The sequence below is a fragment of the Glycine soja genome, chromosome 19, assembly GCF_004193775.1.
Source record: "Glycine soja cultivar W05 chromosome 19, ASM419377v2, whole genome shotgun sequence".
Classification (NCBI taxonomy): Eukaryota; Viridiplantae; Streptophyta; class Magnoliopsida; order Fabales; family Fabaceae; genus Glycine; species Glycine soja.
Window position 1 is genome coordinate 38,791,732 of NC_041020.1, and position 60,948 is coordinate 38,852,679.

General features: G+C 31.6%; 6 protein-coding genes across 9 annotated transcripts in view; 3 read left to right on the top strand and 3 right to left on the bottom strand.

The window, feature by feature from the left end:
* Positions 1-1,488, top strand: part of LOC114400096 (dual specificity protein phosphatase 12-like) — a 4,502-nt gene extending 3,014 nt beyond the window's left edge. Inside the window, exons 5-6 of the mRNA XM_028362379.1 lie at positions 29-334; positions 802-1,488. Of these exons, the coding sequence (XP_028218180.1) occupies positions 29-334; positions 802-956 (461 nt within the window). The 3' untranslated portion in view covers positions 957-1,488. The remainder of the gene's footprint in view (positions 1-28; positions 335-801) is intronic.
* Positions 1,489-3,315: 1,827 nt separating this feature from the next.
* LOC114398232 (protein arv1 homolog) lies at positions 3,316-8,070 on the top strand. 4 transcript variants are annotated; one of them, XM_028360409.1, is made up of 10 exons: positions 3,316-3,467; positions 4,266-4,450; positions 4,561-4,608; positions 4,699-4,788; positions 5,473-5,518; positions 5,645-5,727; positions 5,825-5,919; positions 6,864-6,930; positions 7,067-7,142; positions 7,738-8,070. In XM_028360409.1, the coding sequence occupies exons 2-10, from the start codon at positions 4,364-4,366 to the stop codon at positions 7,887-7,889; spliced, it is 744 nt and encodes a 247-aa protein (XP_028216210.1). In that variant the 5' UTR covers positions 3,316-3,467; positions 4,266-4,363; the 3' UTR covers positions 7,890-8,070. The 4 variants fall into 4 exon arrangements, with proteins under 4 accessions (XP_028216210.1, XP_028216208.1, XP_028216211.1 ...); XM_028360407.1 differs by having other exon boundaries at positions 4,288-4,450; XM_028360410.1 differs by having other exon boundaries at positions 4,375-4,450.
* A 1,314-nt stretch (positions 8,071-9,384) lies between these two features.
* Positions 9,385-27,503, bottom strand: LOC114400040 (rhomboid-like protein 20). The gene is made up of 8 exons (XM_028362289.1): positions 27,342-27,503; positions 27,102-27,202; positions 26,290-26,430; positions 25,878-25,944; positions 13,395-13,546; positions 13,207-13,308; positions 10,341-10,466; positions 9,385-9,906 (listed from the first exon to the last, which is right to left on the bottom strand). The coding sequence occupies exons 1-8, from the start codon at positions 27,364-27,366 to the stop codon at positions 9,739-9,741; spliced, it is 882 nt and encodes a 293-aa protein (XP_028218090.1). The 5' UTR covers positions 27,367-27,503; the 3' UTR covers positions 9,385-9,738.
* Positions 27,504-32,787: 5,284 nt separating this feature from the next.
* On the bottom strand, positions 32,788-36,001 carry LOC114399114 (F-box protein At2g26850-like). The gene is made up of 5 exons (XM_028361225.1): positions 34,318-36,001; positions 34,111-34,190; positions 33,775-33,947; positions 33,534-33,608; positions 32,788-33,215 (listed from the first exon to the last, which is right to left on the bottom strand). Exons 1-5 carry the CDS (start codon positions 34,993-34,995, stop codon positions 33,022-33,024), a joined length of 1,200 nt encoding a protein of 399 aa, XP_028217026.1. The 5' UTR covers positions 34,996-36,001; the 3' UTR covers positions 32,788-33,021.
* A 10,761-nt stretch (positions 36,002-46,762) lies between these two features.
* Positions 46,763-47,746, bottom strand: LOC114398817 (F-box protein At2g41170-like). The gene is made up of 3 exons (XM_028360950.1): positions 47,443-47,746; positions 47,303-47,340; positions 46,763-46,843 (listed from the first exon to the last, which is right to left on the bottom strand). Exons 1-3 carry the CDS (start codon positions 47,744-47,746, stop codon positions 46,763-46,765), a joined length of 423 nt encoding a protein of 140 aa, XP_028216751.1.
* Positions 47,747-59,896: 12,150 nt separating this feature from the next.
* Positions 59,897-60,719, top strand: LOC114398409 (calmodulin-like protein 3). Its single transcript, XM_028360597.1, has one exon. The coding sequence runs from the start codon at positions 60,030-60,032 to the stop codon at positions 60,486-60,488; it is 459 nt and encodes a 152-aa protein (XP_028216398.1). The 5' UTR covers positions 59,897-60,029; the 3' UTR covers positions 60,489-60,719.
* Positions 60,720-60,948: the final 229 nt, after the last annotated feature.

Below are 60,948 nucleotides of genomic sequence, written 5' to 3' on the forward strand. Positions count from 1 at the left end.
CTGAGGAAAGAAATGTCTCTTTTTTCAGATGAGAATCATTTCTCAGGGTTGAGGATAGACAGTTCTAAACTTGGTGCAGATCCTGGTATGCCTGTTGAAGTTTCTTCAGAGGCAGAAGAAACTACTAAAGTAGGAAATAATCGTAGGCCTACATATCGCTGTAAGAAGTGTCGACGACTTGTTGCATTGCAAGAACATGTCATAGACCATGTTCCTGGTGAGGGTGAGAGAGCCTTTGAGTTCCACAAACGGAGAGGTGGCAACCCTTTCAACAAATCTGATGAATTTGAGTGTTCATCCATATTTATTGAGCCTCTACGGTGGATGAAAGCTGGTAAGAAAACATTCAACTACAATATTATAATGTCTCTAATTTTCCAACGAACTGTGAATTTATGCTTCACTTTTTGTGCAGAATGTTCCTATAATTTTGTACAAGAGATCAAGAATGGTCTTCTATAATATTTTGAAATTTGAAGTGTGTTACCACTTTTTTATTGCCTCTTTTGGAACATTTACTGAATTGTTTTTTCTTGACTGCTCCCTACATTTCAGTTTGTCTGATGTTTAAAGTAATGTACACATATTTTTAAAAAAATTCAATTGCATCAATTATTATGACAAAAAAATCCTCTTTGATTAAAATACTTTTATTAAACCAGCTAGAATGTGGGGGAGTACATTTGAGTAGAATGGTCACACACACACACGCATTCATGCACGCAAGGTTGTTTGGTGATATCTCTTGTAAATATGCATAGGAATGACCGTTTTTTTTTACTGATATCTCTTGTAACTCAGTTGAGGAAGGTGCAATGGAGGGAAAACTGTCCTGTGCACATTGTGATGCCCGTTTGGGATACTTCAATTGGTCAGGCATACAATGCAGCTGTGGAAGCTGGATCACTCCAGCTTTTCAACTCCACAAAGGCCGGATAGACATAAGCCCCATGTAATCATTTTTGCGTCATTTTATGCATAAGGGATGCCTCCTATATTTTTGTCATTGTTCTAGGACTTGTATTCTGCCCGAATTCTCCAAGCTGGTCCACTGCCAACAATGAAATTGTGTAAGGAAGGATTGGAGTCTTGCTCTTTGGACATGCTCAACTTTTCCAAGCTGAACTAATGCAGTTATATGGAAGGGAGGACTATTATAGTTTTACAATTTTTGTGCTTCTTCCAGAATGACTTTTTCGAGCTATGATTGGAGATTATTACTGGTTTCTAGTAAATGGTGAGGCATGAGTTGGGATTCCAATATTAGGGCTTGTTCCCTCGATGATTTTACCGTAAGCAAGGATAATGCTTTTTTCTACAAAAGAAAATGAGTGTTCTCCATTGTACGTTTTTCTATTATTTTCAATATACAAATTTTTTTCTTCGCTGTGAAGAAATTGGTTACAAGTTGAAACAGACACAAGAATATAAATCCAATGTGGATGAATACATCCACTTGACCTGAATGAAGATATATTTCTTGCCTCATTCCCATGTTCCTTCTCTTCCTTTCATTTTTTTGGTCATTTCCCATTAGGCCATTAGATCAGAATTTGATTGCTCTAAGTTAGGTCACAGTTGATTGTTGAACGTGTCGTTAGACGTTATCAGGTCTCTTGCAATATTGTACCAATCTACTAAACGCTGGTTTAAAATGCAATATAATAGATTTTTTTGTCAAATTTTTATGAAGGTTAGAGTTTGAAATATATTATTAAAATTATAAACTCTTTTGACTAACTAATAAGCTACTTCAAACAAAACAATTAGTTGAACCAACCTTAACATTATTAGCATGTAGCTGGTTCTTTCAAGTGAGTGTTTGAATTTATTTAAAAGTTACTTATAGATTTAAAATTGATTAAGTTGAAATAATTTTAGTTAGTTTTTTTTTTGTGTTAGATTGAAACTCTTATATTGAATTCTAGGTAGTAATTTGCTTTTTTTTTTTAAAAAAACATAAACCACTTCATTTTAAAATTAAATTTTAATTAAGATTAATTTAATTCAAAATCAATTTTAATCCATCAAAACAATAAATATTTTTCTTTTTAAAAAATGCATTGTTAGAATAAATTATATCTATTCTAGTGATTTTTGCACCTAAGGATGTGAAAATCACAATAAATTATTTTTATTACATGATGTTTGATGACATGTCCATTACCGTTAGACATGAAAAAAGAGCAGTTTTTGTGTGTTTTGATGCCCTTGACATGAAAAAAGAGGTTAAAAAAAAGAAATGCAAGCGTTGGTTATGAAAATGCAAACATGTGACACGAAGTATCATATTCACTAACGTGTGATTAAACATGCTAATATTGTAACACCCACAGTACTTGATGCATATTGTGTATTTATACCAAACATAAAGGAATTAAAAATTTGTAAATCAGGTGATCACAACACATTTTATAAGATTATGACAATATAATTAACTAATTCAAGTAAGAAGTTTGATGTTAATTTTTGGTTTAATTAGTCATTTGGTCCACATAGTTTTCAAACTTATCCAATTTAGTTCCTATAGTTAATAAGTGATTTTTTTAATCCATGTATTTTACCTTTTAATTTCAATAGGTCCCTACCGTTAAAATTGTTTAATACCGTTAAAAAATTTGTCAAAGTCCACTCAGAACTCTCACTTCAGGTGTGTTTTCACATCGCACCTGGTACCGCACCTCGCAGCTCACACCGCACCTCGCACCGCACCTTGCACCACACGACATCTCGCACCGCACATGTGCAAAATCTGTCCCAAATTCCTTTCAGTTCATGACATAAACAACCTTAACCTCCTTCCACACTCGCAATAAATCAACCTTGATGAGCTCTGGGTTTTGTAATAAATCAACCTTAACCTTAACCTGCCTTCATTCTCTCTTAAAGAAGAACACTAGTTTTCAGTTGGTTGCAACAATGGACAACATGGATCAACGCTTGGTTGAAGCAAATCACAATTAGTTTTGAGTGATTGAGATTGACATGAATTGAAAATGGAGAGGGAGTTTTAACTGTAGGAATTTATTGGAAATTAAAAGGTAAACTACAGGAACTAAAAAAAAAGTTACGGACTAAATTGGATAAGTTTGGAAACTATAGGGACCAAATGGGTATTTAAACCTTAATTTTTTTAGTTATTCTATTATTAATATTTTAATTTTACAGTGATGATTATATATTAAAAAAATTATTTCGGCTGTGATTTTATATATATATATATATTAAAAAAAAGCAAAAGGAGGGACAGAGAAGCCATTTTTTTTTAAAAAAGGAGATGTTATATTTCAAATAAAAAGCCCAAACCAAGCCCAATTCAAGTTTCAGGACCAAGCAAGACACCCTGCGAATTCTGAAAGGATTTTCGAGTTCAGAGTTCAGAACTCAGAAGTTGGGTTTTTCTTCCGCTTCGCTATCTATGACACAATTTGAATTCATTGCTTCTCATATGATTGTGTTTATTTGAGGTAAACTTGCACTCTGCTGATTCATTCATTTTCTTTCAGTGTTTGTAATGTCGTAGGTAGTAAAATTCAATAATATTACCTTCATTTCTAGATCATACAATTTGCTTGCAATTTCTCTTCAATTTAGGTTTTTTTTTTTTTTTTTTTATAGTTTTTCAAATTCCTCGTATTTTTGAAACAGAAACACGAATTTGTATACATTGTTGGTCTTATTCGGAATTGTAACCTACTGTTGATTAACATTCCGGCATGATGAAATTCTGTGCGGTTAAGCTTACCTTCACACGAAATTCGCTTGACATCTTAATTTCATACTACAGTATGCATTGAATTTGGATTCGACATTCTGTTCAAATCCGTGGTTATGTGTGTTTGATCATCTCTGTTACTGCTGGAGTTATTTTGTGTTTTATAAAAGCTCGTGTCTGTTATGTGAACAAAAGGGGGATTAGGTTGTTTTTCTGTTTAGTGTTTAGTGTTTAGTGGTTGAGATTTTGCACTTCATGAGTTCTCTTTTGTTGGGTTATTCATAGATAAGGAACCTGAGTTTGTTTCTTTACTTAGGGGCTGAGTAAATCGTGATGATGCATGTAGTATGAATTTGTTATCATAGTGGAGACTTTTCAATTGTATTGGTGTACTTGACCTTGTGCATGCATTTTTGTTTCACTGTTCTGAGAGTTAATTTGCAACTTAATTAACCTTTCTTGAAAGAAAAATGCATCACCCTAACTTTTAAATTTTAATACATACCCATCTTAATTTTCTTGTCTCCTTGTCGGGGGTTTCACATCTGAGGTGCCTTCGTCTCTGTTTATAGAAGTTAGGCGTTTCCTGGATGCTGGCAGTTATGAAGGAGCTATTTTGATTGAATCTGAATTATAAATTCATCACCAATGGGTTACAGATGCATTCAGTGTGGGTGTCCTGTCAAAACACTTTACGTGCAGTATTCTCCAGGCAACATTCGCTTGATGAAATGTGTAGGTCTTTTTTTATATTTTAAAAAAATATGATATTCAAGATTGTTCATTTTATTTTGTTTTGCATTTCCCAGTTCATGAACTGATTTTGAGATCCTTTTGTGTCATAGGAGAATTGCAAGGCTGTGGCAGACGAATACATTGAATGTGAAATCATGGTGCCTAGTACTCCCTTATGCCACTGGTTTATAAGTTGAAACCTCTTAGTTTTTGTTTTGAGATTACCCTGTTTCCCCTTCCCTTTGCAGATTCTTGCGATAGATTTGATACTTCACAAGCCCAAGGCCTATAGACATCTCCTTCACAATGTCATCAATCAAGAAACAATGAAGTTCCAGGTATGGTTAAGCTCCTCCATTATTCCTCCTGCACTACCTTCCTGTATAATTACATCATTGTGGGTGTTGTTGTTTTTATGTATCATTAATGAACACTAAATTGTTTTTTACAGTTATGAGTATTGCAATTATGACTTTCCTTTAAAAAAAATGGCAATCTCATTATTTCAGTTAGCTTCATTGCTGACATTAGTATTTTATTTAATGATGCAGTTGTAATTTTATTGTTTGATAATACTAACAAACATGAAGCATTTTGAGTTTTGGACTGGATAATTAGAATCTCCAACAGGATTTACATTGTTACTTTTGGGGATTCTTAAATTTTATATGAAAAATATCTCACCAATAGATTTTTGGATATTTAATAAACAAATTGATATATTTCAGTTGCTACTTGCATTTTGGCCCTATCAATGCATGTGAGATGTTTGTTTTGGTTTTATAATCAGGTAAAATTTACTTGAATAATATGCATGGATCTATGTGAGAGTGCATTTTCTAAATGAGTATTCACAGAATAATGATTTTAATAACTCATGCTGATAAAATTCGTTTTAACATATGGCATGTAATGCTCAGAATAATGAGATTCTTATCTTCAATTTTTTACTTGTACTCCATACTCGATCATTTTTACCTTTTCCAACACTAACAAGCAGATACTTGTTCATAACTTTGCAGGGACTACTCTGGAAATTGGCTGTCATTTTCCTTTTTTTTGAATATTGTATGCATTCTTTTGTAGATATTATTCTTTTTTAATGCTTTAGGAGCATAAAGTCTTCAATTCTAGCTTTTGGTTTACTTTTACGAAATCATATATCACATATGAGGACTTTACCATTTGTTGAAGACAGATGTTTGATCTTGGAAAGCAGCAAGGGAAAATTGGATTCATCAATGAGTGTCTCTCCATCAGTATCAATATGCTGGAAGGTTCAGATATCTATATTAAAATCACCCTCTTTCTCAAATTACTTGGTCTAGATTTTTTTGCCAAGTATGATGAATGTTTTATGGCTTTCATTGGCAGGTGCTGATGGATGTTTTATTTGGGAACTTGATGTTTCTTTTAACTTTCTTCTTTATGGTTATGATGCTTTTCCATGTATCAATCACCATCACCAGGTATAAATTTTTATTTATTTGTCATACTTGTAATGAATAAAGGACAATTAGTAAACACACTTTCCATTTAATTAAACCGAAAAAAGTAAAATCTATTTGTTATTTTAGCAATTGGAAGAAACATTGAGTACCAAAATTTTCCATTAGGAATTTCATGAATCTATCACAATTTTGAATTAAAGAATTTTTTTTTTGGGTGTGTGTGTTTCTAATAGAATATGAGAGATAGATTGAGAGTGAGGAAGATATTATTATCAAAACCCAGTATAGAAAGGTTACATGCTCAGATTATATAGAGCCCAACTAACATAACTGTTCTAACTTTGTAACTAACTAACTAACTACTGTAGTTAGTTAGTTACAACAGCTGTCTACAGCTGTACTGACAGCTGTCAGTAATTACACCAAGAAAAGAAAATAACCCATCAGAGTAGGTATAGTCTAATAGTTTGTATTCAGATATGATGAGGAGAATTGCTTCTAGAGTCTTGTCTATTATGAGTATGAGTTTAGAGACATTGTTGCTTTGTGAATATTTAATGATTCTGAGAGAGATTTAGAAGTAGTTTGGTAAAAAGAAGAAACTGGTTGCATTAATAACAAGAGTACAAATGTAGCTTATATAGCCACTCAAATGGTTCCAACTGAAATAACTTCCTAAGCTCAGGACTGCTGCCACTGGACTGCTGTAAAACTGACTTGTAATAGATTAAGACAGGCTGATATGCTTAATGTTATGATATCAAGTATTATTTTTTTAACTTTGTAATTAATGGGATGGGAAAAGATGATGCATGATAGAATATGGGACAATTTTTTCTCATTTTAATTTTATGGAAGCATTTTTTAGGGGTTTCTTCATTATTTTTATATATTTCTACCACATCAGTTTGGTGTTTTTGGACCATGATGATCACTTCAGCTTAAATTATTCGTCTATGCAGGTGCATTGACCTTTTGCTTGCACTCATGATTTCAAGTTACTTCAAGATTTTTTTTATTGCCATGATGGTAATATTTACAATGAAGAAATCTAAGTTGGTTCTTTTAGTTTTACTGTTGATCACGTCCGGTGCCTGTCTTAATGTCTGTGATGTTAAATCCAATACATATCTATAACTTTATAAAGTATGTGTCCTTACAATAGGTCTGGGAGTTTCCATCTTCTGTGATCTTCATCATTGAATTGTTTTGTTTATCATCTAATGCTGCAACATTGAAAGGTTAGTAATCATGTTGCCGAATCCTTGGAGAAATCTTTTATTATACTCATTTAAAATGTGCAAGCATTGGACAACTGTTTGATGGCTCATCATAATTTGGCATTAGCAGTTAACAGATTCATAGGAAATTCAGCAACATATGTGGTATCCTTCAATTTTATATATTCCATCCCAAATTTTTATAAGCCATTTTTATGCTTAGGTTCTTTCACACATATGGTAGTGGGTGTACTTATGTTTTAGTTTGAATAGCCAGTGGTAGTAATGAAATTAACGTGTGTCTCGTACAAGAATTAAGTCAGTGAATGGAATAAAGATAAAATGAAAGTATTATTTTGGTTGTTTCACTGAAAATGGGTTTTTGATTATATCATCCAGAATGTCAATCCAACTATTATTCCAATCAATTGACTGCATGTGGTAGTATTAATGTCAATCCAACTATTATTCCACATGATCAAAACTGCATTTTCTTTTCTGTATTTGTGATTATTTTGGAAAATTGACTCTAGTATTGCTGCTTGTATTTTAAATATGATCATAATGCTTCTTGTTGAGCAATGAGCACTGATGAACGTTTTTTTTTGTCAACTAGTGATGACTGATTCAACTATGAGTCGTTGTGTTTGGACCTGCTTCAGTGCATATGCTATAAAATTTATTATCACTTGGATACTGGAGCTATTGCCGGGGCAATTAATGCAAGGCTGGAGTCAAATGCCATTCACATTCTATAAACCAGCATGATTTAGTTTTGCATTCTTATGCTAATGTATTAGTAGCCGAATTTCTTGGCAAGTGTTTCTGAGCTGTATATATATCCTTGACACTTTTTTTTCTTAAATTTAATTTGAAGCTCAAACATTTCCTAGGGTTCTCCAGAACGTTATTATGATGCTTCTTAAATTTAGTCATTTGCACTGCCTAATGATCGTTCATTTTGCTGCCATTTTGTATACAAAGGGGGTACATTTAGCCTGATCAAACACAGTATTTTACTTTTTATGCGAATAATCGTAAACGGGGTGCAAAATATCATCCAAATTTCCATCAACTTCGTCTGATGACTTGATAACTCGGCCAGGTGCTTCTTTGTTTTTAAGCGTACCTTATCTTATATATTTTTTACTGCAAAAGACTCGTATCATTTCATTAAAAATATGGGAGTAAATACAAGCAGGAATGAATTCAAAAACTTGAAAACTAGCAGACAACTTAGATGTCCTAGCAAAACAATTAACAACTTGATTTGCTTCCTTACGAACATAACTTGCTGAAAAGTTATTGATAGAAGTGAAGAATTCTGAGTTTGGTGTTATTCTCCAAAGCGTAATTAATTATTCTGTCATTTGTGATTTATTGAATATATAAGCTTTAAGAGTTACAAGTCTTTTTTAATTTATGACTTGTTTATAAGTTTGAATAAAATATAAGGATTTGATAAACAAGTTTTTCTTATTAACTTAAAGCATTTTTTTTCAAACATTTGAGCTTATAGCTTCTTTTTCTTTAATTTACATTCAATACTTAATAAAAAATTTCATCTACTACTTTTTTGATATATGATTTATTTTAATAAAGTATCTCCTTAAATGTCATCTTATTTATCACAATAATTATATTTATTTTGAACTTTCAATAAAATATTGTTAAACAAAAAAAATGAGTTAAAAAAAGTTTTAAAAAATTATAATTATTTAAAAATATTCCTTTGTTGATCTTAAAAATGCATAACAAATATGTCATACAAATTTGAAAATTGTTTTTATTAAATGTTTTCCATATTTTTTTTAATTTAATAAGCCAGGGAGAATTCAAACAATATATTAGTTGAAAATTGAATTTTCAATTAACTTAAAGTTATTTTCATTAAACCTAGCCTAAATTTTAAAAGATTTTTTTTCTTAAATACTAAGAACCGTCAAATCTTAGAAAATAACAAATGAGTCATTTTATTTTTTTCATTACTGCTGCTTGTTGCTGCTACTATTACTTCGGAACATTCAAAGCCGCACTTGAGAACTAGCATGCAAGCAGGAACCTCTCAAATAAAATTAGGAATTATACTTTACAGCCAAAATTAATTTCACCTTCCCAAAAAATGGGAGGTAAAAAAATTTCCACACATAGGCTTATTTTTTTTCACCCAATATGATTTTACATCGACATTTTGTAATATGATTTTTTTTTCAGATTAATTTAGTGTGTGGGTGTGTAGGTGGGGTGGGGCGTTAACAAGAAATTTCAAGACCAGCATGGAGCTGGGCTCATTTTAGAACCTGCAACAACAAATATCTGATTTTCACATTTCATAAAAATGTGCATCATTTCCATATGTTGCAAGTAATTTGTACAGGATCCTAACTCATCTGTCTATCAATGGCAGTACTGGAATGGATATTCTAAAGATTCAAGTTAAGGTGGGAAAAATGATCCTGAGAAAGGAGTAGTCCTTGAGGATGATATCATATACGAATGCCTGAAGTTCAAAAACATCCTCACATCATGATTAGTGAATTTCCAATCCCTCGTGATCAGGATTCCATCTATCAATTCAGAACAATCTGGCTCTCGCTTACGCGCAACATTTATCGAATTAGTGAGACTGTGCCTCCAGTAGGATGTTGGTGGCCACATTGACATCGTTTCTGGCCTGCACCAGGGCTTGTCTGGCAGAATTCCTGTCAAAGCCCATAGAGACTAGAGTAGTGATCGAATCCTCTGTTGGTTCTACAGCAGCTTGCATTGGAGCAGGGTAGTTTCTCTGCAGTCAACAGATTATATTAATTGTCAAAAGTACATAATCCTCTGCATATTGCTTCTAGGAATGTTGACATACTGAATGTAATAAACACTACATTAAATTGCATGACAAACTTTTTAGCTAAATATTTAAAGCCGACTTGCTTTGATTCAATTATATTTCCAAAAACAGTGGCAAATGATTTGACAGAAGCTGCAAGCTAATATGCATATTCTATTTTATTTTATTGCTACGCAAGCTAATATGCATGTGAATATTAATGTTTTTGTTCAAAAGGGAATTCGCTTCTTTTGTGAGATTACTACATACACACCCAGCTTCAAATATCACGGCTGCATAGAAAGCTGATAGGGTCATCAAAATCATAAATGCATAGCTGCCTAAGATATGCAAATCAAACCATAAAAGAAATACAGGCACAAAGTAAAACTTGCCTCCATTTGGCGAGCTGGATAGGAAGGTAAATTCCCGACAACATTCCTTGCTGATGATGGTGCACGTGGACTCCCCATAGATGGCAACAAAATTCGTGAAAAGAATGATGAGATCATCTCTGGGAACTGCAGTGTAGGATCACATGACCAAAACAAATAACTTCCCAGTAATCACTTAATGTATAACAATATATACTGCATAGTGTTTGAAATTAATACATTCAAATTATGGGGGAAATGAGAATTTGTGCCAAAAATGGAAAAACTAGATAGTCTAAACATTAAAAATAGATGAATGAAAGCAATATAATGGACTGTAACAAGATAAATATGAGAGTAGAGACTAGATAGATATCTAAATGCACTAAATACAGGAAGCACATTGCGGAGTCATATTGATAGTTAGATAAAATCTTAAATTTTTATCACCATCAACCTCAAACAAGAACAAGATCACCAGCTAGCATTTGGTTTCCAGATAAAAGGGCAGGCAGCATCTAATCTGTAAGTCCTATACAATGCCCAGCCCATGTAATGCATTGCAAAAATGAAAAGTTCCGCTGTTCTATCCTTAAAACTGTGCATGTTTCTTAATAAAGACAGTAAACTAATGCCATTTATAAGGAAGGAACTTAATCTCTGTTTGATTTACTTGGTGAATGAACTTCGCACTTCTCAAAGCAAAAATGCACATTCCAAGATAAACAGATTCCCTTATTAAAATCATAGTTATCAATCCTGGATAGTGGTGCAGCCATCCCTAAAAATGTAATGGTTGGATAGTGGGTTGTAGAATGACTGCTATTCTAAAATTGAGATGCAAATTAAATCATTTACACCACCTACATAAATGCTAAAAAAACAAAATTAAAGATGTTCATAATTAATAATCAAAACGAGAACAGAGAACAAAGCACTGCCATGGGGACAGAACCGAGCACTGTCATGGGGTTGGCCAGAAACCCCATATCAACAGAAGAAATGTAACCGGAAGACAGAACAAAAGTGACAAGTAGAGAGAACAAAACAGAAAGCTGTCACAGGGAGAGAAAACAAAACAAAGCAAGGCCACAGAATGAAGGTTGGGACTTGGTTGTCACCAGAAAACCACTGGAGATGGGTGGCTTTCACTATAGCACTGCGAAATGACACATTTTGGGTAGTGAAAGTGGCCACAACCCTACAAATGAAAAACACATCACCATTGAAATTCTGTGGCAGCCGATGGCCACTCTGCCATGTGCTGCTCCAAAAGCACACTATTGATAACTGTGAATAAAACACACTTTGAAAATATTGCTATCACAAACTCTGTTTAGATAGCAATACAAACAGGCACTAAGTGTCTACACTAATAGTATAATACCAGAAATATTTTAAATTTGGTTTTACCTCTAAGAAACAAAGTTCAAACTTCAAAGCATGCATAACAGGAAAGTGATTTAAATCAATCTAACTATTAAATCATGAGTAATTAATATGTTGACCTTTTTGCACCAAATTTTGAAATTTTTAAACAACTACAACAATGGGATTGTATGTATGAACATACGCGCGCGTGTGTGTAACCCAATATACAAAGTGCTTAATTTAAGCACAAATTGTATTTATAATATCAATATTGTATGCCAAATTTTATAAACATAAAAAGCCACTAGTATGTTGTGTATGAATCAAGGTAATTGAATCAGGATAAAAATCAATAATATATATACATATACACACACACACACACATAAATGCTGAATTGAATCACGTATTGTGAATCATAAGATTCATGATCAATAATATATATATAACACTCTACCTGTTGGGCTTTTTTAGTTTATAATTGCCAGCCCAATTAACTATTCAGACTAAACAAAATAAAAATAAATAAACAGAGAAGGACTGCAATAGGAGTTTTAACAACTCATGTGACCACAACTTAACTATCTAGGCATCTACAGAAGAGTTTTAAAAACAAGCCATGTAAATTTTTGAAGGCAACCAGCAAGGCCCATATCCAATGCCCACACCTGACCTGGTTTTCTTTCCTTACCTTTCCTTTCTTCCTGAATGCTAAACCCTAAATGCCATCTTCTTCTGCAACACATCAGAAATTTTTGTAGTTGTGCTGTGCCTGACCAACAACGCAACACTCGTGATGCGACACAAATCTATGGCATATAAGGCAGCTGCGATTGCCTTCATAGAGGACTCCGCAACCCAACTTGTTCCAGAATCATGCAATTCAAACAAATAGCAATTCTCATGTGATTTGCACAATTCAGGCAACGGTTCAGCTACAAGGATACGCAGTCCGATTTGCATTGCTGGTCCTCCGAATCGCATGTATCATATCGCAACTCGAGCAATACTTACTACCATGGTATGAACATATAGATATAACTCCATATAGAAGGCCACTTAAATCAATCTAATTAATTATAAGAAATTGATATGTTGGTCAGGGCGTCAGGCTCACCACATTTTTTAAATTTAAATTTGTAGGGATCAAAAAGTTGGTACAGACTTTTTCTTGAAAACTATGACGTTTGTTAATCTTAAGACACATCAAATATCAATGGATGAACGGAATACAAAGCAATCTTCAATTAATATGAAAATTTTCAAAACACGATGTGAAAGACAGAACTTTCCAATCCAACAGTATAACTAATGAAATACTCATCCTATAAAATGTTATTATAAGATTGATTTTGATTAACGATATCAATTAAACCTGACACAATATATTTATATACACATATTAAAAAGCTTGCATCCATGATAAAAAGGTAAACATTATTGGCCATCTGAATGCACTGATACATAATTGCTAAAATCTAAAATAAAAAAACTCGAATTTCAGACTTAAATTTACCTTTGCTTTGCGGATGTAAAAGACATTCAAACGGTACAAGGAACCAGCAAGGATGCCACACATTCCTGGTAAGATAGACCTTTTCCATGATGACAAAAGAAGCTACAATAATTTAAATTAGTTTTCAGACACCAAATGATTCTAGAAATGCATGTGATATAAGCACCCATAATTCAGTTCAACAATACCTGAAGACCAGCTAGATATATGAATGACTTGTCTGAGAAGAGGAAGCTAAACACACGAAACCGTGTTGAAACCGGAATGTCAAAGAAAAAGGGTAGAAATGAAGCAAATATAAGGCCATATGGTCCAGGAGTGACAAGGTTTGCTGTAGGATCTGCAAATAGTGGACATAAATCTATCAAATTCTTAATTAATATGTATGTTTCTTTTGCCACTAAAAAAAGAAGGCAGGACATTCAATATCATTCAACATTCCTACAAATAGGAGTACAAAATGTGAAAAACTATTCGTGAACTATTCGAGCTCAACTTGTTGAATACTTAATCAAACTTGTTTATTTTACAAAACTTGTTCAAGCTTGACTATAGACTAAATTATATAAATGAGTCAAGCTCAAACTTTATAAGTTTGCCACTAAAAGCCCATGAATAGCTTGTGTGAGTGTATGTGTTTGTATAATGATCCCGGTCTTTTATATAAGAAACGAGTACTTAATACATCAAAGATCAATAAAAGTAGTTAAATTAATAAATTTAATTAATAATGTCATAAATTTAATTTTTATTTCAGAAAACCCATACAATTAAATGGTTTAAATTGTGGTTATATTTAATGACACTACTCGTAATTCAAAGGATAATTTCTTCAATCAATGAGTACATCCACTTTTATGGAAAATGAGCAGATGTCTCATTAATAGACCTCACAATAAATTAATGGTATAAAAGAATATTAGCAATTACATATGAAAGCGGCTTAGGTTTCTGTTGAAAATCAGGAAATATATCTCATTCTTATAAATTGACATGTTAGGATTTCATTTAGGAGAAACATATCCCATTTATGTGAAACTACATCTCCTGTGATTATATGTAATTAATATCTCCCTTGTATATAAACCATCTTCGTAGGGTCTCTTGGACAAACGGTTTTCACTCATTATCCCTCTATATTTTCTCTCATTTTACATGGTATCAAAGCTAGGTTAAGGGAATAACAAAAGTCGTCCCCCACCACTTATCAGACCTTTATACTCGCTGTACCTTTTTCTGGCAAATTTCTTTCACTTTTTTGCCTGATGCCCCTCTTTCCAGCAATTTCCCCCTTTTCCGACTTCTTTTCTAGTCACCGGCGCAACTCTGGGGAATTCTCCAGCAACCTTTCCGGCCGGTGACTCCACAAGCAGCATTGCCGTCCATCGATCTACATGCTGCTCTCATGCACCCTTCGTTTGCATGCCAAACACCATTTGAGCATCCCACTGTTCCGACGCTTGACGGCACGTCCGCTCACATTTCTGGCCTTCATTTCTGGTAATAGGCTCCCTACACTGCGCACAAAGCCCAGTCAGTTCCGGGCCATTCTGGGACTGTTTCGTTTGTCGGATATTATTTTCAGTACTTTATTGGTTCCATTTTGTGGTACTGTTTGCCCTCTTTATCTCTTGAGAATGGCTCCCACATGCTATTGCTTTTTGTTTGCCGCTCATCTTGCAGCGAATTTCGGTGGCCTATCCTATTTTCGTCTCTTCAGCGTGTTTTCTGGCTGCCGCTTTCAGTTTGCCACTCATTTTACAGCGAAGAACTTTCTGGTCACCTATTTTGTTGCTGTCCGTTTCCAACATGTTTCTCGGTGACTTCTGCTGTGCTTCACTGCTTGTGCGTTTCTGCAACGATTTCCTCTCCTTTAAGTTTAAATAATTTCAGGCATCCTCTAATGTTGGTTTGAAGCTTCCAAATCATGGTTTTAAGAAAGTTGGATCTTGCATAGAATTTTCTTAGGCTGATGGATATTCTACCTCTCTCTTTCTAGTGATATTCCCCAACTTCACCAAGATCTCTGAGTTGTCTTCAAAATATTGTTTGAAGCTTCCAAATGTTGGTTTTAAGAAAGTCGGAACTTGCTTTGGCTGATGGACATTCCAGTTCTCTCTTTCTAGCAATATTCCCTGACTTCACCAACATCCTTGAGTTGTCATTCAAACTGTTGTCCTTTTTAGTGGAGCTCAATTTTTTTTATCTTTTTTGTTGGGAATAAATTTTCTTGTAATAAGCTGAAAGCTTAGTAAGCTTCAACTTGACGGGGAGTGTTGAAAATCAGGAAATATATCTCATTATTATAAATTGATGTTAGGATTTCATTTAGGAGAAACATATCCCATTTACGGGGAACTACATCTCCTGTAATTATATGTAATTAATACCTCCAATCTATATAAACCATCTCCCCAGGGTCACTTGGAGAAACAGTTTTCACTCATTATCCCTCTATATTTTCTCTCATTTTATAGTTTCTTATAGTTAGGACCAAAAAATGCTCTCATTTGTTTCTTATTTAAAGGACTATAGGTAGGATTAATTTTAGATAAGAAAAACAGGTGTCTACTTAGTAAATTGTAATTTTATCTAAAACAATATCATTTCCTAACTTCCATGTTTAAAGATTCTTTAACTCTTTATTTAAATTTTTATTTCATATTCTAGCATGAAAATGTTTATTAAATACTACATTAATAAACTTAAACAATACTTCAAGATTTCATAAGGGAAAAAAATAATTACATTATAAATGAGTTAAATAAGTCGGGCTCAAGCTTCACATTATTAACACCTGAGTTTCAAATTTGACTCCTTTAAATAAAAAAGTCAATCTTAAGCCAAATTTGGGCAAGCCAAGTTTGGGCTTTAAGTGCTCAGCTTGGCTTGACTCATTTACACCGCTACTTAAAAGTATGCTATTGCCAAAAAGCAAATCATCTACAATAAACAAGTAATACGCTTTCCTAGTTTTCAAATTTCTTGACGGAAGATATCATAATCAGGGGTTGTGTGTTGATTTCAATACAAAACCAACCAGTTCACAGTATGAAGACTGAAAGTAGAGTCTGAGGAGTCAAGATTTTATGCTTGGACGGCTGAGGTATCCCTATAGAAGAAAACTTGCAGGCCTTCCAAAGGATGACTTTTCTCAAATAAAGATGATTTGGCATTTACAAGATTGTCAATTGTCATGATACTTCTGATATTAGAGCCAGCCAGTTCCTATGATAAATAACAATGTGGTTAGGTTAGGAACATGCCTTAGAATTGTTTCATTTCTGAAACACCCCATCATGTGAACGTCCTTTGGGCTTGAAGAGTGAATAAAGCATCAACTCACTGCATAATGAGCTGGGAATCAATTCCAAAAGAATTGAAGCAGGAAAAAAAATTCAGACTGTTGATCAAACAGGCTGCTTTCCCATGTCAAGGATCTGTTAGATTATCTAGAAAATACATTGTGACATCAATATTGTATCCTAAAATATTTTAGTGTACTTAAATTTTTAGATGAATTTGGCTCCTCTAAAGTAGATGTGAAAGGTGAGAAAGTGAGGGCTTGTCTATCGTTGATTTAAAATGGATTATGTTTATAAAATGCTTTATTTTCAAGTTAACAGTGGATAGTTTCTCACTATCTAACCTTACACACCTCATCATTTAGAGGAGCTAAATCCATTTTAGGTGATCTCTTGGGAGTTGTTTCCATATTTCATTATAGTGCATGATTTGTTTCTTATTTAATTAGGACTAGGAACTTAATATTTAATAGTATACATATGGGTTAATGCATTGTATTTTGTCATACATCCTTCACACCAAATATCAATATAATTTTATTATTCTGGGCATTTCTATCCTCTCTTATTCCTTCCATACTTAAAAGTTACAATGATCAGTAGGAACAACTATCTCAAAACTTTGAGTGGTTACATGTAAGGCCAAGAGTGCTCTTGAACCAGTAACTATTGGGTCTTGTTAACCCTAAGGGAACTAATTAAGGAATTAAAAGGGGAAAGGTTTTATTGGAAATCATATAGGAATGCATTTTGAAATCATAGGGGAACGTATTTTTACACATCCCAATACAAAACTTTCTCCTTTTACTTCCTTAACTAGTGCTCTAAGGGGCACTAGTTAGCATTTGCCATACTATTTTAGTAAAAATTAGAGGACATCTGTTGGATGGCTAGCAAACAATTATTGCAGCAGCTCAATAAATCAATCATGACGACAATTAATACAACAGTCAGTGGGGATTTGTGCTAGAACCACATTAATGCCCGACGCATTCCTCATTTCAAATGTTTAATTGATTTGGGACTTCAACTCTTTGTGGAAGAAAATGTTTAAATGATTGGTGCTGTGTCGCATGTTTCTCACTCTTAGTTTTTTAGTCTTTTTTCCTTCTATTCTTGGTTTAGTTCTCAAGGATTTTTACCCTCTTGCTTTTCTGCCTCTCTTTTCTATCTTAGGAAAATTCTCTTTTTATTAAAAAAAAAGTTTGAAAATGCCTTCTAACATCCTTTACCCCACAGAATTTAACAGGCTTAAAGACTTAGTGAAAATTACACATGAATTATACTTATTCTTTAATTTGACATTGACGATGAAATGGTATTGATTACAGGAAATTAGGAATCAAATTACATACTCTTTTTGGAAAGCTCCCAACACATCTTTAGGAAGAGTATGGATGAGCCAGTTTGCCTCATTTAGCAAATGAGAAGGTGATAAAAAATTCAAAGAGTATCTACTAGGATGCTATAGTGAAAGCTCTTGTGTAATTAGAGAAATAAAATAATTCAATTCACTACTATGCTTCGAGAGAATGCCAAAGAGTATCTACTCAGACACTGCAGTGGAAGTAGTAGACAACAAAAGTTCCTTTATTATGGATGCTTTATTCTGTCTCCACTTATGATAGGCAAAGCCAACTTGTTGAGTTCTTGCAATTGTTTGGCTCATTGAAACCCCTAGTCACTAGCGCTTACCTTTTTCTTCCCAATAGAAGCATACACTTAAAAGATAATAATTTGAATATTATTGTAACTCTCTATTTACAAAGAGTGAACACAAGACTTATTTATAAGCTACCAACGACCAAATTATGGAAAGAAATACAATGGAACAAAATTTGTACAAATCAAATCTGCACTAATTACAGAAAAAAATCTGTGCTAATTATGTAATATATCACAACACTCCCCCTCAAGCTGGTGAATATATATCTATCATTCCCAGCTTGTAAGTAAGGTCTTGAAGCTGCTCCGTGGGAAGTCCCTTGGTGAACATATTTGCCAACTAAAGCTTTGAAGGGATGTATTCGGTGGCTATAAGACCACTGTCCAATTTCTCCTTAATGAAATGTCGATCTATCTCTATGTGCTTTGTTGGATCATGTTGAATTGGATTGTGTGCAATGCTGATGGCGGACTTATTAACACAAACCAGTCCAATAGGAGCTTCATATTTTATTTTGAGGTCATCAAGTATGATCTTCATCCATAACAACTCACAAACTCCTTGAGCCATAGCTCTAAATTCTGCTTCTGCACTTGATCTTGCAACCGCATTTTGCTTCTTACTCCTCCATGTTACAAAACTTCCACCCAAGAACATGTAGTATCCTGTGGTGGATCTACTATCAACAATTTGATCCTGCATAGTCAGCATCAGTATATACTTTCATGGATAAATTTTTCTCTTTTTTAAACAACAATCTCATTCCTAGAGAAGACTTCAAGTACTGAATGATCCTATTTACTGCCTGCAAATGTCTCTCTCTTGGGTCATGCATGAACTGACTAACCATAGTAACTGCATAGGCTATATCAGGCCTAGTGTGGGATAAGTAGATAAGTTTTCCCACAAATCTCTAGTACTGTGTCTTCTCTATCTTTGAATTTTCTTCATCATTTTCAATCCAGTGATTTTGTTCTATGGGTGCTCCAGTGGTTTTACAACCCAACTCGCCAACTTCTTTGAGGAGATAAAGTATATATTTTCTCTGAGAAATGAAGATACCTTGCCTAGAGTATGCAACCTCTATCTCGAGGAAGTACTTTAGCTTCCTGAGATCCTTCATCTCAAATTGGGCAACCAACCTCTCCCTCAAGGTCTGTTTTTCAAGCTCATCATCGCCTGCAATAATTATATCATCGACATAGACCAAGAGCAAAGTAAGTTTATCATCTTGGGAGTGTTTTATAAAGAGAGTATGGTCACCTTGGCTTAGCTTGTACCCCAAAGATACCATAGCTTGAGTGAACCTATCAAACCATGCCCGAGGAGACAGAGCGAATGCCTCCTCATAATTGATCCCATAGGTTTGGGTGTATCCCTTTGCAACCAACCTCACCTTATACCGGTCCAATGTGCCATCAACCTGATATTTAACTGTATATATCCACCTACAACCCATTGTCTTTTGGTCTTTCGGTCTCTCTACAATCTCCCAAATCTCATTCCTTTCCAATGCACCCATTTCTTCATTCACCGCTCGAACCCAATTCTCATCCTTTAAGGCTTCTTGTACTGATGTAGGGATTCTAATAGAATCAATAGCTGAAATAAAACTCTAGTGCTGTAGAGAAAGATTTTTAGTAGACACAAATTGGGATATAGGATATTTGGCACAAGATCTTTTTCCTTTTCTTAAGGCAATGAGCAAATCATCTAGGTTAGATTCACAAGAGGCATCTAAGGTGTCCTCAAGAGTATGAGTTCTTAACTCCGGTTCTGATGATTGAAGTTGTTGTTGGACCAGGTCGGATTTTTTCCTTCGCTGGTACTGGTTTCCAAAGCGTTTGTCCTCCTTATGTTGAACTGGTGATGATGCTGGTTTAGGGTCTTTGTCATCCTCCATAGGAGTGGAATCCTGTAACAAGAGAAAACATGACAACTCAGGGATCTCAGCTTCTAGACTACTCTCCCCCTGAAGCGAAGGACTAGTGAAGAAAGACTCTGTTTCATGAAAAGTGACATCCTTGGAAACAAACATGACAACTTTGAGGGTGATAGCATTTGTACCCCTTTTTGTTTGAGGCATAACCTATGAAGACACATTTGCTAGCTCGAGGATCTAACTTTCCCCGATGAGGACCATGAACATGAACAAAGACAGGACATCCAAAGACACGACTCTGAAGACTGGTCATAAGGGGAACAGAAGGATAGTATGTGATCATGAGTCGAATAGGACTAACACCATTTAAAACACGAGAGGGTAATCTATTTATCAAGTAGCGGTTAGAACAACTTCCCCCCAGTAAGACTTAGGAATAGACATTTGGAAGAGTAAAGCTCTGCCAACCTCAAGGAGATGTCGATTTTTCCTTTCTGCAACCCCATTTTGTTGAGGGAGATCCACACAAGTTAACTCATGAACAACATCATTATCTTTGAGGAAATTGGAAAGGTTTTGATTCACATACTCTCTCCTATTATCATAACGTAATCTTTTAATCGGGCTCCCAAATTGTGTTTAAATTATACAGTAAAAGTTTACAAACAATTGGAAAACTTTAGAGTTGTCTTTCATGAGAAATATCCAAGTAACCCAAGTGCAGTTATCAATAAAAGAAACAAACCACATTGCAACAGAAATATTACTGATAGGTGCAGGTCCCCACACATCCGAATGAACAAGATTAGAAGGTTTAGAACTTTTATTAGTACTGGGAAGAAAAGTTGTTCAATGGTGTTTAACAAACTCACAAACATCACAATGAAAAGACTCGACTGACATTTTTGTAAACAAAAAAGGAAATAAAGACTTAAGGACACTGAACAAAGGATGACCCAGATGCCTGTGCTGAAGCCATATTTGGGAGGATGACCATGGTTCTGAACTTGTTCGATGAGTGGAAGTGAGAACCTTCTGTCTGGTACACTCTTTATTGTCCTCATGCTGCAAGTAGTATAACTCGCCTTGCTCTTTAGCAATTCCAATCGTCCTCCCTGTGACAAGATCCTGAAAAACACAATGGGAGTGGAAAAATGTCACAACACAGTTTAAGTCCTAAGTGATTTTATGAATAGACAAGAGGTTATTAGATAGTTTGGGAACATGGAGCACATTGTTCAAATGAAGGGAAGATTGAAGTTGAATGTTACCGCAACCAGTAACGGGGGTATGAGAACCATTAGCGACGGTGATGTGTTGGTTATCAATTAAAATGGTGTAGGATGAAAAATAAGAGTGAGGTGTCATATGATCAATAGCACCAGAGTCTATATTCCAGATATTTGCAGTACCAGAAACATTAAAGGATAGGGAGCTAGAATTCTTACCTATCATGGTTAGGGAACAAGAGCTAGATGTCTAACTAAGAGAGTCCATAAGGGCCCGTAGACGTTCCAATTCTGTTTTGCTAAGAGTTGGGATCTCCTTTTCAGCCTATGGGATAGGTGTGTCTTCTACACCTTTGGAAGCAGACGTTGTTTATTAGCACACCTTTGTGTGGCACCTTTAAATCCTCCGACGCGCTCAAGTACCTTCTCCTTTCCATGAAGTCTAAAACATGTCTCCTTAGTATGACCTGGCTTCCTACAATAGCTGCACCAGCAATCATCACGGTTAGCCTTTGTGAGAGCTTTCCCAAATGAAGAGGATGAGCCTTTTGTGGAACCCTTGCCAGTAGCTAAGGTTGAACCATCAATAGAACTGCCCCCTTCCAACATTACTAACCTCTGAGTTCTTCTCCTCGTACAATGTAGAACACCTCTGAGAGAGAAGGAAGATTTTCTTTGCCCAAAATCTGAATCCTAATCGGATCAAACTCAAAGTTCAGTCCAAAAAGAAATTTAAAGATTCTCATCCTTTCAATGCACTGTCAATGTGGCAGAATCAGCTGTGAACGTCATTTTCAAATCCTGATATTGATCCAACTCGATCCATAAACCATTCAACGTCCCATAGTAATCTGTTACTGAAAGACTCCCCTGTTTGGTATACAAAACCTTATTCTCTATTCCATAACATGCTGTAGTATCCTTCTTCATAGAATACGTTTGACTAAGATTCTCCCAAATCTCCTTAGTAGTGGAGAAGAACATACAGTTCCGACTAATTTCTTGGGTCATAGAATGCCATAACCAGGTCATGATAAGAGAGTCTGCATCATCCCAAGCTTCATAGTTAGGATCTATTTGGGCTGGAGGTTCTCCTTCTATGTGGTTCAACTTCTTTCGTCCCTTGAGAGTAGTGCGAACCAACTGGGCCCACGGGAGGTAGTTGTGCCCATCAAGTCGATACGAGCCTTGCAATGCCTGAAGGTCATTGGGATTGAGAAGAGGGATTGTCTTGTTTGTAGACATAATGGGAAGAGGAAAATCGCAGAAACAAGACAGAAAAAACGCAAAACGGTAACTGTAACCTTCTCGAGCCAGGGTTTCTTAACAGCCGCAAAAGGAGGCTGTTTTAGGGAAAAATAACCCCTGGAACAGAACCGGGGTGGGCCGGCAACCTATTATGTGGCGGCGCTGTCGAAAAAGATGGCCTGTACGGTGGCACGTGGCTTACACGTGTCGGAGACAAAAACGGCGAGTGGTGGCGCATCCGGCGGCGGTTGGCGGTGAAACTTCAGGGATGGGCTGATCTGGAGAAGGCACTTATGCTGGTGAGTTCTCTGGTCAGTTTCGCAGCGGCGGACAACGGCGAACGGTGGCTGATGACGGCGGAAGGTGGCTGACGGCAACGGATGACGACCAATGGTATATGCAGTGACTGGGCACTAAAACAGTATCAACTACAGCAATGAAGGCTGCCTGGAAAAATGCAGAAGCAGAGCCCCCTAGATCGGGAGCTCTGATACCAACTTGAAAGATAATAATTTGAATATTATTGTAATTCTCTATTTACAAAGAGTGAATACAAGACTTATTTATAAGCTGTCAGCAACCTAATTAAGGAAATAAATACAATGGAACAAAATCTTTACAAATCAAATTTGTACTAATTACAGAATAAAAATTGTGCTAATTATGGAATGTATCACAACACATTCAATTCATTAAGGAAGAGCCTTAATCACTAGCTACACAAATGCACTTTAGATTCTTTCAATTGCCACTCAAAGTAGTATACACAAATGTGATGTTGTTAAAATCAAATGCTAAAAAACTGATCAGCCTTGTGTGTTAGAACAAAGCTTGAAGAGCTTGAAGCCCCTAGTTTAGTTTTGGTTTGATAATTTTGCAAGACCTAACATGTTTTGATAGATGAGACATTTGTATTGAATGTTTTAGACTAGGCATGTGTGTGATATAGTTTTTAATCTTTTTCATGCTTAGTGTTTGATCAGTTAAGAAGTAGATGAAGATTTCTTTGTCTTTAAGTTTCTTAAGAACTCAATTCTACTTGAAATTTGGCTAGCAACATCGAATTAATCGATGGTCTTCATTTGGTAATCAACTGCCCAAGCCAGTTTCAGAAGAAGGAAGGTTCTACAGCTTAGGATAATCAATTACCCCATATGATAATCGATTACCCAGCTCTTGGAAACAAAGAGAAACTCTCTGTGTGAATCGATAATCGATTATCCAGTCAACACAAAAAAAAACTGAAATTCTCAGATTGAAACAAATTAATCAATTACCCTTTCTGATAATCGATTAACCTGTTTCTGGAATTGTAGAACAAAAGGGATTTTGACGAATTAATCGAGTACCTGTTTTTATAATCGATTAGATTTGTTTTAACAGACAAAATTTATAAATACTCCAACAGTTTTCTTTTTACGAGACTCTTGATTTGTTCAGTTTAAGAGAAAAACATTTTCAAGAGAGTTCTAAAAAGGAATAGCACTGCAATAAGTCTGAAGATTGACATTGATAAAAAAATCACTCATTTTACAATCATGAATTGATCAACTTGTGAAGACATATTGAAGATCAAAGATTTACACATTTCAGGTGTATTCAATCCTTATCTTTTAGTCTTTTAAGAGTGTTGTTCTTGGTTAGAGTTACTAGGGGTGTTGGAGAATTGGTAGGGTTTCAATTTTGGATCTTTTCTTGTAGGGTTCAAGAGAAAGATTTGTTTTCTATTAGAGAATCGTGTGTACATAGTGTTTGTATTAGTGTTCTCTATATAGTGGATGTTCTAAGAGGACTTAGAACAAACTAGATGTAGGTTCGGATTGGACTGAACTAGTATAAACTCTTATGTGATTCTCTTATTCTCTATAACTCTTAGTTTTGTAATCATATTGGGAGTGAAATAGATTTCAAAGGGTCATCATAAAAGTTTCTATTTTCTAAAGATCTTTTGAAGAAACTTTGATTGATTTAAAGAATTGTTTTTAATCGATATTAAGAACGATTTGGTAAAGATTTTGAAAGAGTCTACTTAACCCCTCTTTTAAATTCTCAGCCTGATCCAACATTGTGTTCCAGGAATTAGCAGCCATACGCTCAAAGCTCATATAACTACCCTTTTTCAGTAACATGCTACTTACGTTATTTTTCCTGGTGAGAAGTTAAAGGAAAACAAAATAATAACTTCATGAACATAAACACAAGTACCCCATTATAAAAGCACCAATTGACACTCAAAATTTGGCAATAAAAACCAAACCTTAGCTTTTATAGAGTTTTGACATTCTGTCATAACTTCTCGTCATCTGAACTGGCATAAATTCATAAGCCATCTTTTTGGCCAGAATTGGATTTAATGGAATGACTAGAGAAACTACCCTCCTAATGTAACTCATTCTTGTATTGATGTAAATGAATTCATGACATTGGACTAGTTAAGATATAGGACCATTCACAAACAATAAAAAAAAGATGAACTTACAGAACTGAAGCATAGAGAACACATTTAAGATATTGTTTACAGAAAGAAAAACAGTGTCTACATTAAGCTGCAAACCTATTAACTCATTAGGACGGAAAATGTTAACAAGTTGATGGTAGGCATTTGGAAATAAAATAATCACATGATTAAGGCACAGTTTTGGTAGTAAAATAATTTACCGAAATAAATTCATCTATTAGTACTAGATTCAAGAAAATAACTAATCGAACACATTGATAGCATAATGCCAAATGTCCTGAAATTCATTCACCTAATGATACAAGCTATTGACACAAACAACAATCCTTGATCCTTTAAATCAATAGAAATTAAATTGTTTTGAATATTATAATAATAACTTCAAGAATTAAATTTTTAAATAAAACTTCAAATGCAAAACTCTAACTTCTTTATGGTCAAACTCAAACAGAAATCACTTTATGTACTCCAAAATGTGCACTGTCAAGCTGTTTTCTTGGCCTTGCCTAAATAGCACTGAGACATTTTGTTATTTGTACAGAGAAAGGAAGGCACCAAAGAGGTTCAAATTAAGAAATTAAGAAGTTATATTGGCATTAGCATATCATATGAAGGGAACCCCTCATAAACAATGAACCATATATCCTGCTATATGTGTTCCTCACTAAATCGGTATTAGAAAAAAAGGTCACCAAATGCTATAAAAAGGGTCAAAAGATGAGACAAAAAACAGTCAAGAAGGAAAATTCAGCACATGAACAGGCATGACATCCACAACCAAAAAATTAAGCAAAATGTATTGCAAGAAAAATAATATATGGAGATTAATCAAAGTTAATAGAGTAAAAGAAAGTAATGTGAAGACCAATATTGAGAACAATACCTTTTAAAAGTGCTACAGCAAGGACCTCAAGCAGTAGTGAAGTTAATATGGAGAACACAATAAAGACCTGCATAAAGGGCAACCACAAATATTTGAAACCACATACAAGGTACAGAAAAACATCTCTCCCCATCTACTGTGTGCATATGCATTCGTAAGGTTGTTGTGCAGTGGCGAACCAATGATGGACGTAGATATGGTATTTTAAAAATGAACATAATAGCACTGACAATGCAACAAGGCACATGTTGATGATGGATAGGCGGCTATTTTGAACAGGGGGAAATGTTGCAAATCAATCTAACTAATCATATGCCTTATTTTTTAAATAGCCAGAACTTGGTTTCAAAAATATATCTAGAGAGGGCACATAAACTCCTGAATACAAACTTACAAAATACAAATTACTTACTGAGTATTTATTGGAACCTATCTGTCTCTCAAAGACCCTGAAGTAATATAGAAGATACAATCCAAACATCAACTCTGGTGTTGACGAGAAGGAAAATATGGAAATGATCAACTTCCAAAGGCGAAGCTTTCCAAAAATATCCTGCCAAAAAGAGAAAAGAATGGGTTAGACTACATAGCTAATGGAGATATCAGGTTGGTTTGGCAGTAAAGAGAGAAGGGACGGAGGGATAGGCCATGGATTCGAATCCTCCCGCTAACAAAAACTAACAAATTAACAACTAACATTTGCGGATTAAAAAAAAAAGACTACATAGCTAATGCACAATAAGTTCACATCTGCGCAATAAATAACACAGTTCCAGTGTTTCTAGTGTTTAAATATTCCAGAAGGGCAAATAATGAATAAGTAATATTTATTCTCCCACCAGATTTGTTCATTAATGGCATTATCCCTAACTACAATTGCAAGAGAAATAACGAAATGAATCTGCAGCTCAATTTTAAATCAATGTAGGTTTTACCACATGGATCAATCCTATAAAGCCTTATCATACCAAATTGACATATCATGCCAGGCAATTTTAAATAAATCCAAATCATTACCTAAAAAAAGGGATTCAAACTAATTAAGGATCAAAATCAAAATCTCAAAAACAAATGACAATTCACTCCTTAAGTCCTAAACACACATGAATATCACACACAAAACCCAGTTCAACGTTCTTAAAACAACACATTGTGCCTGATCACCAATTATTACATAAAATAAAAAGGAACGGAAAATTAAAAAGAAAAGACAAAAAGGGGTACCTGATACGACAACCCCAGAGTGCTGAAACGGCCTTGGATCCCAAAGAAGATTGTGAAAAGCGCCGAAGTGATGATGAAAGCCCTTGTGACGGGAGCATTTGCTGCGAACACATAACAAAGCATTTGAACATCATAAAAACGAATCAAAAGGGGAAAAACTTTGACACAAAAGAGACAAAGGGGGTGTGAAAAATGAACACCCCAGATGATTATTTGGCTCGGGAAAGAGAATTGACGCACTGAAACCAGATGGGCCTCCGTTCATCTTCGCAGTGAAGCAGAAAGCAACGAACTCTTCTTCAGAGTTTTTCTGGGTTTTCTTTTTTTCGTGGCCTTCTCTTCGCTGTTAGGATTGCTTCTTGTTTGAGTTTTTCCACGGTTTGGTATATATTGAATCAAATTATTTTAATCATTTAATTAAATTTTAATAAGTAATGGAAAAGAAAATAAAAGTGAATGACTCCTTTGGAATCTTCTGTTCCGTCTAACTGCCTCTTTGGTCGGAGTTAGGCCACTTATGTAATTTTCATTCATTTATTTTTTTTAAATAAAATAAGTAGTGTACTTATTTTATAATAATTAAGACATTTTTTCTTTTATTTTTAAAAGAATTATAATTTTAATTCTTCTATTTTTTAATTAAGATATTTCATTTTCTATTTTAAAAAAGATTGTAATTTTAGTATCTCATCAATTTTAGACTTGACCCTATATTTTTTTTAATTTTTTAATAAATTAAATTTGTAGTAATTAAATAATTTAAACAAAACAATTGTCATGTGAATAATAAATAGATATGTGTTGGTAGCATTTACAAAATACATGGATCAACTTCTCAAATTGATCACAAGAAATAAAATTATGAATTTTTTAAAAGTAAAAGATAAAATGTCTCAATTAAAAAATTGTATTAAAATTAAGAACTTTTTAAAGATGAAGAATGAAACGTCTCAATTAAAAAATTGAAAGACTAGAATAACTGATTTGAAAAAATAGGATGATAAAAATTACATTTTAATCTTTTTTTTAAGTACAATATCAACTAAGAGAAATGTCAAGACATGGTTTCTGGTGCTCTCTTTTGAATACTATACTAAATGAGAAAGAAGAAAACCTACCAAAATTAATATTTTCTAATAAATTCTATCCAATCATAAAGAATATAAGAGAAAATATTATTAACCTTTTTCATCAACTAATCAAGTAAACACAACCCGTTTTTATATATTTTAAAATTTTCAAATCTTTAAAAAAAAATTGTATTTTTTAGTATCTATTCTTATATTATAACACTAGTTAAACTAAAGTTATATACAAAATAATATTATGTGTATATCTTGTTGTTAATTTTTATTAGACTATTTTATTATTAAGTTATAATATTCAAAGAATAATTTAACATTAAGTTATAATTTTTTATAACCATTTTGACAATAAATTATAAAGTTTTGAATTAATTTCACATTAAATTATACAGGATGTAATTATCGTATTTTTTAAACATACGAGGACTAATAGCATGTTTGGATTTGTGTTTTCCAACCACATCCAATACCAAATTCACATCAAGTAAGCCAAACTAACATGGAAGCTATAAAAAATTGTTTCAACATGATATGGATCACACGAAGGTGATGCCAATTCAAACATGCATAAATCAAATAAGAATTTTCATTCTTTTAAGTATTAAATTATCATCATTTTACACTTTTAGAAACAAAAGTCACCATTTATCCTAAATTTTATAATATTTTATTTTCATTATTCATTGTTTACCAAACAGTAGAATACAAAAATTGTCTTGTGACTTGAACATTTATTTTGTATTATTTGTGTTTCTTGTATCATAAGATGTATTATTAAACGCATCCTAAAAGTAAAGATATTTATAAATTTAAGGAGCTGACATCTTACCACAATTGTTTTTCATATGTATAAGTTTGGGATCAAAACCTTAATCATACTATCAAAAAATAAAATTAATTGTCAACCATATCATATATCATGTTAGTAATCAAGCTTATAGATATGTACGTATATATTTTTATTTATAACTATAATATCCCTCATACTTATATTTTTATTTTTTATATATATTTTTAAAATTATTGCATAATTTATACTCTTAACATAAAAAATATTTAATTAAAGATTATTTTTTTAGTAACTATTTGAATAAATAAATTTATATAGATATAGAAATGCTACAAACATTCTCTCTTACCCATTTTTTTATATAGAAATTGGTTCACAATTTAGAATTTTATTTGAATTTAATAATGTTCCTCGATGACCTTCAATGACCCTAATTGGAGCTAAAATGTTGAACTTTATGTTCGCAATTTTGTGTGTGAAATCAACAATGACGCTCGGTGATCCTTAATGACCTTAGGTGATCCTAATCTGAATTACAATGTGAATTTTCGTTCACAAATTTGAACAAAATTTTGAATTCTTTGTGAAATTAAAAATGACTCAAGGTGACCTGATCGGAAATATAATGTGAATTTTCGTTCAAAATTTTGAATCAGGATCGGATACCCTTGATGGAATTCAATTGTAAGATGATTTGAATTCTTTATTTCAAGATTTTAAATCCTGATAGGATATTTGATGATGATTGTCGATGACGCTAAATGCAATATTTGATGTAGTAGCCCATCTTACAATGTGAGTTTTAGTTGAGAATTTTGTATCGGATCAGTGACCCTTAATTCAACTGCAAGATGAATTGAATTTTTTATTTTGAAATTTAAATTCCGATGGAATGTCTAATGATCCTTGATGCTGCTGCTTAATGCAGTACGTGATTCATGACGTTGAATTAGTGGCGACCCCAAAAACTTCAATTGAAAATATTAATTCTTTTTTCATGATGTGAAGTTTGGAAGGTATGTTTGAGCCTAGATGATCATAAATACAGTGCAAATTCTTGGATGGCATGCTTAGTTTTTGATGACCCTAACTTTATGGAAAACGAATAGTTAGAACTATTTCAATTTGTGTGTGAGACAACTCAATCATCAAGATGTGAGATCAATGAGTATCATTATATGCTTAAAGTGCATTTCCTCATTATATGTAGAATGATTGAACTGTTGAATTACAATAGACAGCTTATTTTGGCAATAGTTTTGTGCAGATACTCACATCCCTCAGGCTATTGTCCTGTCAGCTTTGCATTTCACAGGAAAAGTAAAATTGATCAAGCGAATTGCAATTAGATCTTTCCATACAAATGCTTTTTGTGTTTGTGTCTTGATGATCCTAAAGTGCAATTACATCGTGAATTCTCTATTCATAAATAAAATTAGTATGGTATGCATCGTGCCTTAACTTTTTTTAACAGAGATGAACTACTGCTGAATCATCAGCTTATAGATGCAAAGACAGAAAAGGCGGAGAAACATCAAATATTCTGGAATGTTCCATGGAAAGACCAGACTTTGCGAGGCATCAGCAACAGAATTTGCTTCTCTAAAAACGTGCTTCCACGAAATGGAGAACGTAGTAGCTAAATGCCTAAATTAGAAATAGCATTATGATAGCTGTATGATAGCTGGAAAGTCCCTCTGAGCAGTATACCTTAGCCTAGCTCTAGCAAACATTTCTTGTAGTTTGGGGTTTCATATTCATATATGTAGGTTCTATCTCAGTGTTTACCAGATACAAGTGCCTAGATGTGAGATTCATTAGGCCCAAGAAGCAAGGACACAACTAGAAGGTTGTTGTAATATGCAGGTAAATAGTGATCAAATAGGATTTAGATCACCTTGACCAACTTTGCTGCATAGGAGCATTTCATTGTTGTGTTATGTTACCATGTTTAGGCTTTTATCCAATTGAAATGTTCTAGGTTCCTGTTTTTTGTAGAATATATTTTAGATTAGGGCTATAATAAAGGAAGTTGGTGATTATGATGAGGATGATCGGACTGCCGTTTAAAAGAAAGATGCTAATTGCAGGAATGCCACATAAAATATGGAAACATGCACACCAAGATTTGAGGTACTTTTTACTGGATAATTAAAAATAGTGATGATAAATCTTTTTGAGGGAACTACTTGCTATAAATGTTTGGTAAAATGAAAAAAAATAAGAGATTATACTGTCATTATCCAATTGAATTTACAACCTTGTACAAACAATCAGTTCATTTTTCTAAAATTTCTAACCCAGGAGGCTATAAAAAAATTCAGCAACCCAAGAATAATAATTCTTGGGTTTGCCTAGAGCTTCTTGGTGATCTCTGGCAAAAGGTTAATAAGAGATTGAACTGGACTTAAGATCTGCACAGAAGCAACTATATTGGATCATTATGGTTTAGTGAAGGCCAAACAATGGATAATTGAATATGTGGCAGTTCACAAGGTTGCTTATACTTTGTTACCATGCCCGCAACTATCTAGTGCTTAGTGAAATTTAATATGCTTTTGATTTAAGCGTATATATGCATCATAGCTTAATCTACTTGCAAGGGTTCCTATGTTCTGGGTGTTGGGAAAAGATAATTGGCATTTTCTATTGCTGCTGTTTTAGGCAGAAAATTTGTGTCCATGTCCCTTGATGGAGTTAAGGATGAGGCTGATATTAAGTAGACATAGGAGAACGTATGTTAGAAGCAAGCATGGGCTTCTTATAGATGGATTAAAGGTTAAATTTCCCTTTCAAATTTGAACATTACTTATAATACAATGTAATGTGTATGACATCTGCAAATACATGCAAGAAGTTATTTTAAGTCATAATTTTTTAAATACATAGAATGCTTTGATTTTCTTGCTTTCCTTTTGCCATTTGGATTTGTCCTAGTGAATGAAACTAGAGCTAATTCATTATTATTATTAGGAAGCCAAATAGCCTTGCAACATTTCCAAGTGTTTTAGACCAGAGTGAGTTAATGATTCACAAAGACTGCATTCATTAATCAATGGATGGTGCAAAACTAAAAATATAAATAAGGCTATGTATCTCTTGGGTGAAATGGTTAGTAATGGACTGAATCCAGTGTTGTCACTTGGAACACTCTTATTGGGGGGGTTTGCAAAGCAGGTAAACCGGTAGCTGCAAAAAAATTGTTTTATAGTACTATTCAGGTGTCATTTTCATTCCGAGGCAATATTAGGATGTTGGAGAAGATGAATTTGGATTTCAATAATTGTAATATACTTAATAGTACTATTCTATTATGTATTGGCATTTCACGAATGGAAAGACCATAACACAACTCCTTATAGAGTGGGCACGCCTATTATGTAATATTAGCATTTCAATAATTGTAATATACTTTTTAGTGTTTTTAGGGCTAGACTCTCACAAGAGACAAGACACGCCTATCTTGCTCCATCAAATTACAAGGAGATGATGATTTTATAAACTAAATACGACTGGCATTCTTCACCTAGCGTGGACATATAAGATTTCATGTAAATATTTTCATGAAGTTGTATGAAAATTGTGTAGGGTGTGATACTGTAAAATATTACAAATATCTACTAAAGAGAGAGTAGATAGTAGACACGAAATTGTCCCGTAATCTTAAAATTTATGAATATATCTATCTTATTCGAGAAGATCCATTTCCTATTTTTCTTGGCGTTGTTTTGTTCTCCAAGAGCCAAACCAATATACACAATTTTGCCAGCTTCAAAGCTAATCACAATCAAGGAGCTAATGAACAGGAGTATGCACTATGCACCAATGTTCTTCTATATATTATATATAGACACGTATAAGAAAACTGCAACATATACACTAATTGTTATGTCGTGGTACACATGTTACAGCCTCTGAAAAATCCTCCATGCACTCTTTCCAAGTTTATTCCAATTGTTAGGAATGACATCGTTCTGTGACAAAGTAATCCTTCTCATTTTAGGAAGGGTGACTGCTTAATTTACAAAAATTCTAAGCTATCAAATCAGTTATGTATCACAATTTTAGTTGGCCAGAGGTTCTTCCACCTTGTAATTTCTTCCTTGCTATGCAGCTTCCTGATTCCTCCATAAAAACCATCTATTTCATTGCCTTTTTCTACATGATGCTTTCTGTTTATCACGGTTTGTCTCCATCTGGATCCAGCACTGTACTGTGTGAACTCCAAAATCACCATATCTATCAGCAACACTTTTCTTTTGTCAGTTATACAGCTAAAAACTTTGTTTTGCAAGTAGTACAACCAGATGGGTAACCCTTTTCTTTATGAGTGTATAAGACCAAAGTTCTTTACACAAGGCTATAATATGGCTTATATTTTCACCTGATATGCAACTTTGTTCATTTTTTCCATATGATGAAAGTTCAAATTGAATTTGAACTTCAGAAAAATATAAGTTGTTTAATTCTGTTTACTACAAGCAACAATACAATGAAAACTCGATTTTGGAAAGGGAGTGGGGAAGTATATTAAAATGCACAAGTGGATTCCCTTACCACTGTAATGACAATGGCAATGGTTCCCATGTCCTTGACATTGTTCCAAATGACCAATGACACCATACCACCAACCTACAATAAAACACCTAAAAAATTATTCCATCAAGATAATCCAATATATATACATCATGACCAAATTGATTAATATTAATATTTGTTCTTGGCAAAAGTATGATAAAACCATTTAGTGGAGATGATTAAGAAATTAGTCCAACAAGTGCACAAGGATGAGACATACCATAAGGGAACTCTTTGTTTCTTCTCCACTGAATCTCAATGTGATCTCCAGGTCTCAAGTCATCCAAACAATCAGATATGTGAAGAGCATGTGGAGAAGAGGCTATTGGTGGCACTCTCAGCCGGTCCCATTGTATGTTTTCCTCAGTTGTCCATCTGCCATGAGGTGAGTACCTGCCACAAAAGCAAGGACTTATTAACCTTTAAAAATTTGGGAAAAGAATCCATCCCATAAAAGTTTAAGCTGTTAAGATTTTCGTATGTCATCAAATTCTAACCACAGACAAGAAGTTTGGCATCTAATCTCAACTTTGAAGGAGTCAACTTTTCCACATACCTTGCCAGAAAAGTGTCAGATCGAGAATCATAGCAAAGTTGGGCATCATAACATGAGAGCATGAATCCAGCATGACCATTCTGAAAAAGGAAAGTGTGAAACAAAATCCCCAAAAGGAAGAACCATTGTGCAGAATATTGGTATTTAGTCATTGAGATTCAGAGAAGCATAAAAAGTCATGAATCAGATTATGTGGCAACCAATTACCTCACGGTTATAGACTTGAGCGGGGAACCAAAATTTGCCACTTTCAAGAGAAAGATATAGAGCTGCGATTGAATCTTCTGATAATGAGCTATTTGACTGTGTGCCCTTTTCTGATTTTGCTTTGATCCATAGGAGGGGTAGAAAACCACCATTAAGGAAAGCAAATATTCCTTTCTGATTGTGCTGGTTGGAGGAGATCTTTTCTCTGGTCTTGGAAGCTACCTGCCATTTCCATTGCCTATAAACAGCATCACCAAACACCTTACCCCATTTCCTCTCCATGTGTTTCTTCCATAAATGATCACTCCTACATCTATCCCTAAGAGATGTGCACACTGTTGCCACCCTGCATAATTCAGCTGGTGAAAGGTGCTCAAGGATGCATTCCAATGGCAAATCGGGCAAATCCAAGAGAGAAACCTTCACCTCCTCTTCCTCATTCTCCCCCTTAGACACTAAACTATTATTTTTCAATGACATGTCAAGAGAAAACTGAAGAAAACTAAAACGGGTGCTTGTGCTTCCTTTCCTGAGCCTAGAAACTAACCAACTTGAAAGGCTCCCCCAAAACCCAATTGACCCTAATTTGATCCCTCTCTCCCCTGATGAGAAAGGCTTACTGGTGAAGGACTTGGAAAGGATGAGAAAGGAGACAAAAGATATAAGGAAGTAAAGCATTGTAATTGAAGGTTTTATATATCAAAAGGGTCTAATAATACTAATAGAGATTGGCAGAGCCGCAGAAGGATCAGCAAAGCTGAAACTCATACCAATGATTTCCTATTAAAAGAGAGAAAAAAAGATCCACCAATGGAAAAGAGGAGAGTGGTGGCTTGGCCTTAATGCAGTGCTTTATTTCAGTGACAAGCCTTCACAGCTGTTTAGTTAAAGCACTTTTCCACATTGAACACAAAAGAAAAAAAAAAACAATGATGAATGATGCTCCTTAAAGATGTGTTAGTAGCATCTACTCACAGTGAATTCCCACAAAGGAGAGATACAAGATGTACGGGCAGTGGGAGGCAGCTGTTAAGTGATTGATCATTTGATGGAGAGGCTATGACAGGAGAGGAAGAGGGGTAGCAAAACAAAGCAAAGCATTATAGTATTGGTTAGATTACAATGATGATAATGATGACACCAAAAAGAGGAATGGTGGATCCAAATATTAAAAAACCATAGAGCCTGTTTAATCACATGATGCTGGGAATAGCAAGCTGAAAATCTAGGAAATGTATGAGCCACGTGGGATGTGTTAGGCTGTTGCACAATTGTACAAATTAATGCACACACCGATCAATTCAAGATGCATAAACAAAACAAAACAAACAAATAGCTTAATTAGCACAACTATTTAGATGAGTATGAAATACTAGCAAGTGGGGTCCTCTTAAATTCACCTAGAGTTTAATCACACAAAGTCCCCTTATGCGTGTATGTATCTTCATGGCGTGCTTAAGTAAAGAGGGAGAAGGAAAAGGACATTTATCTGAAATTTTGAATTGGATGATGGGTTTTGAGGGGTTTAGTGAAATAGTACTACACAGCTGGGGGTGATGGTGGTGCAATAAAAGTCTCTACCTGTTCCTTTGCCTGACTCCCACCAAACTCTAGTACTCACTGATCACCCAAAAAGACTCAGACAAGGGATTTCGTGGGATTCTCAAGAACCAAAATTGTGTCCTTGGTTTGATTAAGACCTCAAAAAATCGACCATATTTATTGCTGTGATCGCGGAAAGGACACGGGACCTTGTTTCTAGTATGTGATATTTCCTATGTCCTTCAACTTTGTTTCTCACTGCATTAATATTCAATCATCCTGCCTGCCTATAATGAAAATGCTTTGAGAACTAACCTTCCAGACGTACACAAATATTCTATGCAAGTGAAAATACAATTGAAATATAAGAAGAAAAAAATTAGATAAATTTATTGATATTTAGGATACTCTCCAAAGAGAGTGTCTGAATAATAAAAGAATATTCAAAAGAGTGTTAAGAGTATCATAAATATAGTCAAATATTATATGATGTTAACTAATTTCAGTAAATTTTGCTTTTGTTCATAAATCATAACAATATCATAAATATTTATTCTTATATAATAAATTAGAATTCATAATTTGGAGATCGAGTTCTTTCTCTCTTAAATATTTTCAATATTCTCTCTTTTGAATGTACATTTCACAAATTACTCTCATAACGTAATAAAAAAATATCATCTCTTCCACATCTCAAACTGCTTTCCTTTCCTTTCCTTTTATTTTATTTTATTTGTATACTTCATCTTCTTAACACCTTTCTCTTTTAATAAAATTTTATCTTTATTTTTAAATTAAATTTTAATATTTTTAAAAGAATCTATCAACAGTTAAAAGTAACAATATTATATTATGATTTAAATTGTTCATTCCAATATATAACTTATATAATCAAAGATAATTATTATGAATTTTAATTATTATATAATTTATATATTAAAAAATATTTATTTATTATAAATATTAGTTATATAAAAATAAGCACTTACATAGTGTAATATATATGCTAAAATACTAGTGTTGTGTAAATTGAGAAAATTTAAATACAAATTTTTAAATTTTTTAGAAGAGTACACATTAACTTTTTTATATTTTTATATAATGAATAATTTATTTTTAATAAAATATTTTTATTTTTTTTATTTTATTTATTATCATGCTGGTGCATTGGTTATAAAAAAAAATAATTGGTACACTTTTAAAATATTTATATAATTCTTTTTTATTAAACGAAACTCATGTGACTCAGATAAAATTTTCGTAATAATTCATAAATAAATTTTACTTTTAAGTATTTTGTAAAAAAAAATATTATTAATACTTGCTAAATGATCTTATCATACATATTTTTTTAAACATTTAACTTATGTTTTGTTTTTTATATATATGAACTTATGTTTTCTGAGTCACTGCAACAATGACAACCAGTAAAATTACCTCCCCGAAATCGCTTTCCTTATTAATTAAGTAAACAACGACGTTACTTAATTAGATGTCTACCTGGTTTTTACATTTTTTTATCACTTAAGATTTAGAAATGACATAATCTCGCAGTTAATTCTGAGCGTACCATCTTGGACATATGCAAATGGTTGTATTAGAACGTGGATAGGCAAGAAAAATATAAAAATATGGAATGAGAAATTGTATTCGTGTAATTAATTTGTATATATACTTTTATTAAAGTCATATCTACATTGACTACAGATTAGTTAGGCCATGTTTGATTCAAATTTTTATTTGAAAATTACTTTGAAGTTACATTTTAAAATAAAAAAGCTTTAAAAATGAAAGTAGAAGCTATTTGATTTACCATTTTTGTTTCTTGTACCTTAAAAGAAGACATGAGAGAGAGGGAGAGGAAGAGAGAGAGATAGAAAGGAAAATAGAAAAAGAGGGAGTATGGTTTAGGAAGAAAAGAATAGAAAAGCTATTTTTTTCCTTTCTTTTTAAGTCTCTTCACCTATTATTTTTTAGTCTTAGTTTTTTCTCTCTCTTGTTTTATATAAATTAAGCTGATTATTGTTCTGAAAAGCTTTTCTAAAAAAAAATGTATTCTACTGTATTTTTCCTTTTAAGGAGAAGGTAAAAAAAACTCTAAATTAAACATTTTAGCAAGTGTTGGTGCTGGACAGTGCTAAATTATTTTTCTTTCTTTTACACTTTTTTTCTTACATTAATTTTTTTATAAAAAAAATGTGCAAGTGTATAGACCCATATCTAGTTTTTAAAGAGAGTTATAAGCATATTAGGAGTCAAAATATGTTAAACTTGTATCTATATTAGTTAACATATGATTTAAGTTTGATCTATTTATTAGTCTAAGTCTCCTTTAAAAGTATGATTTAACCAACAAATTTATTTAAGAGTATACTTGTGATAATTTAAAATCAAGATTGAGAGAAAAGTAGGTATATTAGGTTTTATAAAAATCAATTTTAACTTGATATAAACATTTTTTAAAGTCTAATATGACATTTATGATAACTTACATAAAACATATTTTGCAAGAAGACTTATGAATAAGATATAAAATTATCTTCCAATAAACTTGACTCTTTATATAAGTTAATGCATGCTTAACATTTAATAAGATAAATAAATGTATGATTTTAATACGTTAAACAAATTTAATATGTGATACATAGTAACGTTTTAATATAACAATAATATTAAAAATAAATATTTATTTACATAAGTTGGATTTTTTTTTAATATTTAACTAAATAAACTATATAAATCCTTAGTCTAGTTTCTAAGAAAAACGTAAGATAGAACCTTATCCAGTGACTTAATTTATTTTCGCCCTTAGTCACAGTAAAAGAAAAAAAAAACATAAGAACACTAGTAAATTTAAAATAACACAAATAGAAACCAGCAATATTGACAGACCGTCATTGTAAGTGGTCCTCTTAGAACTATTTTGAATATAGGATCGTAGTCTCGTTGATAGCCTTAAATATATCATTATGCAATTTAATAATTCATATAAAGATTAGATATAAAATAAAAATGATAAAGATAATAATAACATATTTGTTTTATTTTTTTAATTTACTTAATTTTATGCACAAAACTTGTTTATAAATTGTTGTTGGTTCGATAATATTTGTTTAATTTTCTTAAATGAGATCTGTACATTTGAACTAAACTTTTATGGAAACAATTTCAATTAAAAAAAACCAATTGTATTAAATTATAAATATTGAATTAAATTTGAAATATTTTCCACTCCATCATCGCCATAAAAGATGCCCACGAATATATATAAAAGAAAAAGAAAGACAAACTTGGTACATATTTCTTCATTATTTGATGGGCATGACTTTTCTTTTCCTCTCATTGATCAACATTTATTCCACCGGTTCAATGAGAAATATTGCTGTATAAAGTTCCAATTTTTCATATACAAGTAAAATTGATTATATAATAATATTAAATATTGTATTTTAAATGAATATATTTTCATGATACTTGTTAAATTATCTTATTATTGAGCATCTTAAAAATAAATATTGAATAATTATTTATATTTTAATATAATTAATACTTTTTAAATATTTAAATTTTTATTTTCTCAATCACTGCAATAAGAACAACCATTAAAATCCCCCCTCGAAATCGCTTTTCCTTATATTAATTAATTAATATACACAACGACGTTACTTATACGTCTAGTTAGTATTTGTATATATATTTTTTATCACTTAAGATGTAGAAATTACATGACCTCGCAGTTAGTATGCGATAATGCTATATCATAAAACATATTAATTCTGAGCGTACTATCTTGAACACAAACGTTGAATTAGAACTTGGATAGGCATAACAAAGTCGATAAAAACATGGAATAAGAATTTCTATTTGTATGATTAATTTGTGATTTTTCTTTTTTCTGACAGAAATTTGTGATTTTTCTTATAAAATAAAGGAGATAAGAAAAAAAATGGATAGATCAGGTACTATGTTAATTTGTTTTAATTAAAACTAATATTTAACCTGAATGCACATTATAAATATTATTTTTATGTAATTATAATAAATAAATATTTTCAAATTTATAAATTATATTACAATAAAAAATCATTATATATATATATATATATTTTAATTAAATAAATTATATTTATATTCATAATAAATAATTTACTAGTATTTCAACCCCTGCAATGTACAAGTTAGATGTTTATTTTATACAATTAAAACTTATAATAAATAATATTTTAAATATATAAATTATATTATAATTAAAATTCAAAATAAATAAATATTTTAAACATATAAATTATATTTTAGATTTATGATATTCAATTTATTTTGTGATACATAATTATTTTAACTATTGATAATTTATTTTTAAAAATATAATTTTAAAGATATAAGATCTTAAAGAAGAATTCCTAAAAAATTTCTTATTGATTAATGACTCATAAAAATGCCCTCATTCAATATAGTTATTTTAATATATTCAAAGAGAGTATTATGATATAAGCTAGTTATTCATTTCAGAATTATTTTTGTTCTTGAGGCGTTGGGTTTCATGCCTAAGCATTTGTGGACTTTTTCCATTTTGTGGCAGCATGCGGTGACGGCGTCGACGACCACTTTTCAACTACAGCACACAACGTACGGCCAACAGTTGCTAGAGAAATTAGTGGGACAGGGTTGTGGAATCCGGTGTGTGCTTGCCTATAGTAACCATTTAATCTAACACCTAACAATCCTTACCTAAAATGGTCCTTAATGGAAATGCCAAAGTTTCATGTCATGAATCAATTCATCAAGGTTAAGAAATGTTAGTGATACATTAATATTCTATTCTGATGATATACTTTCTTCAACTCATACAAATTTTTTTATTATTGATTGAAATTTACTGAAAATAATAAAATTTTATAGGATTTCACAGCATATTTAATAATTTTAATGAAAGAATATGTAAAAAAAGTGTACTTCCAATACTCCTCAGTCATCATTGCTTGACAGTATATTCAATTAAGCAATGAGGCATTGAAATAGGAATAATTTGTCAATATTTTTTCTTCTTCCTTAATGACAAATTGACAAGTATCCCTATCTTATAATTGTGTATTTATTTTATTTTAGATAATGAATTAGACAAACAATTTAATTTCAATATATGGCTAGTGTTTAGGTTATTAACTAATGAAATAATATCCCAAATTTTGATTATTTAAGTTGATTATGAAATTAATCTTTAGTACGAGACTTGCTAATTTTTGCTAATACTTGAACACATGACGTTATTACCAAAACTAAATTAAATTGAGAGAATCAACACATCAAAAAGTGTATAGATAACATTAAATAAATAAAAAGGTAAATATGAAGGCGTAAGCAAATTTGAAAGAGTAGACATAAGAAAATTATTTAAAAATAAAAAATAATTATCTAAACGGAGGAGGGATTAAAACGAATAAATTCTTTGTTTGAGCCTACCTGATTCCACACATCCAGAAGGGTTGATTGGTACGTAATTAAGGATTAAGGAATAAAATATACCGCTAAGATACAGTGTATGATTATCAGTTTGTGGTACTGAAAATTTGTAAAGAATAAGAACAAAGCTACGTACATATATTAGGTTAAATTTTGCATATGTATACGCATGCTTCAAATTGTTTTTCAGGTAATCAGCCGAAAAGAAAAATTGAGTACGTGCCATATCTCTCGTCTAGCTCAGAAAAGAAAAAAAAAATCATGTTGGTCCTACTAACATATTCTATATATCAAATCCTGTATATACAATTCTTTATTTATTTTTTTGTATATTTAAAGTTTGGCAAACAAAAACAACTTCTAGAACCAATAATGGTGGAAACCTTACATAGATCGCATCTCTTAATCATATAATTTAAAATTCAAATTCTAAATTTAAATATGAAATAAATTATATTAAAAAATATTTATTTTATATTAATTCCTTTCAACATAGACCACTTCACACTAATAGTATGTCATAAAAAAACAATTTCTAGCCAAGAGAATTGATTGACATGGTAAGCAAAATGGGTCACTACTACTACTTTATTATAAGTCTTTTGATGACAACAATTAGTATAAAGTAATTAAGGAAACCGTTATAAGTGCGGAGACAACGCACGTAACTAACCGTGATAAGTATATATTTAATTTTGATGATTAAAGCTTCCACTGATATTTGGCATATGCTCGTAACGACAAATGAGCATTTACTAGTTATGGATTCATAGTGTCTCGGGGTGTTTGATTTGGTTATTTTTTGTTTTTATTTTTTTTTACTAAAAATAGAAAATGGTGATGAAAATATGTTTGGTTGGATTTGAGAATATTTTCCGTGAAAATAAAAACAACTAACAACGAGACCATGAAAACAATAAATTTTTGTTTTCAGTGCTTTCAGTTGAGAACAAAAACCTCATTTCGGGTGGAATAAAATTACGGTGATAATAAATGTAATTTTAAACAAATCTAAAAATACAAAAAGACAAAAAGTCAATATATCAAATTATTTTTATTTTATGAAAACATAAAATGAAAACAGTTTTCAGAATGAAAATAAAAAATGAAAATGAAAATGCAAATCAAACAAATCCTAAACAAATCTACGGTGATTTCATTTTCTGTTGAAAAGTCAATATATCAAACTATTTTTATTTTGATTTGCATTTTCATTTTCTGTTTTCATTTTCTGAAAATTATTTTCATTTTCAAAAGATTTGAATTTTGAAAACATGTTTGGTTTGATTTCTTGTTTTCTGTTTTCATGAAATAAAAATATTGAAAATTTATTATATATTGACTTATTGTTTTTTTATATTTTTAGATTTGCTTAAAACTGCATTGATTGTCACCACAATTTCATTTTAACCAAAATGAGGTTTCTGTTCTCAACTGAAAAACGAAAATTTTTTGTTTTCATTTTCTAGTTGTTTCCTGTTTTCATTTTCACTGAAAATGTTTTCAGAAATCAAACCAAACACATTTTGATCATCATTTTCTATTTTCAATGAAAATGAAAACAGAAAACAACCAAACCAAACACTTTTATTTCATTTTTTGTAAATCCTCCATGCTTTTGGATCGAGCACTAGCTTGCTTAGGTAACCGAGCACTTCGAATATATTCCCAAAATTTAAGGCAAACTTCACTTAAAGAGACCCAAGTAGCATTGCTGGATTTGGGACGCATTAAATGTTCTCCTTGAGGTGTCAACGTACGCATAAAGGGATACAAAGCAATTGTAAAAGCAAACCAGCATATTCACCAAAAAATAAGAAAAGAAAAAGGAAAGCAACATAAACAACTACTTGTCCAGTATCCAGTTTTGGTAAGGGTCTCGTGGACAAATTGCAAGGTGTTTTTTTTTTTCTTTAATGGAAAAAAAAGCAGAAGAGTGGAGTTGTGATAAAGAGAGACTACTTTTTTTTTAACCACCCTTTAATCATGAAATTAATCTTATAACTCAAAGAGATACTACTTTGTAATCAATACTAAACCAAATCATCCAAATAAAGATTTGCTAATTATTTTATCTCGATCTTTTACTTGAATTTACTTTAATTTGACATGTATTACTCTTTTAAAAAAATTGAGGCTATAACCAACAAGATTCAACACAATAAGTAAATGATTAAATTTCGTAAATATTTTGACAAAAAATTGATTTCCTGATCATGGTATAAAAAAAATTAGTGAGAGAGACAAATCTCACTTTGAATGCAAGCTATATGATTGACATTATTATAATTAGAGATGTCAAATTTTCAAACTCAACTTGTCTTTAACTCAAACCATTTTTTTTTATCTTTATATGTATATTTTATTTTCTTCATCATTAATTTATTTTAATATATTCTTTTTTTATCTATATTTCTAAATTAAATTTCCAGATTTTATTTAATTTTTTTTATCAAATAGTTAAAAATAATTTTTTATCATAATATAAAATATTTATCGTAAATGTAAAATAATACTTATATGTTCAAAATTATTCATTTATTAAGTATTTCAATTATAATATAATTTATATATTTAAATATCTATTTATTATAATTTTCAATTACATAAAATAATTTTTTATTCTGTGTACTACTACATATGTTAAAATACTAGTTTTTATGTTTTTCTTATTAAAAAATATTTGATATATTGATAATTAACTGAGATTAGTTTGGTTGGGAAAAAAGAGATCAATAATCAAACCAATTAAATTAAATAGGATTCATCAAGTCATTTAAAAAAAATATTTTTATTCAACCAAAATCAGTCTTACAAAACTCAAGTTGTTTGATTTGAGTTTGATTATCACGTCACATAAAAGATAAAGGGATTGTGATTGACACTACATTGAATTGCTAATGACATTACCCACTTGGAGCATATTTGCCTTATTGCAAAATTGTCCCATAAAAAGAGACACAGCACACTAAATTCTTAGTTTTAAATAAATTTTATGTAAAACAAAATACGTTGAGCTATTGACCACAAATGAAATTATATTAAAATTAAGGTTTAATCATTTATGGAATACCTAAGTTTGACCATTAATAAAAATAATTATTAACTAAATTTTATTTATCTTACTATTTAACTCTAAATTAATTAGAATTATTTTTTCTTGATAAACCGGAACCTCAAGACAAAAAAAGATGCATGTTTGTCATTGGATGTTATTTCTAGATTTTCTTGTAATTGTAAATAGTAGTTCATTCATAATCATTATGGAAAATTAACAATTGAAATTAGGAAAAATTATATCGGGCTAATTTGTTTAAACTTAAAATAAGTGATTTTTAAAATATTTACTTTTTAAAAAGTGATATATTAGAAGAAAAAATGAATTACTTTTTTTTATAGAAAACATAAAACTGTTTTCTTTAAATAAAATTAGACAAACACATAAAAAAGCAAACACAAACTGTTTGTTATATTAAAACAGTATTTTTGAAAAGAAAAAAAGCTTAAACAAATGGGCCATTATAGTAAACTTTATAATTAGTTTCAATTTTAATCGTTAATTTTTTAATCGATAATCATAAGTGTAATTTATTATCTTGCAATCTTCTCAAAACTAGAGGAGTCATATATAAGATGTAACTAAACTCAGATTCTACAGAGTTGTACTGTGGGTCATGCTATATATATACAGAAATAAAATTAGTGAATTTATTATCTTGCATTCTTCTCAACTCAGATTCTACAGAGTTGTAATTTTTTAATCGTTAATTTTTTAATCGATAATCATAAGTGTAATTTATTATCTTGCATTCTTCTCAAAAAATTATTTGTATATCTTTCTCAAGGTCTAGACGTTTAAAATGCATTCATTAATCAATTTTCATGAGAAATAAGTACCTTTTAATATGTTGTTGCCTCTGCACAAATAAAAGTTTATAATTAGCTAAGCATGCACATCACAAATTGTCACCGCACTTATTGTTCATCAAAGAAGTGACAATTAGTGAAGCACTTCATCAAAATGAAACATTTTGACTATCTCCCTTGATTCTTGAATTCATGAATTGAATCACAAAATTTTCAATGACTAACGATTTTCTCTTCACACCCCTCACACTCAAGATTTTATCTTTCTTCTTGATCACCGTCACCTTCTTCTACTTCTACTTCGGCAACCAGCAACAACTCCTATTCTTCACTCAACGATCCAACCCGAACTCGAAACTAAAACCCAACATGTGAGTATGTTTGCTACTGAGGGTTTTAGTTTAAACTGAAATGTGGATATGTTTGTTGCTAACCGAGATGTTTGGTAATTGAGATTAAAAAGTTCATTTTTTAAAAAATATTTTAATTATATATGGACTAAATTGAAATATATAATAAAATTATCATTAAAAATTAAAATAATGAGATAATAATGTAGTTTAATTATTATTGGGTAAAAAACCAACGGTGTCAATAATCTCATTAAGCATTTGATCAGTTGAGAAAATTAAGCCAAATGATGCAGGAAGGATTTCTCACCAGAGTAACGGCAGCGGCAGTCTTTCTCATTTTGTTTGCAAGAGTCCATGTGATCAATAACACCATACCACCAATATGCAACCCATAAATTCATTATTTTATTTTATTTTTGTTAGCCCCAAACTTCATCATTTAAACTTTCAATAAAAGAAAAGTTCAAAATAAATCATTCGCGAAATATTGGAGATGTAACTAAACCAAACCACCTAAGTACCTAACTATTCATCAACTAACCAAACCAATCGTGACCATATCTTAAGTTATATTTATAACTTTTAATTTAGGCAAAATATTTCAATATGGAATCATAATAGAATAGAAAGTTAACATGTAATTGAAAAAAATATATTCGATAGACACCCTATTCAACATCTAGAGAGAAAAATATATAATAAAATTTATGATGTAATAAGAAGATAAATAAAAAATAATTCATGTATTATTATTGAATGAAAAAAGATTATCTATACTATGAACTTAGCATCGAATTAAAGAGGCAGTGGCATGAAACCTACAATAAGGAATATCTCTACTTGCCTTCCATTCGATCTCAATATGATCCCCTGGTTTTAAGTCTTGTAAACAATCAGACATATGCCCATCACATGCAGGGGTATCAACTGGGGGAGCTCTCAGCTTATCCCATTGGATATTGTTGATATCCCCACTTATATATATATATATATATATATATATATATATATATATATATGCATTATTACCATGAGGTATCATACTTAAATTAACTCACTAAACTAATAAAGTAACTAACGTCTATTTTTTTTATCAAATCATCTTTGTTACTTTATAAGTATAACCAATTATTAAATTTTTGAAAATTGTTGCTAATTTTTATTTGAAGGTTTATATTTTCATTTCTTGATCTCGAGTTAACAAAATTAATTAATTAACCTTTCTAAATATTTCCCCTTCTCCCATTACCTTCCTTCAAAGTCATCAGATTTGCAATCATATCTAAGTAAGGCGTCACGAACCCCTACTCCATGAAAAAAGAAACATAAAAGGAATCTCACCAAGTAATAATAAGAATAAATGATTAATTGAGTTCCTAAATTTGTATCTTACTATTATTTTAGTTCTTAAAATTAAGAAAAATTCAAAAGTTTTTGAATTTTTTTAGAGTTTCACTTAGATCTATGAAATTTGATCAATTTTTTTCATTTTATCCCTGGCGAAGGATTTAAGTAATAATAATAATATAAGTTAAAGGAACAAAAAAAGAAGATAAATTTCAAAAAATTAAATAAAATTATAACAAAATTCAAGAACTTATTTGAGTTTGTTTATAATTTCATGGACTAATAAAATAATAGTGAGATATAAAATAGGAATTAAATTGACTATTTATTCTAATAATAAAGGTAGCTCATAAGCAAATTAAAGGGTTTCCTTTAAAAAAAATTAAAAAGAAGAAGAAGCTAATTGAAGGGTTTACCGTGAAGGTTTGAGCTGGAAACCAGAAATTGCCATTCTCTAGAGAGAAATACAAAGTCATCATAAAGCTATTTACCAATGAGCTATTAAGATGTCTACAATCTTCTAGATATGACCTGAGGTATAACATAGGCCAATTACCCCTGAAAGACCCCACTGATCCATTCTGAATGTTGTGTTGATTCGATTGGTTAATTCCTTTCTCCTTTGCTTTGGTGATATGCCTCTGCCACTCCTTGTAAGCAACATCACCAATGACTCCACCCCATTTCTTCTTCATGTGGACTTCCCACAGAGGGTCACTTCCACATCTATCCCTAAAAAAAGTACACACTTCAGGCATCCTAATGAGACCCATTGGTGAAAGGAGCTTTAGAATGCAATCCAATACGGGTTCTTGCAAATTCAAGAGAGAAACATTGCCACCGGGTTCAATATTGTCCATGGGTGAATATTAGATAGAAGTAGGCAGTAGGATACTTTTTGGTGCTTCCCTAAGAATTTTATATATGAATAAACAAAGATAAGATCAAAATTCCTGAAAAGGAATTGCAAACCTTTGCTTGTGTTTTGCTCTATTATTATTGTTGTTGTTTGTTGTCAGTTGTGACGTCTAAAGAGGCATTAATTTTCCTCGTTGCTTACTTGATGATCTATTCTATGTCAAATGTTTCTCACTCACCATGCCAGCAGGCCAGCTATTCCTATGTGTGGCATGTCCTCTTTTGATCTAATGAGTGTTATATTCGGATTAAATTTAATGGCTTGGGAGGGACAGAATTTTTTTTTCCATAAACATTGGAATGAAGATTTCATAATAAGCGTAGACATTTCAACTATGTTGACACCCCAACAACCTATTGATCCTCTACCCCAAACCAAGAAGTATTATTAAACAAAAAAGCAAAGCAAAAAGAGATTGGGGGACATAAACCAAACCCAAAGATGATCTCTTCCTAAAAAAAATCATATCTAATAAATGTTGTAATTTTCTATTCCAATAATAAATATGAGCTAATATTATAAAATAATTATATTATTTATTTATCATTAGTGAATTTTATTTTATGTAATCAAATTAAGTGAACTCGTTACACAATTAAATGTCAGTGTTGACCCATTAGGGGATAATGGAAACCTTATTAGGTTAACATGCTATAAGAAGATTATTGTCCCCAATATACCGAACCGTCACACATAGTTTTTCTTTTTCTCACCTGAAGAGTTATGAAGGTCCCATTGGGGAATAAAGAGATTTCAGTTGAGAAAGAACCATGAAGTCACCGGTTACGCTGTTAACCAGTTATTCGTTGCCTCTACAGTCTTCCGTAATAGATCCTAAGAATAGTATATAGATCAAAAATCACCTACGAATTTAGCTTCCGCTGCGTTTGTTTGATTAATCATTACGGATCCATATATTCCTAAAACTCTTCTTGATAGTCTAACGTAATGTGTTCCTGATGATTATATTGGTATTTTATAAGGACCCCCTAAAATTTCAACAAGTGGTATCAGAGCCACCATTCTTGTTAGATTATTGAGATTTAAAGTTATTTGATTCTTATTATACCTTATTTGATTCTTATATGAAGCCTTTTTTTTTTGGAACAACACATTAATTATCAGTAAATTCAAATATTGTCATATTGGATATTTGGTTTGAATTCAAGGTTTTTTTTTCTAGCATCGTGTTAGGGTTTATACCCCACTTCTGTTTATGTCGAATGTGATTATATATTGCTATGTATTGGAGGAAGCCCTGCAAAAACAATTTTTTCTTTAAGATTTTCAAAAGAAAACTCATTACGGTGGATACAACACAATTGTACCTTTACATTTTTTTTTCTTTTTTCTTTTCGGCATACAGTTGTATCGCAATTACATAAATTGTTGGCTGCATCACAATTACATGAATTGTTGTTTATTATTGTAAAGTCTGGGAATTACTATAACAAGAAAGTATACATAAAGATATCGTACACTTCTTTAGTTATGGATTATTGCATTGAATTTAAAAAAAAAAATTGGCATTATTGGTTAATTGATATACATGATTAGTGATGCTAGAATAAATTTTTGATAATGTCATTTACGGATGTGATATTTACTTGTTGTATTGTTAAATATAATTTAAGGATATAATATTTACTTATTTTAATTAATGTTTTATATTTTTCTACTATCATGATTGGGTGTAAATCTAGCAGTAATAGATCCTTCCCATGCATTTGCATTTGCATGTCTAGTAATTTTTTTAATTAAATTGATTGACACAATATATTTTCAAAGTGATCTCTATTGTGAAAATTGATTTGATTAAAATTACATAAATTTTATATGAAATTATTTATACAAATTGTGTTCGGCCCAAAGGAAGACGCAATTGGGCCAAATAATATTACAGTTGTGATGATACATGTGTGATAATTATAAGGTATTTTCATGTGAATAATAGTCGGTCCAAAGAAAGACTATTATTTGACATAATTTATCGTCAATATTTGATTATTATGTTGAGAGTGCCAATTACAAATTAATTTCTCTATCCAAAGATTAGGAATTAATGTTGTGATAAATATCTTGTGATGGGTCTGTTATACAAAATATTTGCACGTTCTGTTATATATATTTTTATATAACTTAATTATATGTGAAAGTCATGTGATTTTAAGACCTCTCATTTATTATATTAAATTGTCTTGTATTTTTTGGTTAAATTGATTGAAACAATATGTTGTCAATGTAACGTCTGTTGCGTAAGTTGATTTGATTGAATTTACATAGATGTTACATGAAATTATTCATGCGAATTATGTTCGGCCCAAAGGAAGACATAACTTGTCAGAATAATTACATGTTTGTGATGGTAAATATGTGACGATTATAAATAGTGGGCTTTTTCATGTGAATAATGAAATGTTTAAAGACAATCATTATTTGACCGAAGTAATCATTATATAAGTTTTCTATGTGAGCAATGGAGTGTCCAAAGATAACCTTTATTTGACAAGATTTATCACCAATGTTTAATCAATGCATTGAAAAAATCAATTGCAGTTAGTCTTTTTCAATCCAAAGATTGAGGATTAATGGTGCGTTAGGTATCTTATTTGGGTCTTAAAATTTACTATAAAGATTATTTTTGCATTGTATGTTTATTTTCTCTTCTTTAATTGTTGTTGTTGCTACTACTAAAATTTAAAATACTCATACTATTTGAATCCCAAAGCTGCATGTATAAAATTTAGAGTTTGAAAGAAATCAGCTGAGAGTTGAGGATATTTCATAACTTTTTTTCTAGAGAAGAAACAAAAGAACAAGATAAGGAATTTCCTTGTTGCTTTTGTAGGATGAGACATATAAAAAAAATCTCATTTACACTATTTAGTGTGTGAAGAATGGTAAACTTCTCGTTTTGTTTGTTTTAAAGTTAATTTAGTTTTGTACCAAAAGATGTTAGTAGATAGATTTTGATTCTACTACTTACATAAGCATGTCTATACAATGTTACCTATGAAGTCATCTGCCAAGTGATAATGAAAGATTCATCTATGTGGGCGATGACATAAAGTTGCAGTTGAAGCTATGAGAACTTTTATGTTGCTTTAAAAGACTCAATTTCATTTAAATTTGGTTGAGACATATATTGAGTTGTTTATTAAATCAAATTTTATTTATAATTTGGACAAATTCAGTTATTCTTGTTCAATTAGAAATAATAAAGTTAGTCTCTCTTGTGATTCAAATGTTATAAGTTATGAGTTCTTTTATGGATATTTGAGTATTTCTATTGCAAATAATTTTGGATGGTACAAAACTTAAAATTAAATGAGAATTTTGTCACCTTATAACATAAGCGCTTAAGTCATATCTCTTAATAGAAAATTTGGATGTTTGTGTTATAGGAAATTTTGGATCCTTTATATTGGTAGAATCTTATAGTCTACATTGAGTATATAAAGGGAAAACAAACAAACAAACAAACATGAATTCAAGTGTTGAAAGAACTAAGGATGTCTTAGAACTAATACATACATATATTTGTGTTCTATTCCTTATGGATTCATGAAATGAACAAATGTATTTTATTATGTTCATAGATGATTTCTCTTTATTTAAATTATGAGAAATTTTGGTCTCTAAACATTTAGTCTTTCAAAGCTGAAGTTAAACTTCAACTAAGAAAAAGAAAGAAAATTAAGATTGTCAAATGTGACCATGGGGAATACTATGGTAGATATGACATAAGGTACAACGTTTGGAGTCCCTCATGAGTTTTTCTTCAATAATTGTGAAATTTTTTTACAACATGTAATATTAGACAAATCTAGCATGAACAAAGTTGTAGAATGATGAAACTAAACTTGTACAGATATGGTAAGAAGTTTAATTCTTCTCTACCCAAGTCACTTTGAGGAAAAACATTAAAGAATGCAATTTATATCTTTTTAAGATACCAATTAAAGTAGTCACTAAGAACCCTTATTAGGTGTGAGCAAGAGAAATCCCAACATTAGGCATTTGCACATTTAGGGATTTCTAGCCGAAGTAATGTCTTGTAGGCTACATGAAGGTAAGTTGGACTTAAAAATAATTAGTTACAATTCTTTTTTGTTAGTTTTAAAGCTCTCAAATGTATAAGTTTTACAATCTCACTTTAAGATCATATTTGAGACAAGAATGCAAGACTCCTTGAAGAAATTGAGTTTGGAGGGGAAGGAAACATAAAGAGTGTTGTCTTTAAAGAATAACATGTTATTGACAATAGATAAGTTTTCGTACTTACCATTGTTCAAGAAACGGATATGGTAATTAAATATTGATGTTACTCGTAACATTATTAAAAGACAAGACAACACTAAGATTCTCTTTCAAGCACCACCTAAAGTTCAAACTCAATAACCTCAAAAAGTGTCATTAAGAAGATCCACTAGAGAAAGAAAAAATGTAATTTGATATGATTATGTCATATTTATTTAAGAATATGAATATGACATTAGGTTGGCTGAGAAGGTCTAAGTGACTTTAGTCAAGTCATGTTGTGCTCTAACTCTCAAGTGGATTGATGTCATAAATGATATAATAAAACCGATGGTTGAACATGACATTTGAGATATCGTCAAATTGCTTGAAAGTGTGAAACCCATAAGTTGTAGATAAATATATATAGTCAAAAGGGATTCAATGGATAATATTGAGATATATGTAGTTTGTCTTGTCGTCAAAAGTTTTACAAGAATGAAGGCATTGATCACAAAAAAAAATTCTCTCTAATTTCTTAGAAAGACTTTTTTAGGATTATAATGACACTATAGATCATTTTGATAATTGTTTTGCATAGATGGATGTAAATATTACGTTTCTAAATGAAAATATTGATGAAACAATTTATACAGTGCAACCAGAAAACCTTGTTTAAGATTATCTAAAGTCTATGGTATGCAAACTAAAGAAATCTATTTATGCTTTTAAACAAGTCTCTCACCTATGGTATTACAAAATTCATCAAGATTACTTCTTATGGTGTTGAGGTAAATTTGGTCGATGATTGCATATACCAAAAGTTCAATGGAAGTAAATTTATTATTTTGGTATTATATGTTGATGACATCCTACTAGCATCATACGATTTATTGTTGCAAAACAATTATATTACAATTTATCATGCATTCTTAAGTTTATTTTTTATTGCCTTGAAATAATTTTTAGTGGAAGTCCTAAGATCACATTGCATGTAATCTTGGTATGTAACACTAGAAAGTAGTAAAGCACGTTATGCGCTAATTGAAAAGAACAAGAAGCTATATGTTTTCATATCGAAAGTCTTGAAGTTTAGAGATCATTGGGTATTCTGACTTTGATTTTTACAGAATGTCTTAATAGCAATCACTACACATAAGGATCCACATTTAATCATGTTGGTGGAGTTAATATTTTGCTATGAGACATCATACTAGAATTTATTGTTGTTAAATTATTGTAACTGGTTTGCCTGTTGTTGCCAACATTAAGTAGTCATCGGATGTTTATTGGGACAATATGTTAGCGGTCTTATTAAGGATTCAACCAAGTAAAAGTTTGTTGACATAAAGTATTTGATTGTTAAATAAAAAATTAAAAAAATACATATTTTATAGAACATATAGGGACTCATTCCATGCTAACTATCTAACACTTAAAGTTTTTTCATGAGCATACTGCACATATAGGTGTAATTCCCTATAGTATCTTAGTTTAGTGGAAGTCTTACTTATGTTCTATATCTTATGGTTTACAAACATTTTGTTATTTGAATTTTCTTCAGAAATGAAGTTGAAGTTTATCATTTCATTATAAGCTTGTTTTGTTTGCAATATTTATATTGTGGTTGGATTGATCTCTATAAAGAATAAAGTTTGGACCAATTGGAAATAGGCATGACTAAGATCACATTGCATGTAATTTCCATGCTACTTATTCATCTTGACATATGTCATTGAGTGTATTGATGTGGTGGTCATTGGGGTCTAGTTACATTTGTTGTAGTAACGAAAGTCATAGTGATTCCATTATTGATAGATGAGATGGACCAGGTTGTTAAGGTGGAAGTCTAAAGGTAAATAGCATACGGATGCGCGCTTAAAGATTTTTGATATAATCGTTACAATATGTAGTCCAAGTGGAAGATTGTTGGAATTTTCTATTTCAATAATTAATGTGGGCTAATATTATAAGATAATTATATTAGTTATTTATCATTAGTGAGTTTTATTTTATGTGATCAAATTAAGTGAGTCCGTTAGACAATTAAATCAAATGATATGGACTTAAATGAGAAGATGTTAGTGTTGGCCCATTAGGGGATAATGAGAACCTTATTAGGTTAACACGTTATAAGAAAGGTTATGGTCTCTAATATACCGAGCCGTCACACATAGTTTCTCTTCTCCCTATCTGAAGAGTTACGAATGTCCTAGTGAAGAATAAAGAGGTTTCGATTGAAGAAGAATCATGAAGCCACTGGTTATACTGTTAGTCAGTTATCCGTTGTCTTTACAGCATTCCGTAATAGATCCTAATAAGAGTACATAGATAAGAAATTACCTACAGATTCAAATTCCATTGTGTTTGTTTGATCAATCATTATGGATCCAAATATTCCTAAAACTCTTATTAGTAATCTAACATAATGTATTTCTGATAGTTATAGTGGCATTTTATATAAAAAAACCCCTAAAATTCGATCAATAAAGAGTATCATCAATTCTAAAGTTGGAAGGTAAAGAGTATCTAATAAAGAGTATCATTATCTATACGGAGGTAAAGAGTATCTATTCCTAAAAAAAGTCATATCTGATAAAATTTGAAATGAGATCCCACCAAACGAAACTATTGCAGTTTAAACCAAAATTGGCTAATTTGTCAGCAAATGTATTTCCTTTCCTAAATATGTGAGAAATTCTAAAGTTTATCCTATTAGTCAAATATATACAGTTTAGCCAATGCGAGGGACATAATGTTTCTTTATGTATGTGGTTTATATATTTTGTTGCTAATTTGGATAAAGGGACGGATTGATTGTGTCTTGGTTTACAACTCACCACACCAAATGCCAAACTATCATTCATGTCTACCAAGTATATATCCAAGCCAATGCTCAAACTTTGAATGAAATTTTTACAATGGACTTTAAGCATTAATTTAAAGAATTAAGTCTTTAATTAAGCACCAAATTAACTAATGAGTTTTTTTGTCCTAGTCTAATTGTACACTCGAGCATGTTGAAGCTATATATGTCCCTGCTTAATGAGGGTACTCACAACAGTCTGATCCAACCTAGCTATGAAGAACTTGTTCTCTCACCCCTTGGAATATGATAACTCATATTTTGGATAGCCTTTATATTGGTAATGTTGGCTTTCCTAACAATATGATCATTTGGTCTCCAATCTTGGTTGAAGAGTACAACAGGTTGTTTCTAACATATATGCCAGATACACCAAAATCGTGGAGCAAGTTTACACACTTTCTTTGGTCCTTAATTATTGCCCTAGCTCAACACCAAGGACAGACCTGCCCTAAACACCATCTTCACGTCATGAAGTCATCAATTAGCATTTGTTTGGTTGTCACAAGAGAAAAGGATGGAATGGAAGAGGATAGATGAGAAGAGAAATAGGTGAGAAATAAAGTTTAAAAAAAAAGTTGAATTGGTGGAAGAAAAATAAAGTAGAATAAATAAGAAATATTTAAATTAAACAAATTTGATTGACTAATATAATAAATGTATAATAAAATAATATATTTGCAATAAAAAAAATTGTATATAGAAATATTCATTTTCATTCACATAGAATTCAACAAAAATATGTCATAAAATCTAACAAAAAAATGAATTTTGATTTATATTATTAGTTCTAAAAATTTCTTATTGACCAGCCATGACTAGGCATGACACCCGCGCGGGGCGGGGGCGGGGCGGGGAGTACTCCCTCGCTCCCCATCCCCGCTCCCCGCGAGGATCCCATTTTACATTAAAAAATGTTAAAAATTATAATATATATATATATATATATATATATATAATTTTTTTATTTTATCTCAATTTTTCAACAATAATAAATTTAAGGTTTAATTCTAAGTTTAAAACATGACTAAAAATACCAAAATAAATTAATAATAATAGTAATAAAATCACACAACCATAAAAGTATTCTAGAAATATCCAAGTACACATTAATGTTACAGTATTACACAATAAAAACAATAAAACTAGCATAACATTACAAGTTTTCATACAATAAATTAACATCATCATACTGAATCAAGTCTTCATACTTCCATCCAAGGAACTAAGGTGAAGCAGTCAAGAAGGAACAAAGGTGAAGAAGGAAATCAAGGAACGAAATCTGAATGTTTGATGCGGTATTTTAGGATTTGGGTAATGTTTGTGTCTTTGTGACTTGTGAGATATTACTTATATATATATATATATATGATAATTTTATTTTTTATTTTTTATATTAGTAAAATATTATATTAACCCTCATATTTATGTTATACATATTATAAGTTATGAGAATATATAAATAAAATTCTATATACGCGGAGATACGGAGACCTTGCGGGACGGGGAGTATAGTCCCCATCCCCAAATTAGTTGCGGGATTTTTTATCCCCATCCCCGTCCCCATAAGGAATCTTTCCCCAACTGCAGGGCCTTGAATGGAACAGTCCTTGTGAGGATTCCTGAGTTGCGGGAAGAATTGTTATGCCTAACCATGACCATTACTTGATTGATAAAAAATAAAAACTAATATTAAATATAAAAAAATATTGCTATTACTACCAAAGTCAGTGGTGCCTTTTATTATAAATAGTACAAAACATTGGGAAAAAAAAAAAGACACAAGCGGACAAGCCAGGACTTTAATTTCCACGCAAATCTCCTCATTATATGTTATAAGAAACTTTAAAATTATTTACTATTTTAATATCTAATTTTTTATAATAATAATAATAATAATATTTAAACACCCTAACATTCCAAACCTACAAACCTCATTTATCTCATCTCTCTTGTTATTGCATCTATCACTTGTCCTTTTCTATTTCATTCTCTCCTTAGGTATAGATTAGTATTTAGGTGTCCAATAAATATTTTAATGTAGAGCATGCCACCAGATTTTTGCCAAATTCCATCGATTTTGGGCCAAAATAACAATCTTATCTTCTATCCTAATTCTAGGAGTGTTCGTTGCTTTATTTTAGGAACTTTTTATATTTTGTTGTTTTTTATTTTGGAAAATTAGAAAGATATAATATTTATTTAATTTGAAAAAAATAGGAAAATATGATCTTTATTTAATTAGAAAAATTAGGATAATTGATCATTTTTTGTTTCCTTATTTAGATTTACTTTGTCTATATATGAATCAATTCTATGTATTCTTAACAGACTGTAATAAAATAAAATATTGAGATTTTCTCCACGTACGCCCGCTGCATCACATTTTCTGATATTTTTAATGGAGTGAAAAGATGTTATTAAATTCAGATTCTGCAAAGTTAATTATACTGTGAGTACTCTAGCTAATTAATACAGGAAGCCTAGTCAAAAACTTCTCCCATCTTTGGATCTCCTCGTCACTAAGCTTTCTAATTCCTCCAAAGCATCTATCGGTTTGTTCTTCGTTGTTCTCCATTTCTGAGTAGCTTTACTCGTCTCGTTCTAGATCCATGAAGGTATTTCTTGAACTCTACGATCAATGTCTCAGTCAGGAAAGCCAATTAAATTACACCCAAGGTATTCATCCAAACTAAAGAATGTAACAAGAATAGCAACTGTTTTGATTTAATTTGTATAGGTAGTGCACAAATCAGATATATATAAATGGGGCATGAATCATTTTATATTAAACACACTCTAATTTACATGTCACAGTGGGGTTAAATTTCCAGGTTCCCAAACTATTCAGACAAAATTGAGAAGCAGTAAGTCTTGTTATGGAGTTATTCAGCTTCCAGATCCACAAATAGCAGAGTATATATAAATTATGGCCCACAACATGGGTAATTTTGATAGTAATTTTTTTCACAGCGACTACAAACCACTCATTAAGCTAGAGTAACCTTATTAATTGATCAGGGTAGAGACTATAAACCACCAATTAAGTTAGATTAATCTTATGCTCGTACTTGATAATTGTTAATTGAAATGAATTATTGGTGGGATTTGAAATGATCAAATCAAGCATTCAGTTGAAAATGATGGCATGAGACAAGTCAAATTAATGATGCAAAAAGATATCTCACCAGAGTAACGGCAGCGGCAGTCGTTCTCATTTTCATTACATGAGTCCATGTGACAAATAACAGCATACCACCAATCTGCAACCCATTTAGGCGCAATTACTTTGTGGTAATTGATAAAGCTAGTATAAGAAAACTAGGTGAAGAGAATAGAGAATTCAATTTGAAATAAAATAATAAGAAAATATGTAAAAAAAATGTTATACATATGAAAGAGAAAAGTAATTGCACTGGAGTAGGATGATAAAAGAACACACCGGGTTCAATATATTGTCCGTGCATGGTATGATCAAGGGTGAATGTTAGATACAGAAGTGGTGTATATAGCTATCTAGGTTACTCTTGGGTGCTTCCCTTAGGGCTTATATATGAATGAAGATAAGATCAAAGTTGTTGAAAAGGAAACCTTTGCTTGTGTTTTGCTCTAGTATATTAGTATAATTTTTGTCAGTTGTAACTAAAATTTAATCCAAATACAACGCTTAGCTTAAAATATATGGACTGTAAGATTGAACCCAATGCCAAATACCATTCATGTATATATATGTGGACTGTAAGATTGAACCCAAACCTACTAATCAATGGATAAAGCGACTGACTAATTGTGTCATTTTTTACAGCTCACCACACCAAATGCCAAATACCATTCAAGTTTACTAATTAAGTATAGGATCTTTCTAACTAATATCTTTAAGACATTAGTTAAATAATTAAAAGAGATACGATTTTATTAAAAATTATGTGGAAGCTTATTTTAAAATTATAGGAGAGTGTATTTTTTTTGTCTCCCAATAAAAAAAATTCTTTAAACAATGATTAACATTTGTTTTAGGTATATATCCAAGCCAATGCTCAAACTTTGCAACCTCAAACTTTGAATGCAATTTTAACAACGGACATTAAGCATACATACCAAAATATATAATGTAATTAGTTTACACTATTAACTCTTTAATCACCAAATTACTGAGTTGCTTGTCCTTCAAGACTGATCAAGCATTTGTAAGTAAATTAGAGTTATCATATATGGACTCCTAATTTACACCCTTAATTGACAATCTTCATTTTTTTTAAAGTAGAATGATTGAGTTTGGGTGTTTATATATATATATATATATATATATATATATATATATATATATATAGTTTGTTCATTTTTTTTTTCTAAATAGTCATTTCAACTGTAGAATTTTTTGTTTGTTTTGGGGAAGGTTAACAGGGAACAAGGAAGCAAAATTCTATTGCAACATATAGCGAATTCTGACATTTTCTCCCTCGATTTAATTAGTATTTATGAACCATATAGATATATAACATGTATAATATTGTTGAGTGCTCTAATATTAAAGTAGGTAAATCGGTGGTCACAGTAGTCTCACAATGCTTAAACATGATTGTTTCTCATGAAAGATACATGTAATCAATTAAAAAAAAAATATGACCTGAACATGCAAAGCAATATTTATTTCTAGGAAGTAACTTATTATGATCTATATAAATGAATTATAATTTTTTTTTAAAAGTACATAAGATTATATTTACAAATTACAAAATACACAAAATAAAATTTATTAAAATAATATTTTTTATTTTTACTTTTACGTGGCTATAAGCCAATCGCAGGACCTAAACCGTTAAGGGGACATCCTTTGAAACAACAAACCAAAAATAACCAACGATTTAACGCAATTAAGGATGTGTCATGAACGTCCAACAACATTTTTGGCTCAAGTTTGTTGATATTGATAAGCCATTGCCATCTCGTAGCTAAAGCTCCTTATTTTTTGCCCCTCACATTCTATTACACCATAACACATTAGCCTTTTACAGCGTCGTCAATTCTCTGATCCTAATTTTCCATTTTTTTGCTCACAATTTTTGCTTTTGATATATTCTCCTCCTTATCTCTGTTTGTCTATTACATTTTGAAAGCAATGGATCAAGGAGAGCTTGCACGAGTTTTTCAAATGTTTGATCGAAATGGGGATGGCCGCATCACGCGAAAAGAGCTTAGTGACTCCTTAAAAAACCTTGGAATCACCATCTCGGAGCAAGATTTGACCCAAATGATCGAGAAGATCGACGTAAATGGAGATGGGTTCGTTGACATCAACGAGTTTGGCGAGTTGTACCAAACAATAATGGACGAGAAAGACGAGGAGGAGGATATGAAGGAGGCATTCAATGTGTTTGATCAAAATGGAGATGGGTTCATCACAGGAGAGGAATTGAGTGCGGTGTTGTGTTCTTTAGGCCTAAAGCATGGCAAAACCATAGAGGATTGCGAAAGCATGATCAAGAAAGTGGACGTGGATGGTGATGGAATGGTTGACTACAAAGAGTTTAAGCAAATGATGAAGGCTGGGGGATTTGCCGCGGCTTCGTTAAGTTGATGCATGCATATGGCTAGAGGGTGTGTATGTAAGTCTTTTTTCTTTTATGGATAGGTGGAGTTTTGCACATAAAAGAAGAAATAATCAAGATGCCCTTTGTTTGGTTGGTGAATATGTTTGATGAGAATTTCTCAACTCTTGTACGGTTGATTGGTTATTCCTCAATATTTTCCGATCTAATGAATCTATATAGATCCTGTTGCTGTGTAAATGAAACTTGCTTTATCTGCATTGACCAAAAGACTTTCTCAGTTTTCTTTTTTGTCACACACCAATCTTTTACATTGCCATGAGTTGCTTCACATGCAGATCCTAAGTTTCATTTTTGAGTTATAAGATTCATTTGGTGATTGAAAAGATGAGTTGAAAGATTAATTTGAATCCTTTTTATCATTCTAACAAAAACTATCAACTAACAGTGAGTATAATAATAATAATAAAAAAAGCATGTAGATCATAA

What these genes read in the sequence shown, in the direction of transcription:
- LOC114398232 (XM_028360409.1), top strand. Translation starts at nt 4,364, where the DNA reads ATGGGTTACAGATGCATTCAGTGTGGGTGTCCTGTCAAAACACTTTAC. An exon ending in ACATTGAATGTGAAATCATG is followed by an intron (nt 4,609 to 4,698) that starts GTGCCTAGTACT and finishes TTCCCTTTGCAG; the next exon opens with ATTCTTGCGATAGATTTGAT. An exon ending in AAGAAACAATGAAGTTCCAG is followed by an intron (nt 4,789 to 5,472) that starts GTATGGTTAAGC and finishes ATAACTTTGCAG; the next exon opens with GGACTACTCTGGAAATTGGC.
- LOC114400040 (XM_028362289.1), bottom strand. Translation starts at nt 27,366, where the DNA reads ATGAACGGAGGCCCATCTGGTTTCA. An exon ending in TATATCTAGCTGGTCTTCAG is followed by an intron (nt 13,309 to 13,394) that starts GTATTGTTGAAC and finishes AAATTATTGTAG; the next exon opens with CTTCTTTTGTCATCATGGAA. An exon ending in ATCCAGCTCGCCAAATGGAG is followed by an intron (nt 9,907 to 10,340) that starts GCAAGTTTTACT and finishes TGTTGACTGCAG; the next exon opens with AGAAACTACCCTGCTCCAAT.
- LOC114399114 (XM_028361225.1), bottom strand. Translation starts at nt 34,995, where the DNA reads ATGCTTTACTTCCTTATATCTTTTGTCTCCTTTCTCATCCTTTCCAAG. An exon ending in TCTGACACTTTTCTGGCAAG is followed by an intron (nt 33,948 to 34,110) that starts GTATGTGGAAAA and finishes CTTTTGTGGCAG; the next exon opens with GTACTCACCTCATGGCAGAT. An exon ending in TTGCCATTGTCATTACAGTG is followed by an intron (nt 33,216 to 33,533) that starts GTAAGGGAATCC and finishes TGTTGCTGATAG; the next exon opens with ATATGGTGATTTTGGAGTTC.
- LOC114398817 (XM_028360950.1), bottom strand. Translation starts at nt 47,746, where the DNA reads ATGGACAATATTGAACCCGGTGGCAATGTTTCTCTCTTGAATTTGCAA. An exon ending in ATCAGTGGGGTCTTTCAGGG is followed by an intron (nt 47,341 to 47,442) that starts GTAATTGGCCTA and finishes ATTTCTCTCTAG; the next exon opens with AGAATGGCAATTTCTGGTTT. An exon ending in TTCCAGCTCAAACCTTCACG is followed by an intron (nt 46,844 to 47,302) that starts GTAAACCCTTCA and finishes TTCATGGAGTAG; the next exon opens with GGGTTCGTGACGCCTTACTT.
- LOC114398409 (XM_028360597.1), top strand. Translation starts at nt 60,030, where the DNA reads ATGGATCAAGGAGAGCTTGCACGAGTTTTTCAAATGTTTGATCGAAAT.